Source organism: Equus caballus, chromosome X (assembly GCF_041296265.1).
Source record: "Equus caballus isolate H_3958 breed thoroughbred chromosome X, TB-T2T, whole genome shotgun sequence".
Lineage (NCBI taxonomy): Eukaryota > Metazoa > Chordata > Mammalia > Perissodactyla > Equidae > Equus > Equus caballus.
This window is the reverse complement of record NC_091715.1, coordinates 101,030,827-101,102,668: the sequence shown is the minus strand read 5'-3', so window position 1 is coordinate 101,102,668 and position 71,842 is coordinate 101,030,827. Positions and strand designations below refer to the sequence as shown.

At 43.0% G+C, this 71,842-nt stretch overlaps 2 protein-coding genes across 3 annotated transcripts; one reads left to right on the top strand and one right to left on the bottom strand.

Annotated features, from left to right (window-relative positions):
* Positions 1–9,957: 9,957 nt before the first annotated feature.
* LOC138921825 (melanoma antigen preferentially expressed in tumors-like) lies at positions 9,958–23,371 on the bottom strand. Of its 2 annotated transcripts, none has more exons than XM_070257293.1 (5): positions 23,220–23,371; positions 22,288–22,397; positions 14,460–14,759; positions 13,404–14,006; positions 9,958–12,543 (listed from the first exon to the last, which is right to left on the bottom strand). In XM_070257293.1, exons 3-5 carry the CDS (start codon positions 14,747–14,749, stop codon positions 12,030–12,032), a joined length of 1,407 nt encoding a protein of 468 aa, XP_070113394.1. In that variant the 5' UTR covers positions 14,750–14,759; positions 22,288–22,397; positions 23,220–23,371; the 3' UTR covers positions 9,958–12,029. The 2 variants fall into 2 exon arrangements, with proteins under 2 accessions (XP_070113394.1, XP_070113393.1); XM_070257292.1 differs by having other exon boundaries at positions 22,274–22,397; positions 23,220–23,312.
* Positions 23,372–46,498: 23,127 nt separating this feature from the next.
* On the top strand, positions 46,499–71,592 carry LOC138922018 (nuclear RNA export factor 2-like). The gene is made up of 22 exons (XM_070258706.1): positions 46,499–46,722; positions 48,158–48,253; positions 60,185–60,365; positions 60,591–60,744; positions 61,367–61,450; positions 61,561–61,665; positions 61,782–61,862; positions 61,983–62,052; positions 62,200–62,288; positions 62,407–62,514; positions 62,690–62,799; positions 64,656–64,692; positions 65,076–65,141; positions 65,224–65,279; positions 65,420–65,527; positions 65,648–65,706; positions 65,805–65,920; positions 66,016–66,058; positions 66,640–66,712; positions 67,258–67,440; positions 71,123–71,183; positions 71,319–71,592. Exons 2-22 carry the CDS (start codon positions 48,211–48,213, stop codon positions 71,361–71,363), a joined length of 1,872 nt encoding a protein of 623 aa, XP_070114807.1. The 5' UTR covers positions 46,499–46,722; positions 48,158–48,210; the 3' UTR covers positions 71,364–71,592.
* The last annotated feature ends 250 nt before the right edge of the window (positions 71,593–71,842 follow it).

The window sequence follows — 71,842 nt, the reverse complement described above, 5'->3', positions numbered from 1 at the left end:
CGCCACATACAAAAAGTAACTCAAAATGGAACAAGGACCTACATGTAAGAGCTAAAATTATAAAACTCTTAGAAGAAAACATAGAGGGAATGTTTCATGACATTAGATCTCATGACATTAGATCTAGCAATGTTTTCTTGAATATGTCACCAACAGGACAGACAACAAAAGACATAATATACAAATAGGGCTTTATTATAAAATTAAAAACCTTTGTGCCTCAAAAGGCACTATCGACAAAGTGAAAAGGTAACCCTCAGAAGGGGAGAAAATATTTGCAAATCATAAATCTGACAAAGGTCAATATTCTGACTATTTAAAGTGCTCCTACAACTCAGCTGCAAAAGACCCCAACGAATCCAATTTAAAAAGGAGCAAAGGAGTTGAATAGACATTTCTTCAAAGAAGATATATAGATATCCAATAAGCACATGAAAAGATGCTCAACATCAGCAATCATTAGGGAAAGGCAAATCAAAACCACAATGATGAACCACTTCACAGTCATTGGGACGGCTATTATCCCCCCAAAATAACAATAACAGAAAATAACAAGTGCTGATGAGGATGTGGGAAAACGGATAACCTTGAGCATTGCTGGTGGGAATTTAAAATGGTGGATCCACTACTGAACAAAGCATGGCAATTCAAAAGAATGACACAAGATGATCCAGTAATTCCACTTTTAGGTATATATTCAAAAGTATTAAAATCAGAAACTCTAACAGATATTTGTGCACAAGTGTTCATAGCAGCATTATTCACGATAGCCAAAAAATGAAAATAACCAAATTTCCATCTATGGATGAACAGATGAACAAAACGTGGCATATACACACAGCAGAATAATATTCTGCGTTAAAAAGGAATGAGGCAGCCGCCCCAGTGGTAGAGCGGTTAAGTGCGCACGTTCCGCTCTGGCGGCCGGGGGTTCGCTGGTTGGGATCCCGGGTGCGGACACGGCACCGCTTGGCAAGCCTTGCTGTGGCAGGCGTCCCACATATAAAGCAGAGGAAGATGCGCACCGATGTTAGCTCAGGCCCAGTCATCCTAAGCCAAAAAGAGGAGGATTGGCAGCGGACGTTAGCTCAGGGCTAATCTTCCTCAAAAAAAAAAAAAAAAAAAAAGGAATGGGATTCTGATACATGTTACAACGTGAATTATCCTTGAAAATGTTATGCTACGGAAAATAAGCCAGACACAAAAGGACAAATAATGTATGATTCGACTTGCGTAAGATACGTAGAATAGTAAAATCAATGGCTAGAGAGAGGAGACTAGTGGTTACCAGGGGCTGGAGGGAGGTGTGGTTGGGGGGTTACTGTTTAATGTGTACAGACTTTCAGTTTGAGATAATGAAAAAGTTATGGAAATGGATAGTGGTGATGGTTTCACCTCAATGTGAATGTTTTTAATGCCACTGAACTATACACTAGAAAATGGTTAAAATTGCAAACTTTATGTCATGTACATTCTGCCACGTTAAAACAAAGTTTGAGTCCCTTCCTTTCCCCCAAATTTCTCAGTACAAGCAGAGTTTTCATTAAAGTTGCTGAGATTAGGGTAGATGGAGAGTGGCGAACACGTGACATGGAAGCGTGAGTAAGCATCCCACCAGTAAGAAAGGCTTTGCATTTATTTTCACTTTCAGCTGTCCTGTGGTGGGCCAAGCTCAGCTAAATGAAATTCGTTTTTCGTTCCACCCAAAGTTCTTCTATCTTCTTATTGACACTATCTAACTTATCTTGGGGGCCCCTTGATTCAGCAGTGACAGCCATGTTGCCTTTTGAGTGGGGCTGCAGGGCTTGCTGCCCTCTTATCATGGCAACATCCTTTCCTCCTCTCCCACGGAGGGGAGTGAGCATCAAGCAAAGAACCACTCATTGCAGCTTGTTCCAACCCTACCTCTTACCACTCTGTCTCTAAGCATTCATTAACAGGCAGGACAGTTGGGGACCTTTAAGCACCCTCACGCGCCACCCGGGATGAGAACATTCGATACCAGATCCTGGGGAGCTTTCTTGTATCCTCTAACCCAGGACAAAAGCCCTTGTCATTTCTTCTTTGTCAACATCCTACTGCTGTCATCCAAACTTTCAAGAACTATGAAGGGTGTGTGATTTTGCTCTACTTGCAAGTTAAAAGTTAGCCTGCCATGGTTTCATAGATGCTGGAGAAGACATGAGACTGTTACAGGCTCTTACCACCAGCCCTGATATCAGTTCCCCTACACTGAACCCAGCATATATGGGGTTAGAAACCTACCACCCCCTTTCCTGCTTCTCTAGCTCCACTTATATGTAAATACCTGTTTCCTTAACCTTTGACTCCTTGAGCTCCGCAACTAAATAGGAGTTACAAATTGTTAACAGTCCAGGTGGCCTGGAGTTGGAGGCACACTAAAGTTTAGCTAATCATGTGTCCTTGAAGTCTGCCAGGAAAGCTGCTGTCTCAAGAATATCAAAGGGCGGAGGCTTCCCAGACCTCAACTCCTCGACTCCTGGCGCTGGAACCCTCCTCAAACAGGAAGACAAGAAGGCGGCAAAGGATGCCCAGCCCACCTGCCATCCTCCTATCTCACCAGCCCCACGCCCCCCACCTAGCTACAAGCAGCCTCTCAAGGCCAAACGCAGGCTGGTGGGAAAATGCTGGGCTGCACAGCTACATGCGCCTCCTCCCATACCCAAAATCCCAAATAAAAATCCCTACCCGTTCCTTATCGGGGAGCTAGCAATTTTGAGACATGAGCCCTTGCTTTGCTCCCTGTGCCTGGCACAGTAAAGACTTTCTGCTGGGAGCCGTGGCTACATCATTTGTTCGGCTGTTTGACAGGGTCCAGCCGATTAACGCCTAGGGGTGCAGGGTCGCCCCTTGGTGAACAATAACCGGCCAGCCCCTCACATAGTTCTGAAACCTGTGCTGCTTCTAATTGCCCTTCATTCCTTTTCCTTTCTTAACCTCCAGTTTTCACTCCTTTGGGTGGCTGCTTGGGAGGCACTACCTCCTGGGAAAATTAGATATAGTAAGAGAATGTGACCACCTGCAGGTAACTTTCAAGATATTTTTCAGTTAATTATTGGAGGAGCACACAGTCCCATTTGAGACAATCAGAAAGGAATCCTGCCCAGATAAGATGTCGAATTAGGTTTATGGCCTCTGTCTGGTTAATGTTTCCTTCTCCCTCCAGTTCTTTGTCTAAATATATATGCATCGTCCTTCTAAGTTTGTTGGTTAATTGGATGATCAAGAAGTATCTATATATTATTCTTGACCTTCTGCTTTCTGTTAAAATGTTTTAGAGGTTTTCTCCTAAAAGCAATAAATAATAAATAATTGATGAGTAGAAGGGCCGAGGGGTGCAGGGATGCCCCTCGGTGAAGAATGGCCGGCCGACACCCCTGATATTTTCTGAATTATATGCATGCTTTCTAGCAAGGTTATGTCTATACTTTTTTCTGTTTTTTATTCTTGAAGATATATAGTTTAGCTTAGCTTTTCAGCCCTTTACTTTACTAACAAAGTGATACTTTCTACGGCAGTGTGCTTAAGGGACTGTTAGCTCCACAATCAAAAAGACAAAGGAATGCTTCCACCCCCTAAAGGGCGCGAAAAAGTAAAGATGTTTAACTGCCCGCTGAGAATGCAGATAGCCCTGGGGATAAGACACCCTGGAGTCGCCTTTTGTTCCCATTAACCATCTACACTAATGGCGTAAATGATTGAGGGAGGCAGGGATGGCTCCACCAGGATGTAACCAGACGGACTGCTGTCCTGTCCGGAGGCCTGGACCTTCTCTCTGTGATTTAACTTTACCATGAATTACAACAGATGCCTAGGTACCTATCTCTTTTTGCTTAGAGACAACAAACACTAGTTAATTGCGGAGAAGACTACCATTAACCTTATGCTCTATAGAATAGAATGCTAATAAATATTCTTGTGCTCGTTTTTTTACTTCCTTATCTCTCTGAGAATATTTGTAGAACCATTTCTGTACTAATCCTGAAAAATATATAAATGACACTTGTGCACCGTAAAGTCGGACTTGCTAACACCAACCCAAGTCTCACGTCCCCTTTATTTTCCCCTCATTGCGCCGACGCCGTCCATCCCTCAGGAACCTGGACTCCGCCGGGGCGGGACCCCGGCAACTTTCCTCTTCCACTCAAGACGCTGTTCTCGTTACTTGGATTGGCATCAGGTTCAGGGACCGAACTTTCGGTGACAAGACTTCTGGGTCAGAGGAGAAGGAATTTATTGCTCACAGAACAGCAGCAAGCATGAGCTGTATGTTTGTGCTGTTTCCTCCCCCAAATCCCACACAGCTGACGCTGAGTAGCCCAGGTGAAAACTGTGCACACAGTGGGTTTGCATCACAGATGAGGAATCCTGAGATCAGGAAAACCCAATCTTTTATAATGGGACGGCTAGCAATCATGCCTAACCATTCCCGCAGGGGGAGTCCTGGTCTTCATTAACCTGGACAGCAAAAGAATCTGTCCTCTGCCCTGGAGCGAAACATTATCTAAGTGCCTTCTAAGACGGTTCCCTAAAAGTCAAAGTCCTGGAAAATATAGCCCGGTACAGAAAAACAGGCAGACATGTGAGAAGCTCATGGAGAGTTGCCGCCTAACACCATTATTATTTGCTTATATTATAGTTGAGAGTCAAAAGGTAATCAGGAGTTGAGCTGGGTTTTGCTTTTGTTGATGACGCGATTATCTTTGGTGCACCACAGCCTTCAGATTCCTCTAGTGTTACTTTGTTCTTACGGGCTTGATTGGGTGACACAGGTTGGTTTGTTGTTGTTGCTTTTTCAGTGTTCCCCCTCCATCTTCCACTTTCAGCCGTCCCTGTATGCCTGCACCACAGACAGGGTCTGTTTCCTCACTCTCACACCACCCCCAGGAGGAAACTTGTGTCGCTTTTCATGTGGTGCCTGTAGCCCGATGGTAGTAGGCAGGGTTTTCCTCCATGCTCTTGGTCCAGGCTCAGACTTTTTCCCCAGCTTTGCTGAGGTGAGATGGACAAACAAAAATTGTACATATTTAAGGTGTACAACATGATGTTTTGATATATGTATACACTGTGAAATGATTACTACAACCAAGCTAATTTACGTATCAGTCGGCTCTCAGTTAACCTTTTTTTTTTTTTTTTTGTGGTGAGAACACTAGAGATTTACTCTCTTAGCAAATTACAAGTATACAATACATTATTTACAACTGTAGTCACCATCCTGTACATCAGGTCTCCAGAACTTATTCATCTTATAACTGAAAGTTTGTACCCTTTGACTGATATCGCCCCGCTTCACCCAAACGCCGAGCCTCTCATAACCGCCATTACCAGAGCAGAATGGGTCCAATTTTTTTTAAAGGTTCTGCATATAAGATTTTACCAAGAATGAGTTTAATTTGTTTTTAGATTCTACATATAAGTGAGATCATACAGTATTTGTCTTTCTGCAAAATGTCTTCCAAGTTCAACCATGTTGTCACAAATGACAGCATTTCCTTCTTTTAAAAGGCTTTATAATGTTCGTATGTCTATCACATTTTCTTTATCCATTCATCTGTCAATGGACCCTTAGGTTGTTTCCAGTTAGGGTGCCGTGAATAATGCTGCAGTGAACGTGGGAATGCAGATGTTCAGGTACTGATTCGTCAGTTGCGGAAATACGTCCAGAAGTGGATTTGCTGGATCATACGATAGTTGTATTTTTAAATCTTAAAGAAACTTCCTTACTGTTTCCCACAATGGCTGTACCAATTTACATTCCCACCAACGGTGTATTAGGGTTCCCTTTTCTCCACATCCTCAGCAAAACTTGCTGTCTCTAGTTATTTTCATAAAAGTCATTCTAACAGGCATGAGGTGATATCCCATTGTGGTTTTGACTTGCTGTTCCCTGATGAGGTGAGGACCTTTTCATGCACCTGTGGGCCATTTGTATGTCTTCTTTAAAAGAAAAGTCTGTTCTGGTCCTTTGCCCTTAAAAATGTTAAAAAACTTAGGTTATTTGGGGCTTTTTGCTGTTGACTTGTACGTTCTTTACAAATTTTGGATGTCAACCTCTTATCAGATAAATGGTTTGCAAATATTTTCTCCCATTCTGCAGGCTGCCTTTCCATTTTGTTAATTCTTTCCTTTGCTGTGCAGAAGCTTTTTAGTTTGATGTAGTCCCATTTGTTTATTTTTGCTGTTGTTGCCTGTGCCTGTGCCTTTGCTGTCAAAAAAATCATTGCCAAGACCACCGTCAAGGAGGTTTTCCCGTGTGTTTTCTTCTAGGAATTTTACAGTTTGAGGGCTTATGCTTAAGTCTTTAATCCATTTTGAGTTGATTTTTGTGTATGGTGCCCAAGATAAGGGTCCAATTTCATTCTTTGCATGTGGATATCCACTTTTAACAACACTATTTACTGAAGAGATTATCTTTTCCCCGTTGTGTGTTTTTGGCCCTTCGTTGAAAATTAGTTGACCTTATATGCGTGTGTGTTTCTGGACTCTCAATTCTGTACCGTTGGTCTGTGTTTCTGTTTTTATGCCAGTGCCATACTGTTTTGATCACTATAGTTTTGTAATATAATTTGTAATCAGGAAGTTTGATGACTCCAGTTTTGTTCTTCTTGCTCAAGATTGCTTTAGCTATTTGGAATCTTGTGGTTCCATACAAGTTTGAGCATTGTCTTTGTATTTCTGTGAAAAATGCCGTTGGAATTGTGATAGGGATTGCATTGAACCTGTAGATTGCTTTGGGCAGAACCGACCTTTAAACGATATTTTTCTTTCAATCTGTGAACATGGGATGTTTTTCCATTTATTCGTGTCTTCCTCAATATCTTTCATCAATGTTTTGTAGTTTTCAGTGTACAGATCTTTCACCTCCTCGGTTAATATTTTTTCTAAGTGTTTTGTTCTTTTTGATGCTGTTGTAAATGGGATTGTTCCCTGTTACAGATAGTTTGTGGTTAGCGTATGGAAAGTGTGGCTGAATTTTGAATGTTAGCAAGAGCTAACACTTCAGGGTCCTCAGTGGTGAAAGGTATGGAGGGTCTCTGGGGGCTGTTGAGGTCCTCAGTGGTGAAGGCGGCTGGGGTCCTCTGCAGAGCAGGCCACTGGGGACTGTGTCCTCCCCTGCCACATGGCTGATACCAATAGCCCCTGCCCTTCTTTATTCCTAGATGTCTCCAGACATCTCACTCTGCCGGTCTTCCCAGCGACCTGGGTGGGGTCAAACTGAAGCAGATCCCTCATGCAGTGCCCTGAAAGGCTGGGGAAGCTGGTCGTTCAACCTGCTCTTCTTTTCCCTGCGAAGGGAGCTCTCTGGCTGGGGAGTTCCCTCTCGACACTGAGCAGCACTGCTCTGGGGGATGAGATGATGCAGGCAAAATGAAACTGTTCTTCCTACCCTTTGCGTGTGGTTATTCTCAGGTTTGTTGCCCCAGCATGTTGCTGCAGCTCCTTAAGTGGACTCCTGAGTTCTCCCAGAGCTATGTTGGCTCGTGGATAGCTGTCTAATTGTTGCTTTTATAGGAGAATGGAGTCTGGGATCTCCTACTCTGCCGTCTTGCTGACATCTCGCCCAAGCTCAGTCTCAAGCAGGCCCTATGTGCCTGTGTTCCCGGGGTTGGGCCCTCTCAGCATTCCCATCTCTCCCCCGTTTGGTAGCCTAACTCTGCCTTGTATTTGCGATTGACTGTGCAGAAGAGTGTTTCCCTCCTCCGCCTCCTCGGTGGTAGGAAATTTCTAATGTTATTGGTAAACGATAATGAGCCCTGGCCTTTTTCCTGCATCTCATCTAATGGTAGAGGGTTCTTTTCTTCTGCCTTTCCCATGACAATGATGTGTTTTTACCTGTGACGTGTTGGTGATAAAGTTTGCTTAATGCTTTTGATTCACATGAGAGAAGGGTATGGACAGGGGTTGAAGATTCGTGATTTTTCTGCAGCAATGGCTTATCCTCTCCAGCAAGCTTGCACCACTCAGGAGGGCTCTCTGTGATCTCCTACCCTGTTCACAATCTCTCTTGCGGGTACCAAGTAGAGGTGCATGGGTGAGAGCTTGCAAATGACTGTGAACTCCCTTTCTGTCTGGCGCTCTCAGGGGTTTTATACTGTCAAACGAGCTAACCCTTGATCTTTAGTAATTCATTAAAAATGTTAGCTAAGTTCTTTTAGCCTGCTTGTATGGGTGGCTAGTGTTCCTTCTTCCTGTGTTGTGTCAAAAGCCCATGCACCCAGTCTTTTCCTGGAGAGACCTGACCCTCCTTGGAATTCAGTCTACTTGGTTGCCCTATAATGACTTCAGCTCTCTGATGGGGTCAAGTAAAATGAATGTGCAGCTTCTTTGGCTTTTTCTCCTTGATAGGGTGGGAATGATGCTCTTTCCAGCTTTCTGCAGCTTACACGAAAGTGGAACTCCTCACTCTGAAGCTTCCTTCTCTTTGAGACTCTCTTACTCTACTTTATTGCTTTAATGGGAAGTAATGTAGCAGTTCTAGTTACCCAACGAAATGTGCTTTTATAAATGAGTTCTAAGTAATCAGGCCTCCCACAGGAAACAAAATGAATTCCTGGGCTTCTGTCAGTCTGTGTTTGTGACCCTAACAAATAGTAATAGAGGACTTCTGTGTAAAAATAGCAGTCAGTTCTTTGAATGTCTTACGATATCTTCCAAAGTTTTTTTTTTTTTAACTTTTTATTAAGATTGTGGTAGTTTACAACCTTGTGGAATTTCAGTTGTACGTTATTGTCAGTCATGTTGCAGGTGCACCACTTCACCCTTTGTGCCCTCCCCCCACCCCCTCTTTCCCCTGGTAACCACCAATCAGTTCTCTTTGTATACATGTTTAACTTCCACCTATGAGTGGAGTCATACAGAGTTCGTCTTTCTCTATCTGGCTTATTTCACTTAACATAATACCCTCAAGGTCCATCCATGTTGTTGTGAATGGGACAATTTTATCCTTTTTTATGGCTGAGTAGTATTCCACTGTATATATATATACACCATATCTTCTTTATCCAATCATCAGTTGCTGGTCACTTAGGTTGCTTCCACGTCTTGGCTATTGTAAATAATGCTGCGATGAACATATGGGTGCACGGGACTTTTGGAATTGCCAATTTCAAGGTCTTTGGATAGATACCCAGTAGTGGGATGGCTGGGTCATATGGTATTTCTATTTTTAATTTTTTGAGAAATATCCATGCTGTTTTCCATAGTGGCTGCACCAGTTTGCATTCCCACCATCCAAAATTATTTTTAATGATCCTCTATCTGACAAATCATTTAGATCATTCTTCCAATCTGCTGAAAGCAAAGAATTGGGAACCACCAATCTTGCAAAAGAAATGTCTAATCATGTCATTCATGTTGTCAACAATGCACCAATAATGTTAGTAATCACTCCTCTGCTTAGTGCTATAGAAGTTTTCACCTCTATTGTGGTTTCTAAGGGAAAGAAAAGGCAAGGCAGGTTCGATAGGTTTAGGATTAGCTAGTTTGAGTATTTTCAGCGGGCACTGGGGCATATGGCTTGTCCCTGGTGGTCTGGTACCTGTGCGTGGGGTGATAAGGGCAGGGGAATAGTAGCCCAGAGGGTAAGAGCCCTGGGAGAGCCCATGAAGAAAGTGATTGGGGGGTCAGGGTTCTGTCTGGGTTGGTGTGCATGAGAAAGGCCTGCTCACAGGCAAGTAGTTTACTATCTCTAGGAATTCCCTAGCCTTGGGAGGGGCAGTCTCTCCAGTGTCAGCAAGTCCCCAGATGTCAAAACATCACAAAATACAGAAAATAAAAGGGCGTGATTAATACAGAAACTAAACAGAAACAGCCTCTGCCTGCATGGAGCTAGCGGTCTAGCGCCATGTTGTCCAACAGAAACATAAAATGAGCCACATCAAAAATAAATAAATAAATAAAAACCAAAAGGAAACGTCAAAAGCAACAGGTGAATTTAATTGTAATAGTTATTTTATTTAACACAAAAGTAAAAACAAATTATAATTTCAGCATGGAAACAATATAAGTAAATTAATTTTATACTTTTTAGTAAGTCTTTGAAACACAGTGCATTCTTTCAACGTGTAAGCAATATGAACAGATGATCAATTCTGCATTCTTTTTTTCTTATAGAGCCTTTGTGCTATCGTTTCAACAAAACACAATAATGCCATGTGTTATCATTTCAACAAAGAAACAACATACACAATTCATTTATTACTTATTTTAACGTTTGTCTTTCTAAGTCAGAAATGCAGTGTGTTATCACAAAATGGAAATAAGAACAAATTATTAACTACATTAATGAATAATTACTTTTTACATCCTTTTCTCTAAGTCTTTGAAATGTAGTTTGTTACCACTGCAAGGTGTAAGCAATAAGAAAAAATAATTTTAAATTATTTCTTTCCTGAGTCATTGAAATGAGTGTGTTATCATTTCAACATGGAAACAATATAAACATATCATTAATTACTTTTACGTTCTTCTCGCACACTAAGTCTTTAAAATGCAGTCTGTTTCCATTTAAACAGGAAAATACAATATACAAACTATTAATTATTTTCCCTTCTTTTTTGGGTACTAAGTCATTGAAACTCAGTACGTTATCATTTCAACACGTAAGCAATAGGAACAAACTATCAATTAATTTTACATTCTTTTTTCCCAATAGGTCTTTGAAATGCAATGTTTTATCATTTTGACATGTAAACATACAAACAGATCATTAATTAGTTATTTTAACGTTTTTTCCTTAAAAGTCTTCGAAATGCAGTGCTATCGTTTCAACACGTAAACAACATAAGCAACTTCATTTACATTCTTTCTTCTTTACTGTCTTTGACATGCAGTACGTCATCACTTCAACATGTAAACAATGTAAATAAATTACCAGGGATTCTACTTCGTTTGTTTCTTACTAAGCCTGGGATGTACAGCGTGCACTTAACACTTAAGAGTACATGACATTTCAGAGTAGCCCCACTTCTAGTGCTCAGTAGCCACATATGGCGAGTGTGTCCCACACGGAACAGTGCAACTCTAGTGGAAGAGCAGAGGGAGTAAATCCATAAGGAATGGTGTAGACCATGAAGGAAACGTACATGGTACATTAAGAGAGAGCAACAGCAGAGTAAAGCTACTTAAGTAAGGAAGTAAGAGAAAATCTATCTGAGGAGGTAAACATTTAAGCCATGACCTGAGGGTTGAGCAGCTATCCAACAGCATCAAGAGGCCAGCATGGATTGAGCACAGTATGTAACGGAAAAAGCGAAAAGCAGCTGGAGTTTGGGGGAAGAAATAATTTTCCTAAATGCCCTAAGAAAGAGTGGAGAAACTGAAAAATCACAGGAACATGTGTACTGTGAGTGGTTTGAGATCAGGGACTTTATTTTTCTTAGCACGTGAAACAGTATCTACATCGGAACAGATACTCAGCGAATGTATGTGAGATAAGGAATAACTGAGCCAGGGGTCTGAGACCTGAGAAAGCGGGCAGCCACAGGTTGATGAAGACACCAGTAGGTAGTGGGCAAAGTTTGTTTCCTTTTACTTGCATTTGGTTTCTCATAAGCAACCTAAGGCGATCATAACTACAAGATGTTTGCAGAACCCTAGAGGGCAAAGTTATCGGCTTCAACCGCTACCACATCCAGGAAGAGTTCCAATTGATCTGACTTGTGTCAAGTGCCCCTAAGTGGATAAACGGGCCAATCAGTGTGGACAGGGAGGTGATGTACCATGACCAGGTTACCTTACGTCACATACCCAACGCTGGGGTTAGTCACCAGAAGAGGATGTCGAGGGCCAGGGGCAAGAGATCCACAGGGCCTTTCAAATTCCTCTATTTTTTTTCAGAGTTCCTCTTTTATAGAGGTCCACTACTCAGTCAACCTTCCTATCCCCGGTTTCCTGGAACAGTAGAATTTTATATACGTGTCTCCACAAACTTGGGCTTCAGGAAAAACAGTGAGTGCTTGAATGGCCACACTTGAGTGTTGAAACAGCTCCTTGTACTGTGGAAATCACTCAGCACAAGTGGTCCAGGTCATGTCGTCCCGCTGTACCGCCTGCAGCATTGCCTTCACCTGGGCCTGCACTTCGGCAAGTTTCCGTGGGTCCAAAGTGCCACGAAAATTCCACTGTTCATAGCAATGGACAGGCACAGGATAAACTACATGCTTCAGCTCCATCAAGGATGCCAAGTGCTGCAGAAGGCTCGTGAGCACAGGCATCGTAATGGGGTTGAAGGCAAAGCTAAGGACACGGAGATGGGAACATTGGCTCAGGGCTGGGAGGACAGCAGAGAGAGCAGAGTCAGTTATCAGGCAATTACTCATCTCCAGATGCTGCAGGGTGCCTGAGACCTTCTCCAGCAGAGTCTGGAAGGGCTCATAATCTTCCGAGAATATCTGGTTGTCACTGAGATTCAACAGCCTTAGGTGGGTGGCCTGAGAGCTCTGGGACAGGACAGTGACATCTCTGTCAGACAGGCCACAGAGAGGTAGACACAATGTATCCAACTGAGGCGGCAGAACTCTATACAGAGAAAAAAGAAAGGTTATTTCAGAAGAATGAGGATTGGAGCAGGGCAGCCAGCCCTGAATGAAACGTACCTAAGGCTCTAGAATAAACTAATTTGCACATATTTTGCAACAGTGGTTAATCATGTGGGCTTGGAAATCAGACTTAAGAGACTTGTGATGCTGAGGAAGTTACTTTTCCACTCTGAGATAATACAGGTTTTTAAGCTTTAAAATGTGTATAAAGGTAATTATTATACAGGGTTGTGGAAAAGATTAAGTGAAAAAAATTGGATGCACTTAGGATTTATGACCTAATCCATGGTGAATCCTGTTCACTTATTTAGTGGGGATGGGTCTGGGAAAGCAGCCAACTGTGGGTTCCCTTTGACTAGTTCCCAGATGACAAGTTCTCCATTCAGGGTCTAAGCCTTGGGGAAAATACAGGAGCAAAGCGAGTGGGCAGTGTTAGCTACTGTGGCCAGTCCATGGGGATGTGCATCGGCGCTACAGCATAGAGCGTTTCTCCATCTGAATGCCTCCCCTTCCTCTCTAGAGAGCTGTAAACTCCAACAGCAGAAGGACTGAGTCTTCTTCACCAGTACATTCACAGACTTATCACAGTGTCCGCACATGGTCGACTGAGTGACTGACTGAATGAAAGGATGAGCACGACTTCCTTTTCTAATCTTGTCTTTCCCCTCACCATGAGGTACCCCTCTCTAGCCTGGCCAGTTTCAAACTCCCAGCAGTGCCCCTGCTGAGGTGGAAGGAGAAATAGGTGACAAGGAGCTCAGGAATATCCAAGCATGGTCTCTTCTCCTCTTTTAACCATGGGGTGGTTCAGGGAACCCAGGTTCCTTCCCACTCCCTCACCTGAGCAGTTTGTGCAGTTGATCAGTGAGGTGGAAGAAAGACAAGATGAGCTTCTGGAGGTTGTCCAGCCGCCCAAGCCGGTTGAGAAAAGTTCTGAAGTTTTTCCTCTGACAAGATTTAAAGGCGATGTTATACAGACTAAGGCTGTCCAGGTGGATCGTCCGAGCCAAAAGGGTGGTGACTTCACTCAGATCTGCCTCACCCACATCCAGGTGATCAACGCATCCCAGATCCAGAAACTGCAGGATACTTCTGTGGGCAGACATTTTATCAATCTGCAAACCTCTGCAGCAGAGGTGCAAGGACCCAACGCTCTGCTCAACCTTACTCCGAAGGAAAGAAAGAAATTGCTTTGCTCTCAAGGTATCACTGAGGGAAAGGTCCACTAACAATTCCATGGGTTCCTGGGCTGACTGAAGCTCAGACTCTGAATTAACAATTCCAAGGCACCTGACACCATGCCGGGCTTCTTCTAGTTTAAGGATAGAGTGACGAGAATAAATACAACACTGAAAACAGAAAGGGAATGTGGTCCCGGTCTCCAAGCATGTTGTCTCACAGTCCAGGTCCTGCCTTAAATCTAGGATCCTCAGTTTTGGCCCCCTGTAAGGAGAGGAGGAGACAGAACACATGAGAGGTAGACAACTTGAATATCATCCAGCAAGTTCAATGATGGGAAGCAGGAAGGAACTCTTTATCCCCAGTTGTCATTCCACATACCATTCACCAAGAAGTTCTTTCCACACAAATTTAGCATCTTTTATTCTTTTTCCCACACTTTCTTTACCTCTGGTCCTCCACAGTCTCAATACCCATGTCCTTCTTCTTACTCAGGAGGTAAATCCAACCACAGTATCCTCAATCACCTCTATTCTATAATCAACTCTGTAAGACACTGGAGTCCCTAAGGTGACCCCAAGTGTTGGAACAATAGGCCCACAGAGATCCTCAGCATTCACCATTGGCTACTTTCGGGAGACTGTTAGGTATTCCCTGCCCCAGGCTCCAGCATACCCTCCTGCTGACTCACAATGTCCCTATCAGCTATAGTCTTACCAAGAGGAAGGGCTCCGGACAGGGGGGATCTGCAGACCATCAATCACGGCTTCCACGATTTCGTAGTATGACTCTCGTACACTCAAGGTCCCAACATGGAGACAGCGAAAGGGCCAAACCCTCACCATTGCCGTTAGTATCTTCTTATGCCCACCCAAGAAGGCAGCAATGAACAATGGAACAAAGAGTTCTCTTGGGAGTTCTTCCAGGGCACGGATAGCTGCAGGCTCATTACTCAGCAGACTCCTTGCAGCAAGCTCGAGCAGTGTGGCTGTGGCCTTTTGGTGCATCTTTGTAAACCTGCTTCGGGGTGCAGAATATTTAGAAATCCCGAGAAGACACCTACAATCTCTTGTTTGCCTCCAAGGTTAGCAATGGACAAAATATTTATCGAATAAATATATAGTGAATCAGACGGCCACCTCAGATGACCTCTACTATAAAAATAGACTTGTGTGTGTGCCTAAGCATATATGTGCATACACATACACACATACATAAATTTACGTAAGATAAAATGCCATGAGAAATCAGAGGTAAGCTAGCAGAAGACAACGTTGACCACCTAGCTGCCTTCCTCCCAACATTTCCTCCCCAAAGACTACAAACCAAGAAGAAGGAAAATGTAAACCTACATAAAATCCACACCCTCATCATTGCTTTAAAATGGAGAGAATGCCAAAAGTTAAAAATAAATGTGAGGAAAAAAAGAAAAATCATGAATTCCTGGCATACAATCTGTCACATCCCCATCACTAGGCTCTGTGGCAAAGCAAAGACAAACCAAGAAAAGCCACAAGACCCGCAGAGTGAGGAAGATGGTGAGGGGCTTAAAGCTGATCTAAAACTACAGCAGAATGACTAAGCACGGAATAAGTCTGAAAATATTAAAAAGGTGTCTTGGAAGATGAGAGCAGGGACTACAGGGAAGGGATTCCAAAATAGGAACACTGAAAGGGGTAGGGATGATTTAAGGTGCAGTCTTTGAAAGACATAACTTCTAGGAAAGAATAAAGGCAAAGAGGAAGGGAGAAGTATCTTTCGGCATTTAGGTAATGATGGGGAAAGGAAACAAAAAGGAAAAATTAAGGATCTTGCAAGACTAAGAGAGCCACAAAATCAGAGCACTCACAACTTCTCCCTCCATCACCAAAACCACCCAAAACAATGAATAAAAGAACTGGACTTTGCTATACTGGCAGGAAATGACATCATTAAACTAGGAATCCCCTGAAACAACCCAATTTCATACAAACGAACAAAAGGAAGGGGAATACCACAGAAAAACATGGCAAAAAAAAAAAAAGACAAGGAAGCAAAATTTCACACATATTTAACAACCACAAAGCAGGAGACTGTAAGTCAACACTCCAAACAGAATTAATTATACTCAAGCAAGCATTCGAGGATATGAAACCTACCTGGAATCAGAATATTTGTAAAAATCTAAAAAGAGAAATGGACTAAAAAGAAAGTCTGAAGTAAAGGTTTTATATCCAGCTGGGCTGTGCCTCAAATATCACAGCCTACAGAAAAACAGTTTTTCAACACAGAGGAACTTAGGAAATTCTGTACGCCTCAGCCCTGCCTGAGGAATCTACTAGAGCAGTGGTCTGCAAACTGTGGCCCATTGTGCCAAATCTAGTCCACTCCTTGATTTTGTAAATATAGTTTTATTGGAACAAAACCGTGACCAATCATTTACATACTGTGCATGGATGCTTTTGCACTACAATGGCAAAGTTGAGTAGTTGTGACAGAGGCACTGTGGCCCACAAACCTAAAATATTTTCTGTCTGTTTCTTTACAGAACGTTTGCTAGGTAATCTGAAAGATGAACCGGGATTGTGATCCCCCATGCAATGACAGAAAAACTTCACCAAAATATCTGATGGTGAGCACTTTACACCTAATACTAAAATCAAGGTGGAGGAAAGGGAGGAAGACTAACGTACAAATGCTTTATGTTGTGAAAAAAACATAAATTGCGCCACTAAAAATGAGAGAAAGGAGAGGAGTAGAAGAAAACAGAATAAAATTTTTGTCATAGCTCAGTAGGCGAGTGTTAAATGACACTGGGGACAAAAAACACAACGAATGGACCACATAGTAAAGTGTTAAGAAAACAGGGGGTTAAGGATGATTTTTAAAAAAGCATTAAACAGGACAAAGAACATGTCTTAACGATAAAAGCCAAGATTCACAAGGAAGATATAACACCTAGGAATATCTACGCACCAAATAACACAGCACCCACCTCTCTAAAGCAAAAGGGCAAGGAGATTTAGATAAAAACACGGGAATTGTAGGAGTACACCAATCTCGGTACAAGACAGATTAAGTGATATAAAAGAAGACTAGGGATATAGAAAATCTAAAGAACATAATCAATAAGGCAAACTACACACACACACACACACACACACAGACATTCTGAAACTAGAGAATACATTTTCTTGGCAAAAATCGATCATAATTGTCACACAGAAATGACCTCATTAATTTCCATCAAGTAGAAATATCACAAACAATCCTCTGTAATCACAATGCAAAAAAAGTTAACATTACTAACACAGACCGAAAAAGGAAAGGCCTTTCTACCTGGAAAGTTTTTAAAAGCCTCTGCCAAAAAATGTTGAGTTAAAGAGGAGACACAAACTGCAGCTGTAGAAATTTTTTTAAAAGAATGAAAAGCTACACATCAGAATCTATGGGATACATTTAAATCGGTGATCAGAGGCAAAATCAGAGTACTAAATACTTCTATGAGTAAAAATGAAAGAAGGAAAATAAATGAATTAAAGTATGGCCTCAGAAAACTGAAAAAGAAAAAGAACGAAGTAAAGCAGGGGAAAGAAATAATAAATATATAAGCAGAAATGAAGGAGATATAGGATAGAGAAACAAATGAAAATCTTGTTTTTTAAAATAGACAAGCCACTAGCTAGCTTGATAAAGGAAGAAAGAGATCACAAATACACAAAGTAATAAATGACAAAAGATAACCATTCAAACAGAGAAAAGAAAATAAAAGAGATTAGTTTGCAAACCTCTATGCAAATAAATTTGAAAATCTACACGAAGTAGATAATTTCCTGGAGAAATACACATGGCCACAATTCTACTTCTAGTGTTAGAAAGCTGAAATTAGCCAATTTTCATAGAAAAAATAAAGTAAGTTATTAAGGAATTACCCCCAAGACGCATCTCACTCGGATGGTTTTACAGGTGAATGCTGGTAAATCATCAAAGATCGGATACCACCAATGCTCTATAAATTATTCAAGAGTATTAAAAAGGAGGGAAAATTTCCTAACTCCCTTTATGAAGCAAGTATGACACTGGCCGGTCAAGTGTAGATACAAAAATACTAAATAAAATATTAGCAAACACCCAACAATACATTTAGAAATTAATATACTGTGACCAAGTGAGATTTATCCCATTAATAAAAGGTTGGTTCTACGTTAGGAATTCCATTGATATCATTCACCACGGTAATAGAGTTAAGGTCAAATATCACATGATTACCACCATAGATGCTGAACAAACCTTTGGAAAAATTCAATACCCATTCATGTTAAGGAAAAAAGAAAAACCTCAACAAAATATGAATCAGAGGATGCTTTCTTAACACGAGAAAAGATATATCATTAATTCCTAATGCCAGTATTTTACTTAATGGGAGACCACTAGCGGTTTTCCACTAAGGTTGGGGACAAGGAGAGTGTGCCCAGTATTTCGTTCCTATTCAGTCTTGTACTATAAGTATGAGTCAGTTGACTACAGAAATCCATAAGATTTATAAGACCGCATAACAAAAAGTAAAGCCATCTCTCTGTGCAGATGATATTATAGTATATCTGAAAAGCCCTATAGAAACAATGACAAATCAACTGAATCAAAGAAATCAGTAAGGAAAACAGACATAAAGTTAACATACAAAAATCAGTAGTCTTTGGACACACACAGAAACCACTTGGAGAACACATTGATAGAGAAAATCCCATAGACGATAGCAACAAAGAAGATTAAATGCGTAGGAATAAACTTAATCAGAACACCTATATGAGGAAAATTTTAAAAATACTCCTGAAGGACACAGAAGAACCCTGAATAGACGGAAAGACATTCACTGTCCTTGGAGAGAACAACTCAGCATTAAAAAAAACGTCAATTCTTGGCACCAGCCCCATGGCAGAGTGGTTAAGTTCGCGCACTCCAGTTCGGATCCTGGGCGCGGACCTACGCACCGCTCGTTAGGCCATGCTCTGGCACCATCCCACCCAGAAGAACTAGAATGACTTGCAACTAGGATATACAACTATGTACCGGGGCTTTGGGGAGAAAAACAAAAAAGAGGAAGACTGGCAAGAGATGTTAGCTCAGGGCCAATCTTCCCCCCTTCCCCGCAAAAATGTCAATTCTCCCTAAGTTAATGCATAAATTTAATACAATCTCAAAAACATCAGCAAACATTTTTATGGAGTTAGACCAGTTGATATAAAGTTCATATTAAAAAAAAAAAACAAACATGCAAGAATAGCCGGAACATAAGGGAAAAAGAAAACCTCTGAGAGGGGAGTACTGATACCAGACATTAATGCATACTGTAAAGCCTCTGTAATTTACAACATTGTGGTTCTGGTACATGAACAGACAAGTAGCCCAATGGAATAGAACAGAAAACCCAGAAATACACTCAAGTACATGTGGAAATTCTAGTATATGATAAAAGGGCATGTAAAAGCACTGGAGCAAAGATGGACATTTAATAAACGGTGCTGGAACAATGGAGACATTTGGCAAAAAATTAAAGTAGGTCCATATCACACACCATACACAAAAAACAAACTGCAAATGGGTTAGGGATCTAAACATAAAAAGTGAAGCCGTAACAAGGTCTCGAAGAAAATATGGCAGAACTCTTCTTTAACCTCAGTGTAGGGAAAGCCTTTCTAACTGTGACTCAAATTCCACAGGCAATGAAAGAAAAGAATGATCAACTTGACTACATGAGAATTTCTTGTGTATGACAAACACATCATAATATACATATTAAATAAATCAAAAGACAACTGACAAACTGGGATAAAGTATTTACGGCATACACCAGAGACAAATGGATAATATCCCAAATATATACAGAACTCTTAAATATCAAAGGGCAAAGGGCTAAAAATTCGATAGAAAACTGAGAAAAAAGATATGGACAGATAATTCACAAAAAAATATATAAAACGATCCTGAAACACACGATGAGTCAAAACTTCTCACAATCAGACAAACGCATATTAAAACAATGCCGAGATACCATTTCTCACCTACCACGTCGACCAAAGTTAAAAAAGCAGGGCAACACGTTAGTGAGACTGTGGGGGAACAGTCACTCTTACACATTGCTGGTGGGAATAAAAACCAGTGCAACCGTTCTGGAGAGAAACTTGGAAATACCCAACAAAAAAACATACGTACTTAACTTTTGCCCCAATAATCTCACTACTGGGAATATAACTTGAAGATGTATTTCCACCAATACAAAAATACTTATGCCCAAGGTTACTCATTGCAGCACTGTTTGTAATTGCAAAATGTTGAGAACAACTTAAATGCCCATACTTAGGTGAGTGGTTGAATGTGAGTGACCCAGCCACACAATGGAGTCCAGAGCAGCTGTAAAAAAGAATGATGAAGCAACTCTATGGAATGATAAGGAGTGATTTCCTGGCACACCGCTAAGTGAAAAAGAAAAAGTGCAAGGATATGTATGGAATGCTATCCTTCGCTTAACAAACAAGGGCATAGAAAAAAAATACATGTATCTGCTCATTTGTGTGAAATAAATACAGGAAAGATTAAACTAGAAACTAAAGGGATTGGTTATCCACGGGGGAGTGTGGGAAAGGAGTGGAAAGAAGTGGGGGACAGGAAAGGGACAGAAGGCATGAGGAAAGAGTGACATTTCTTTGAGTAGACGTTTTTGTATAGCCCTGACTTTTTGAATCATAGTAACGTTAGTTAAATAAACAATTAAAATCTACCAGGATGTGGGGAGAACCCAAACTCAAATTCAAACACCAACAAATTAACCTAAGTATATTACAAACGAATATCTTAACCACACTGAAGAGGTGAGGAAGAACAGCTAAGCTAAGAAACCTGGGAAAACTGCATTCTGATTACATCTTTTGAGGCTAAAGACAAAAAGAACTGTACACAAATACAAGTTGGTAAATCTGTTTCTGACAGGGATATTGTTAGCATTTCTGCAACTACTTTATGTATACAGCAGGAAGTAAATCTTGTAGATAATGAGAGCCAGGCAAGAGAAAGAAGTTACAAATAAAGCTGGAAGGGACTGAAATCAGAAGTATCAGTACGAGCTCCTGGCTTTTAATATCTGTACAGATGGGTAGGTACAGAAATAAATGTAGATGTATCTGGAAGCACGGGTGTATACACATACAATATATCTCCTACTTTTGTGGATAGACACGGCCTAGCAGCAATGAAACCCCAGTAGCAATGAATACACATTGAGATATCAGTTTCTAAAATGTCATTCTCCAAGAAACGGAACTGGGGCTCCTTGCAGAAGCGGTTTGAATCCAGGGCTGCGGTGGGGGAAAAAACACCAGATGAACATGAACATCTTATAGTAAGGAAAGAAATATACAAAAGAAAAGGGTAGGGTCACGTCAAAAGAACACAGAAGCAACGGAAAGGAAATCCCAATGACCAAAGATGGAACGATTCAAGGCACAAAATCAGTAATGATATAACTTGATTATAACTCATAGTAAAACATAGTTATTCATGAGTCAATACTGATACAAATAATTTGAAATACATTTTATAAAATAATTTTTATAAATAACTTGAAAATCTATAAATAAATGAATGAGGGAGAAAGGACAGCTTTTCAGGAGAACTCCAATGAATAAATGTAGCAGGAATGAGGAAAACAGAAAGTCACCATTAGGTAATGGATTATAAAAGTAGCGAGCAAAAGTTTGAGGAGAAACACGGTATTTTCATGGTCTTAAAGTATTGCCCACATGATATTTATCACTTACCAATGGGAAAATAGTACCATTACAATGGAGCAACATAATTGCCACCATCTTAATCAAGAGATCAAGCTGAATATCATCAGTAATACAACCTAAGGACATCACATACCCCTGACATGAGGCACAGAGAAGGGAGCAAAATCACTTTTGCAGTATTGTGGCATAAGACCTAAAATTAAGGCCCAATAACATGTATGCCTTAACATCTGGGGAAAATCCAGAGGGCCTCAAATGGCCTAACCACAGGTTCTCCTCCTTATTGTGCTTGCACGAATAAGGCTCCTTAGCCAAAGAATCTTCCTTATCACGGGAACTAGGCACTGTGCCTGCTCATCCCTGAGTAGCAGGTTTCAGTTCCCCACCAGCCCAGAGAATTACGCAGACAAGCCAATTACATTCTCCCAGGGGAACCAAGGGTCACTTCATCCTCTCATTACTGCAAAGACTGCCCGCCCACAGCCCCTGCTTCTTCACTCGCTTCCAGAGCGTGGCACCCATGAGGCTCCACCTGGTGCATAGTGTCCTCCTCCCACAGGCTGTGAGTCAGTGTTACTAATAAACTGCTATGGATCTCACGTGTCCAGTGTCGGGTATGATGTGTTCAGCCACACCCATAACACTAGGTTGGAAATCCCTCCATCACTAGTGGAGTGAAGGGGAGAAGAATAAAACAGGTTATCTTGCCCAAAATGTCTGACTTCAATCTAATCAAAAGAAAACATCAGACGAAGCCAAACTGACATTCTGTGAAGTACCTGACCAGTATCTTCAAAAGCGTCAGGGTTGTGAAAGACCCAGGAAGACTGAGGAGCTGTCAGCCGGGAGGAGACTAAGGAGCAACGATGGCCAAATGCAATGCGATATCCTGGAATAGAAAAAGGACATTAGTGAGACAACTGGTGAAATTCAAAGAGAGTATCTAGGTTAGTCAATAGTACTGCATCAGCGTTAACCTCCTAGTTTTGATGATTTTTCTGTGGTTAGATAAGAGGTCCACATTAGGGAAATCTGGGTGAAGACTTTCTGTACTATCTTTTGCAACCTTTCTGTAAGTCTAAAATTATTTCAAAATAAAGAATTAAAAAAGACAAAATCAGTAGTTACAGGAATGGTTATTCTATAAACGACACTGTTTAATGACAGTTTAACCAACCGAAATATAGTTAGAAGGATGGATAGAAAGATGGAAAAATGCTCCTATCACCATCATCCATTTAAAAATGAATTCCAACTTCTTTAGAGAGCCTGTAGTAAGAAACGACACTGTAGTCCTCTCCAAGATGTAGATGAATATGTTTTGGTCTTCAGGTGAGAACAGCATTTTTAAGTATAAAAGAAATGAAACAGAAACAGAAATATACTTTTATACATATATTTCAGTGTTTACGATTTAAAGTCTGGGATTCAAACCTAACCGCAAACAAAACTAAGATGCAAAGGAGAAACATAATTTCTTTTTAAGAAGAGAAAGGCTGAGGGATTTTAAAGAGGGAGCATGAAATGATTGGCTGTACAACTGAAGCGAATAAGACGTGAGGATAGACGGATGCATAGAGGGTGGAGAGGAGAATGGATCACTGAGCAATCCAGCTGGATTGCCTTGTTTATTAACCCCTAAACCTCGACCCTGGGTAATTTAGGCCACTATTAGGTTTAAGTTCTAGAAAACGACACTGTTGTACCTTACCTAACTGGAAAAAGAGTTGGGAAAAACACGGAAGCCATCCAAGACCTCGGCGGCGGCAGCCCCTGACCTTCCCTCGCGAGCTTCGCAGACACCAGACCCAACCCTGGTCACGCCCGGCGCCTTCCTTAACGGTTCCTTCTCAAAGTTAAACTAGCCGGAAGAGGACTTCGATTGGTGCAGCTTAGGTCAGGTGACCCCCTTTCACTCAATCAGCTCTGTCCTGGGAGGCGGGGCCAGGCTCGCGGGGCCAGGCTCGCGGACCCGCCCTGAGGAACACAGTTCTGTCCAAGTCCGCAGCGGTTGAAAGGATTATGGTTCCGCGTGCGCCCCTCCACGGCTTCGATCTCCTTGCGTGGAAAGCGAGGCACAGTGTCTCTGCTTGCGGCCTGGGCCCTGGCCTGCCAGGGCTTCTACCGGGCCGGGTCTCAAACCCAGAGAAGTAATGTTCAAATTCGTTGGCTATGCTGCAGGAGGTGTTAAACATGAGCGGCCGCTTGACGACAAAAGGCTCTCCGATATTCGTGTCCCTGCTGCTCTGGTACATTAAACAAGGAGTCCAGACCCCACCAAAGATAGGAAAAATATGTTCTGACCTCAGGGCAGTGAGGCCAGCATAGCGTTTACATGGACACCGGACCAAAGCAGCACAAAGGAGAAAATTTCCGCCCATCTAATAAGAGTCCTATCAATTACAAGGGTAGCTTATATTTGTTCGTTTCCAACCCTCACCCCACACTCCTGGTTCCGCTTCTTCCCTATTTGTTTCTTTTTCTTTTCCACATTATTTACCACCCTTTGGAATACAATATGCTTTATTCATATGCTGTTTTCTTTTTAATTGTCCATCTCCCAGAGTGGAAAAATATAAATTCCAACAGGGCAGAAATCCTTGTTTATTGTTTGTTAAGCTATCCTAAGTGCCTATAGTAGTGCCTGGCTCAATGGGTACTTGAATATTTGTTGAATGAGTAAATGAATTTTTCCCCAGCCACAGGAACCTCTTTTTTGCTCCTCTAACACTAACTTACCAAGCATGATCCCATGCCTTTCTGTCTTTTCCTGTAACAGCCTGCCCCCAGATATCCCTGTAACCAGCTTCCTTACTTAATTCACATCTCTGGTCACCTTGTCAGACAAGTCTTACTTGTCTTCATGGCACTCAGCATGTGATCATAGTTTTTGGTTTATGTGCTTTGCTTTAGTTTTTTCGTTTTGTTTTTCTGTTTTCTTTCAGAAAGGTTTCTTTCTTATGTTCTAATTGCAGGTAAAGAAGTAGACCGGCCATGACTGTTTTAATTTTTGCGGTACAATGTCGTCTTTGGGTAGATGGGATAATGGCATCAGATATCTTAAGATTAGATCCCAGGGTTTATGGCTTTACCACTTAGTAGCTACACGACCTTGGCCAGGTACATTAACTCTTCCAAGATTTCATTATCCATCTTTGAAATGAGAATGGCAATTGATGTGACCTCATAAGGGTGTTGATGGGGTTTCATCTGGATAACACATATCTAAGGCTTAGCAGAACACTTGGCGGTGTTGAAAAATGGATGCTTTGGATGCTTAGAATGATTATCACTGACTGTAAGTTATCAGCATTGAGGGTCAGGAGATCTGGGGTTCTTCCCAGTTTCTAGATCTTAAATATACTTTGTGAGAGATTAGCTGTCCATAGATATGTGGGTTTATTTCTGGGCTCTCGAGTCTGTTCCATTGATCTGTGTGTCTGTTTTTCTGCCAGTGCCGCACTGCTCTGATTACTATAGCTTTGCGGTATATTTTGAATCCAGGGAGTGTGCTACCTCCAACTTTATCCTTTTTTCTCAGGATTGCTTTGGCTTTTCGAGGTCTTTTGTTGTCCCACATAAATTTTAGGATTCTTTGTTCTATCTCCATGAAAACTGTCTCTGGGATTCTGATTGGGATCGCATTGAATCTGTAGATTACTTTAGGTAATATGAGCATTTTAACTCTATTTATTCTTTCAATCAGTAAGTACAGAATTGTCTTTCCATTTCTTTATGTCTTCTTTGATTTCTTTCCGTAATGTCTTATAGTTTTCAGTGTATAGGTCTTTCATCTCCTTGGTTACATTAATTCCTAGCTATTTTATTCTTTTTCTTGTGATTGTAAATGGGATTGTATTTTTTTTTAAAGGTATGCTTTTTTGGTGAGGAAGATTGTCCCTGAGCTAACATCTGCTGCCACCCTTCCTCTTTTTTTTTTCTCCCCAAAGCCCCAGTTCATAGTTGTATATCATAGTTGTAAGTCATTCTAGTCCTTCTATGTGGGATATCACTACAGCGTGGCTTGAGGAGAGGTGTGTAGGTCCATGCCCAGGACCCGAACGGGCGAACCCTGGGCCACCAGAGTGGAGTGTGCGAACTTAATCATTCGGCCACCGGACAGAAACCTGGGATTGTATTCTTGATTTCTCATTCTTCAGCAAAGAAGCCAAGAATATACAGTGGAGAAAGGAAAGGCTCTTCAATAAACAGTGTTGGGAAAACTGGGCAGCCAAAAGAATGACAGGAGACCATTATCATACACCATACACAAAAATTGACTCAAAATGGACTAAAGACTTGAATTGAAGACCTGAAACCATAAAACTCCTAGAAGAAAACATAGGCAGTGTGCTCTTTGACATTGGTCTTAGAAGTATCTTTTTGAATACCATGTCTACTCAGGGAGGGTAAATAAAAGAAAAAAATAAACAAATGGGACTACAGCAAACTAAAAGACTTCTGCATGGCAAAAGAGACCATCAACAAAATGAAATGACAACCCACCAACTGGGAGAAAATATTTGCAAACCCTATATCTGACAAGGGGTTAATTTACAAAATATATAAAGAACACATACAACTCAACGACAAAGAAACAAACAACCTGATCAAAAAATGGGCATAGGATATGAAGAGACTGTTTTCCAAAGAAGGTATACAGGCGGACAACAGACACATGAAAAGATGTTCAACATCACTAATTATTAGGGAAATGCAAATCAAAACTGCAATGAGATATCACCTCATACCTGTCCGAATGGCTATTATTAAAAAGACAAGAAATAACAAGTGTTGGAGAGGATTTGGAGAAAAGGGAACCCTCATACCCTGCTGGTGGTAATGCAAACTGGTGCCGCCACTGTGGAAAACAGTATGGGTACTCCTCAAAAAATTAAAAAGTGCAAATACCATATGATCCAGCTATTCCGCTAGTGGGTGTTTATCCAAGGAACTTGAAATCATCAATTCAAAAAGAGAGATATGCACCCCGATGTTCATGGCGACATTGTTCACCCAAGTGCCCATCAATGGATGAGTGGAGAAAGAAGATGTGGTATATAGATACACAATGGACTACTACTCAGCCATAGAAAAGACAAAATTGTATCATTTGGGACAACACGGATGGGCCATGAGAGTATTACGCTAAGTGAATGAAGTCAGACAGAGAAAGAGAAATACCATATGATTTCACTCATACGTGGAAGATAAACAAACGAACACATAGATGAGGGGAACAGATTGACGATTACCACAGGGGAAGGGGAAGGGAGTCGGGGGAGGGAGAAAGGGGGAAAGGGGCACGTATATATGGTGACAGATAAAAACTAGACTATTGGTAGTGAGCATGATGCAGTCTATCCAGAAGCTGAAATATAATAATGTGCACACAATGTTATAAGCCAATGTGACCTCAATAAAATAATTTTTTAAAAGAAGATATTTTGCGATTTCCAAGGCATTACCTTAAACCACACTGTGCGTTAGATTGTTCTTCACTCAAAAGGAATAATAAGCCCTGTCGTTACTATTTACCGTAAGTGACTTGAGGACAATTTAAATCTTTAACTCATCACGAACCCAGTATCCCTTTTCCAGTAGGTGATACACAGTTGCAGTGCTTAGGATGTCTAGAAAAAATACTAAAAAACCTCAAGCAGGGATAATGAGAAAGCCTGTTCTCCTTCCCTCAAAGGACAGAACATTAGCCCAGCCTAATGTCAGGTGCTGCCCAGAGAATTCTGAACAGAAAACAATTGAGAGGCCAGATGGGAGTCCCCTTGCGCTGCGGGGAACCAAGCAGGGTGGGATGGTAAAGCACTTCACAGCTTTCTCTAGGGGGAGCATTGCTTGGTGCAGATCAGAGCAGCAGAGACTTTTCAAAAGCAGAATTTCGAGGTCGTTTTTTTTTTTTTTACTTTTTTCCTCTCACATTCCCTAAAAGAATTTCAAAACCAGCCCTCTCGTATTTTTAATTCGCAAAGGATGTAATTTCTGGTGTATTGTATATTTTATGTGTGCTGTAAATTGGAAGACTCAGCATAGTAAAGACATTAATTCTCCCCAAATTGATCTACAAGTTTAATGCAATTCCTATAAAAATCCCAGCAAAGCTTTGTAGGTTTAAAAAAACTTATTATAAAATGTATATGGGAAGACACAAGCCCTAGAATAGCTAAATCATACTTGATAAAGATTAATAAAGTAGAAAGAATCACTTGATGTGATGTTAACCTTGCTATATAGCTACAGAAACCAAGATAATGTGGCATTGGTAGAGGTGTGGACACACATATCAATGGAACAGAATATAGAACCCAGAAATAGACCCCCACAAATATGTTCAAGTGATTTTTGAGAAAAGTGCAAAAGCAATTTAATGGAGAAAAGATAGACTTTTCAACAAATGATGCTGGAGCAATTGGACATCCACAGGCAAAAAAACAAAAAGAAAAACAAAAAAACCTGAAACTTGACCTAAACTTCACACCTTATATAAAAATTAACTCAACATGAGTCACAGACTTAAATGTAAAATATAGAACTATATACTTTTAGGAAATATCACAAGAGAAAATCTTTGGATCTAGGGCAAGGCAGAGTTCTTTGACTTGACATCAAAAGCACAGTCTGCAAAAGAAAAAGTGAATAAATTGGACTTCATCCAAATCAAAAACTTTTCTCTGTGAAAAACTCTATGAAGGGGATGAAAATACAAGCTACATACTGGAGAAAAGTTTGCAAAGCATTTATCCAACAAAAGACCGGCATCTAGAAAATAAAGATAACTCTCAGAACTAAACAATCAACAACCATAGAATCCAAGTAGAAAGTGGGCAAAAGACATGAGCAAAAATTAACAAAAAAGGACATATAGATGGCAAATAAGCACATCAAAATATCTTCAACATCATTAGACATCAGAAAAATGCAATTTAAGACCTCAATGAGATCTCACTACACACATATTAGAACAGTTATTTTTAAAAAGTGGTAACACCAAATGCTGGCAAGGCTGTGGGGAAACTTTATTGCTCATACACTGCTGGTGGGAATGTAAAATGCTTCAGCTGCTTTGGAAAACAGCATGGCAATTTCTTTGAAAATTAAACATGGACTTAGCATACAAGCCAGAAATCTCACTTGTGAGCCTTTAGACCAGAGAATTATAAAGTCTAATTTCACACAGAAACTTGTACACAGTTGTTCATAGCAGCTTTATTTGTAATAGTCAACAACTGGAAAAACCCAAATGTCCTCGAATGGGTGAATGGTTAAACACATGGTGGTATATCTGTATCATGGAATACTATTCAACAATAAAAAGTAATAAACTCTTGACACATACAAAAACTTTGATGGATTTCTAGGATATTCTGTTGAGTGAAAAAAAGCCAATCTCAAAAGTTATATACTACACGATTCCATTGATATAATATTTTTGAAATGACAAAATTTTAGAAATGGAGATATTCTAGTAGTTTCCAGAGGTTAGGAATGGGGAATATTCTAGAAGGCAGTTAGGTGAGGTTATAAAATTGTAACACTAGAGAGATCATTGTGTTGATTGAATTGTTTAGAATCTTGTCTATTTTGGTGGATACATGGACCTACATGGGTAATAAAACTGCCTAAAACTAACTACACACACACAGAGAACTGGAAAAATCTAAATAAGATCAATGGAGATTATCAGTGTCAATATCCTAGTTCTGATATTCTACTATAATTTTGCGATATGTTATCATTGGGAAAAACTGGATAAAGTGTACAGTGTATCTGTACGTATTACTTCTTACAACTGCATGTGAATCTACAATTATCTAAAAATAAAAAGTTAAAAGTTCTTTTACGAAAAAAAAAGACGTTCGTCACATTCATCCTGAAACTATGCTGCATTCCTGCAGGGGAAGAAAGATCTAGTGTTTCTCTTATTGAACTTGCACAGATCTTGAGAGAGAGTTTTGAGGCCGCAAAGTAGGTTTGTTCTAGCTAGCTTTCTATCATACTACCCACCTATCAATACTAGATTTAGGATTCCAGAGGAAGATATCACAGAGAGACATTTATACATTTACTGAAATTGAAAAATGAAATCAGACTTTTTCTTATGAAAGGCAATTCTGATCAGATTTGATTTTTTTTCAGTGAGGACTAATTTTCCAATTGAGTAACATGCTGAACATTTTCCATAAATTGATTGAACTATATTTGGAGGGCCAAGATTTACGAGAAAAGGGGGAAAGAGGGGGTGGGGGGAGGGCACAAAGGGTGAAGTGGTGCACCTGCAACATGACTGACAATCACGTACAGCTGAAATTCCACAAGGTTGTAAACTACCACAATCTTAATAAAAAGTAAAAAAAAAAAAACTTTGGAAGATATCGTAAGACATTCAAAGAACCGACTGCTATTTCTACACAAAAGTCCTCTATTACTATTTGTTAGGGTCACAAACACAGACTGACAGAAGCCCAGAAATTCATTTTGTTTCCTGTGGGAGGCCTGATTACTTAGAACTCATTTTTAAAAGGACACTTCATTAGGTAACTAGAACTGCTACATTACTTCCCATTAAAGCAATAAAGTAAAGTAAGAGAGTCTCAAAGAGAAGGAAGCTTCAGAGTGAGGAGTTCCACTTTCGTGTAAGCTGCAGAAAGCTGGAAAGAGCATCATTCCCACCCTATCAAGGAGAAAAAGCCAAAGAAGCTGCACATTCATTTTACTTGACCCCATCAGAGAGCTGAAGTCATTATAGGGCAACCAAGTAGACTGAATTCCAAGGAGGGTCAGGTCTCTCCAGGAAAAGACTGGGTGCATGGGCTTTTGACACAACACAGGAAGAAGGAACACTAGCCACCCATACAAGCAGGCTAAAAGAACTTAGCTAACATTTTTAATGAATTACTAAAGATCAAGGGTTAGCTCGTTTGACAGTATAAAACCCCTGAGAGCGCCAGACAGAAAGGGAGTTCACAGTCATTTGCAAGCTCTCACCCATGCACCTCTACTTGGTACCCGCAAGAGAGATTGTGAACAGGGTAGGAGATCACAGAGAGCCCTCCTGAGTGGTGCAAGCTTGCTGGAGAGGATAAGCCATTGCTGCAGAAAAATCACGAATCTTCAACCCCTGTCCATACCCTTCTCTCATGTGAATCAAAAGCATTAAGCAAACTTTATCACCAACACGTCACAGGTAAAAACACATCATTGTCATGGGAAAGGCAGAAGAAAAGAACCCTCTACCATTAGATGAGATGCAGGAAAAAGGCCAGGGCTCATTATCGTTTACCAATAACATTAGAAATTTCCTACCACCGAGGAGGCGGAGGAGGGAAACACTCTTCTGCACAGTCAATCGCAAATACAAGGCAGAGTTAGGCTACCACACGGGGGAGAGATGGGAATGCTGAGAGGGCCCAACCCCGGGAACACAGGCACATAGGGCCTGCTTGAGACTGAGCTTGGGCGAGATGTCAGCAAGACGGCAGAGTAGGAGATCCCAGACTCCATTCTCCTATAAAAGCAACAATTAGACAGCTATCCACGAGCCAACATAGCTCTGGGAGAACTCAGGAGTCCACTTAAGGAGCTGCAGCAACATGCTGGGGCAACAAACCTGAGAATAACCACACGCAAAGGGTAGGAAGAACAGTTTCATTTTGCCTGCATCATCTCATCCCCCAGAGCAGTGCTGCTCAGTGTCGAGAGGGAACTCCCCAGCCAGAGAGCTCCCTTCGCAGGGAAAAGAAGAGCAGGTTGAACGACCAGCTTCCCCAGCCTTTCAGGGCACTGCATGAGGGATCTGCTTCAGTTTGACCCCACCCAGGTCGCTGGGAAGACCGGCAGAGTGAGATGTCTGGAGACATCTAGGAATAAAGAAGGGCAGGGGCTATTGGTATCAGCCATGTGGCAGGGGAGGACACAGTCCCCAGTGGCCTGCTCTGCAGAGGACCCCAGCCGCCTTCACCACTGAGGACCTCAACAGCCCCCAGAGACCCTCCATACCTTTCACCACTGAGGACCCTGAAGTGTTAGCTCTTGCTAACATTCAAAATTCAGCCACACTTTCCATACGCTAACCACAAACTATCTGTAACAGGGAACAATCCCATTTACAACAGCATCAAAAAGAACAAAACACTTAGAAAAAATATTAACCGAGGAGGTGAAAGATCTGTACACTGAAAACTACAAAACATTGATGAAAGATATTGAGGAAGACACGAATAAATGGAAAAACATCCCATGTTCACAGATTGAAAGAAAAATATCGTTTAAAGGTCGGTTCTGCCCAAAGCAATCTACAGGTTCAATGCAATCCCTATCACAATTCCAACGGCATTTTTCACAGAAATACAAAGACAATGCTCAAACTTGTATGGAACCACAAGATTCCAAATAGCTAAAGCAATCTTGAGCAAGAAGAACAAAACTGGAGTCATCAAACTTCCTGATTACAAATTATATTACAAAACTATAGTGATCAAAACAGTATGGCACTGGCATAAAAACAGAAACACAGACCAACGGTACAGAATTGAGAGTCCAGAAACACACACGCATATAAGGTCAACTAATTTTCAACGAAGGGCCAAAAACACACAACGGGGAAAAGATAATCTCTTCAGTAAATAGTGTTGTTAAAAGTGGATATCCACATGCAAAGAATGAAATTGGACCCTTATCTTGGGCACCATACACAAAAATCAACTCAAAATGGATTAAAGACTTAAGCATAAGCCCTCAAACTGTAAAATTCCTAGAAGAAAACACACGGGAAAACCTCCTTGACGGTGGTCTTGGCAATGATTTTTTTGACAGCAAAGGCACAGGCACAGGCAACAACAGCAAAAATAAACAAATGGGACTACATCAAACTAAAAAGCTTCTGCACAGCAAAGGAAAGAATTAACAAAATGGAAAGGCAGCCTGCAGAATGGGAGAAAATATTTGCAAACCATTTATCTGATAAGAGGTTGACATCCAAAATTTGTAAAGAACGTACAAGTCAACAGCAAAAAGCCCCAAATAACCTAAGTTTTTTAACATTTTTAAGGGCAAAGGACCAGAACAGACTTTTCTTTTAAAGAAGACATACAAATGGCCCACAGGTGCATGAAAAGGTCCTCACCTCATCAGGGAACAGCAAGTCAAAACCACAATGGGATATCACCTCATGCCTGTTAGAATGACTTTTATGAAAATAACTAGAGACAGCAAGTTTTGCTGAGGATGTGGAGAAAAGGGAACCCTAATACACCGTTGGTGGGAATGTAAGTTTCTTTAAGATTTAAAAATACAACTATCGTATGATCCAGCAAATCCACTTCTGGACATATTTCCGCAACTGACGAAATCAGTACCTGAACATCTGCATTCCCACGTTCACTGCAGCATTATTCACGGCACCCTAACTGGAAACAACCTAAGGGTCCATTGACAGATGAATGGATAAAGAAAATGTGATAGACATACGAACATTATAAAGCCTTTTAAAAGAAGGAAATGCTGTCATTTGTGACAACATGGATGAACTTGGAAGACATTTTGCAGAAAGACAAATACTGTATGATCTCACTTATATGTAGAATCTAAAAACAAATTAAACTCATTCTTGGTAAAATCTTATATGCAGAACCTTTAAAAAAAATTGAACCCATTCTACTCTGGTAATGGCGGTTATGAGAGGCTCGGCGTTTGGGTGAAGCGGGGCGATATCAGTCAAAGGGTACAAACTTTCAGTTATAAGATGAATAAGTTCTGGAGACCTGATGTACAGGATGGTGACTACAGTTGTAAATAATGTATTGTATACTTGTAATTTGCTAAGAGAGTAAATCTCTAGTGTTCTCACCACAAAAAAAAAAAAAAAAAAGGTTAACTGAGAGCCGACTGATACGTAAATTAGCTTGGTTGTAGTAATCATTTCACAGTGTATACATATATCAAAACATCATGTTGTACACCTTAAATATGTACAATTTTTGTTTGTCCATCTCACCTCAGCAAAGCTGGGGAAAAAGTCTGAGCCTGGACCAAGAGCATGGAGGAAAACCCTGCCTACTACCATCGGGCTACAGGCACCACATGAAAAGCGACACAAGTTTCCTCCTGGGGGAGGTGTGAGAGTGAGGAAACAGACCCTGTCTGTGGTGCAGGCATACAGGGACGGCTGAAAGTGGAAGATGGAGGGGGAACACTGAAAAAGCAACAACAACAAACCAACCTGTGTCACCCAATCAAGCCCGTAAGAACAAAGTAACACTAGAGGAATCTGAAGGCTGTGGTGCACCAAAGATAATCGCGTCATCAACAAAAGCAAAACCCAGCTCAACTCCTGATTACCTTTTGACTCTCAACTATAATATAAGCAAATAATAATGGTGTTAGGCGGCAACTCTCCATGAGCTTCTCACATGTCTGCCTGTTTTTCTGTACCGGGCTATATTTTCCAGGACTTTGACTTTTAGGGAACCGTCTTAGAAGGCACTTAGATAATGTTTCGCTCCAGGGCAGAGGACAGATTCTTTTGCTGTCCAGGTTAATGAAGACCAGGACTCCCCCTGCGGGAATGGTTAGGCATGATTGCTAGCCGTCCCATTATAAAAGATTGGGTTTTCCTGATCTCAGGATTCCTCATCTGTGATGCAAACCCACTGTGTGCACAGTTTTCACCTGGGCTACTCAGCGTCAGCTGTGTGGGATTTGGGGGAGGAAACAGCACAAACATACAGCTCATGCTTGCTGCTGTTCTGTGAGCAATAAATTCCTTCTCCTCTGACCCAGAAGTCTTGTCACCGAAAGTTCGGTCCCTGAACCTGATGCCAATCCAAGTAACGAGAACAGCGTCTTGAGTGGAAGAGGAAAGTTGCCGGGGTCCCGCCCCGGCGGAGTCCAGGTTCCTGAGGGATGGACGGCGTCGGCGCAATGAGGGGAAAATAAAGGGGACGTGAGACTTGGGTTGGTGTTAGCAAGTCCGACTTTACGGTGCACAAGTGTCATTTATATATTTTTCAGGATTAGTACAGAAATGGTTCTACAAATATTCTCAGAGAGATAAGGAAGTAAAAAAACGAGCACAAGAATATTTATTAGCATTCTATTCTATAGAGCATAAGGTTAATGGTAGTCTTCTCCGCAATTAACTAGTGTTTGTTGTCTCTAAGCAAAAAGAGATAGGTACCTAGGCATCTGTTGTAATTCATGGTAAAGTTAAATCACAGAGAGAAGGTCCAGGCCTCCGGACAGGACAGCAGTCCGTCTGGTTACATCCTGGTGGAGCCATCCCTGCCTCCCTCAATCATTTACGCCATTAGTGTAGATGGTTAATGGGAACAAAAGGCGACTCCAGGGTGTCTTATCCCCAGGGCTATCTGCATTCTCAGCGGGCAGTTAAACATCTTTACTTTTTCGCGCCCTTTAGGGGGTGGAAGCATTCCTTTGTCTTTTTGATTGTGGAGCTAACAGTCCCTTAAGCACACTGCCGTAGAAAGTATCACTTTGTTAGTAAAGTAAAGGGCTGAAAAGCTAAGCTAAACTATATATCTTCAAGAATAAAAAACAGAAAAAAGTATAGACATAACCTTGCTAGAAAGCATGCATATAATTCAGAAAATATCAGGGGTGTCGGCCGGCCATTCTTCACCGAGGGGCATCCCTGCACCCCTCGGCCCTTCTACTCATCAATTATTTATTATTTATTGCTTTTAGGAGAAAACCTCTAAAACATTTTAACAGAAAGCAGAAGGTCAAGAATAATATATAGATACTTCTTGATCATCCAATTAACCAACAAACTTAGAAGGACGATGCATATATATTTAGACAAAGAACTGGAGGGAGAAGGAAACATTAACCAGACAGAGGCCATAAACCTAATTCGACATCTTATCTGGGCAGGATTCCTTTCTGATTGTCTCAAATGGGACTGTGTGCTCCTCCAATAATTAACTGAAAAATATCTTGAAAGTTACCTGCAGGTGGTCACATTCTCTTACTATATCTAATTTTCCCAGGAGGTAGTGCCTCCCAAGCAGCCACCCAAAGGAGTGAAAACTGGAGGTTAAGAAAGGAAAAGGAATGAAGGGCAATTAGAAGCAGCACAGGTTTCAGAACTATGTGAGGGGCTGGCCGGTTATTGTTCACCAAGGGGCGACCCTGCACCCCTAGGCGTTAATCGGCTGGACCCTGTCAAACAGCCGAACAAATGATGTAGCCACGGCTCCCAGCAGAAAGTCTTTACTGTGCCAGGCACAGGGAGCAAAGCAAGGGCTCATGTCTCAAAATTGCTAGCTCCCCGATAAGGAACGGGTAGGGATTTTTATTTGGGATTTTGGGTATGGGAGGAGGCGCATGTAGCTGTGCAGCCCAGCATTTTCCCACCAGCCTGCGTTTGGCCTTGAGAGGCTGCTTGTAGCTAGGTGGGGGGCGTGGGGCTGGTGAGATAGGAGGATGGCAGGTGGGCTGGGCATCCTTTGCCGCCTTCTTGTCTTCCTGTTTGAGGAGGGTTCCAGCGCCAGGAGTCGAGGAGTTGAGGTCTGGGAAGCCTCCGCCCTTTGATATTCTTGAGACAGCAGCTTTCCTGGCAGACTTCAAGGACACATGATTAGCTAAACTTTAGTGTGCCTCCAACTCCAGGCCACCTGGACTGTTAACAATTTGTAACTCCTATTTAGTTGCGGAGCTCAAGGAGTCAAAGGTTAAGGAAACAGGTATTTACATATAAGTGGAGCTAGAGAAGCAGGAAAGGGGGTGGTAGGTTTCTAACCCCATATATGCTGGGTTCAGTGTAGGGGAACTGATATCAGGGCTGGTGGTAAGAGCCTGTAACAGTCTCATGTCTTCTCCAGCATCTATGAAACCATGGCAGGCTAACTTTTAACTTGCAAGTAGAGCAAAATCACACACCCTTCATAGTTCTTGAAAGTTTGGATGACAGCAGTAGGATGTTGACAAAGAAGAAATGACAAGGGCTTTTGTCCTGGGTTAGAGGATACAAGAAAGCTCCCCAGGATCTGGTATCGAATGTTCTCATCCCGGGTGGCGCGTGAGGGTGCTTAAAGGTCCCCAACTGTCCTGCCTGTTAATGAATGCTTAGAGACAGAGTGGTAAGAGGTAGGGTTGGAACAAGCTGCAATGAGTGGTTCTTTGCTTGATGCTCACTCCCCTCCGTGGGAGAGGAGGAAAGGATGTTGCCATGATAAGAGGGCAGCAAGCCCTGCAGCCCCACTCAAAAGGCAACATGGCTGTCACTGCTGAATCAAGGGGCCCCCAAGATAAGTTAGATAGTGTCAATAAGAAGATAGAAGAACTTTGGGTGGAACGAAAAACGAATTTCATTTAGCTGAGCTTGGCCCACCACAGGACAGCTGAAAGTGAAAATAAATGCAAAGCCTTTCTTACTGGTGGGATGCTTACTCACGCTTCCATGTCACGTGTTCGCCACTCTCCATCTACCCTAATCTCAGCAACTTTAATGAAAACTCTGCTTGTACTGAGAAATTTGGGGGAAAGGAAGGGACTCAAACTTTGTTTTAACGTGGCAGAATGTACATGACATAAAGTTTGCAATTTTAACCATTTTCTAGTGTATAGTTCAGTGGCATTAAAAACATTCACATTGAGGTGAAACCATCACCACTATCCATTTCCATAACTTTTTCATTATCTCAAACTGAAAGTCTGTACACATTAAACAGTAACCCCCCAACCACACCTCCCTCCAGCCCCTGGTAACCACTAGTCTCCTCTCTCTAGCCATTGATTTTACTATTCTACGTATCTTACGCAAGTCGAATCATACATTATTTGTCCTTTTGTGTCTGGCTTATTTTCCGTAGCATAACATTTTCAAGGATAATTCACGTTGTAACATGTATCAGAATCCCATTCCTTTTTTTTTTTTTTTTTTTTTTTGAGGAAGATTAGCCCTGAGCTAACGTCCGCTGCCAATCCTCCTCTTTTTGGCTTAGGATGACTGGGCCTGAGCTAACATCGGTGCGCATCTTCCTCTGCTTTATATGTGGGACGCCTGCCACAGCAAGGCTTGCCAAGCGGTGCCGTGTCCGCACCCGGGATCCCAACCAGCGAACCCCCGGCCGCCAGAGCGGAACGTGCGCACTTAACCGCTCTACCACTGGGGCGGCTGCCTCATTCCTTTTTAACGCAGAATATTATTCTGCTGTGTGTATATGCCACGTTTTGTTCATCTGTTCATCCATAGATGGAAATTTGGTTATTTTCATTTTTTGGCTATCGTGAATAATGCTGCTATGAACACTTGTGCACAAATATCTGTTAGAGTTTCTGATTTTAATACTTTTGAATATATACCTAAAAGTGGAATTACTGGATCATCTTGTGTCATTCTTTTGAATTGCCATGCTTTGTTCAGTAGTGGATCCACCATTTTAAATTCCCACCAGCAATGCTCAAGGTTATCCGTTTTCCCACATCCTCATCAGCACTTGTTATTTTCTGTTATTGTTATTTTGGGGGGATAATAGCCGTCCCAATGACTGTGAAGTGGTTCATCATTGTGGTTTTGATTTGCCTTTCCCTAATGATTGCTGATGTTGAGCATCTTTTCATGTGCTTATTGGATATCTATATATCTTCTTTGAAGAAATGTCTATTCAACTCCTTTGCTCCTTTTTAAATTGGATTCGTTGGGGTCTTTTGCAGCTGAGTTGTAGGAGCACTTTAAATAGTCAGAATATTGACCTTTGTCAGATTTATGATTTGCAAATATTTTCTCCCCTTCTGAGGGTTACCTTTTCACTTTGTCGATAGTGCCTTTTGAGGCACAAAGGTTTTTAATTTTATAATAAAGCCCTATTTGTATATTATGTCTTTTGTTGTCTGTCCTGTTGGTGACATATTCAAGAAAACATTGCTAGATCTAATGTCATGAGATCTAATGTCATGAAACATTCCCTCTATGTTTTCTTCTAAGAGTTTTATAATTTTAGCTCTTACATGTAGGTCCTTGTTCCATTTTGAGTTACTTTTTGTATGTGGCGTATGGTAAGAGTCCATCTTCATTTTTTGCATGTGGATATCCAGTTTTCTCAGCACCATTTTGTTGAAAAGATTCACCTATCCCTATTAAATGGTATTGGCACCCTTGTCAAAAATCATTTGATCACATATGGAAAGGTTTCTTTGTGAGCTCTCTGTTCTCTTCTGTTGGTCAGTATGTCTGTCCTTATACCAGTACCACACTGTTTTAATTACTGTTGCTTTGTAGAAAGATTTAAAATCAGTATTTGTGAGTCTCTCAATTTTGTTGTTCTTTTTCAAGATTATTTTGGCTGCTTGGGTCCCTTGAGATTCCTGAATTGCAGGGTGGGATTTTTTTTCTGAAAAATAAAGTTGTGGGCATTTTGATAAGGGTTGCATCAAATCTGTGGATTCCTTTGAGTAGTATTGACATCTTATAAATGTCAAGTCTTCCAGTTCATGAATATGGGATACCTTTCCATTTATTTATGTCTTCTTTAATTTCTTTCAGAAATGCTTTGAAACTTTCAGTGCAACAGTCTTTCACTTCTTTGGTTAATTTTGCTTAAGTATTTTACCATACTGATGCTATTGCAAATGGAATTATTTTCTTAATTTTCGTTTTGGATTGTTCCTTGTCAGTGTATAGAAACACAATTGACTTCTGCATGTTGATTTTGCGTCCCGTATCCTTGCTGCTTTTGTTTGCTTGTTCCAATTGTTCTTTCTTAGAATCTTTAGAGTTTTCTACATATAAGATCATGTCATCTGTGAAGACAGATATTTTACTTCTTCCTTTCCAATTTGCATGCCCTCTACTTCTTTTTCTTGCCTAATTGTTCTGCTAAAGTTTCTGATACTATGTCTTTTAAATTTTTTATTTTATTATTTTTATTGAATATATTTTAAGTGTACAACTGGATGATTTCATATACTTATATATTGTGAACTAATCGCTGCAATCAAGTTAATTAATGTATCCATCACGTCACATACTTACCTTTTCTTTTTTCTGGTGAGAAAACTTAGGCTCGATATATCCCCTTACAAAATTTCAACTATACAGTACAGTATTGTTAGTCATAATCACTATGGTATACATTCTATATATATATATATATATATATATATATATACACCACACTTTCTTTATCAGTTCCTCTCTTGAGAGTCAGTTAGGTTGTTTCCATATCTCGGCTATTGAGAACGCTGCAATGAACATAGGAGTGCAGGTATCTCTTTGGCATCTTGATTTCAGAACATTTGGATAAATACTCAGACATGGGATTGCTGGATCATATGGTAGGTCTGTTTTTTAAAGAAAATTTTAGGGAACCTCCATACTGTTTTCCATAATGGTTGTACCAATTTACATTCCCACCAACAGTGCATTAGGGTTCCAGTGTGTATACAGACACACACACACACACACACACACACACATGCAAACATATATGCAGTGGAATATTATTCAGCCTTAAAATGAACGAAATGCTGTCATTTGAGACAACATGGATGAAGCTAGAGGACGTTATGCCAGGTGAAATAAGCCAGATTCAGAAGACAAATACTGCAAGATGTCACTTACCTGTAAGTTGAATCCAAAAAATGTTGAATAAAGGTGAACTCATGGAAGCAGGGAGTAGAATGGTGTTTACCAGGGGCTGGGGGTGTGAGGAAAATCAGAAGATGTTGTTCAAAGGGTACCAAGTTTCAGTTACATGGGATGAATAAGTACTAGAGATCTAATGTACAGCATGTTGGCTATAGTTAATGATACTCTACTGTTCTTTGAAATTTGCTAAGAAAGTAGATCTTAAGTGTCCTACCACAAAAAGAAAGGTAACTGTGAGGCGATGGAGATGTTAATTAGCTTGATTGTAGTAATCGTTGTCCACTTCACAACACATACATATATGAAAACATAATTGTTATATACCCTTGCAGAATTGGCTTGTTTATCATTATATAACGACTCTTGACCCTTGTGACACTTTTTGACTGAAATTCTATTTTGTCTGATATCAGTACGGCCACTCCTGCTGTCTTTTGGTTAGCATTTGCATGCAATATCTTTTTCCATCCCTTCACTTTCAGCCTATGTGTCCTCTAAGCCAAAGCAAGCTGTTTATAGGCAGAATATGTTTTGATCTTGTTTAATCTATCCGTTAGCTACTCTATGTCTTTTGATGGAGGTACAATCCATTTATATTTAAAAGAATTAATGATAAATAAGGACGCCCTGTTGTCATTTTGTCAATTGTTTTCTGACTGTTTTGTAGCTCCTTTCTTCCTCTCTTGCTGTCTTCCTTTGTGATTTGATGATTTTCTTTTGTAGTGCTGTGCTTTGATTCCTTTCTCTTTGTCTTTTGTGTACTTACTATAGATTTTTGCTTTGTTCTTACCATAATGGTTACATAAAATCTCTTATAGTTATAAGTTTATTTTAAGCTGATAACAGCTTAACTTTGATCGTTTACAAAAACTACAATTTTACTCCCCGCTCTCCCATTTTGTGTTACTGATGTCACAGTTCACATCTTTTTATAGTGTGGGTCCATTAAAAAGTTATCCTAGCTATACTTATATTTAATACTTTTGTCTTTCAATTTTTATACTAAAGCTAAAAGTGATTTGTACACAACCATTACAGTGTTAGAGTGTTCTGAATTTGGCTATGTGCTTGCCTTTACCAATGAGTTTTATACCTTCATATGTTTCCAGGTCGTTAATTAGCATCTTTCTGTTATAACTTAAAGAACTCCCTTTAACATTTCTTGTAAGGCAGGTGTAGTGGTTGAATATCTCCCTCAGCTTTTGTTTGTCTGGGAATGTCTTTATCTTTCATTTCTGAAGGACAGCTTTTATGAACAGAGTTGTCAGCTTGGTTGTCAGTCTTTTCCTTTCAGCACTTTGACTGGTTCGTCCCACTCTCTCCTAGCCTGCAAAATTTCTTCTGAGAAATCTCCTGATAGCCTTATGCTGTTCCCTTGTATGTGACGACTGACTTTTCTCTTGCTGCTTTCAAACTTCTCTCTATGTCTTTGACTTTATGCTTTATATCTTGATTATAATGTGTCCTGGTGCAACTTTGTATGGGATGATTTTGCTTAAGGACCTTTGCGCCTCATGAACTTGGATGTCCATATCCCTCCAATTATTTGGGAAGTTTTCAACCATTATTTCTATAAACAGGCTTCTACCCCTTTCTCTCTCTCTCTCTCTTCTCCTTCTGGGACACCCATAATGCATATATTGATTCATTTTATGGTATCCCCAAAATGCCATAGGCTTTCTTCACTCTCTCATTCTTTTTGTCTTTTTTCTCTTCAGATTTGATAATTTCAACTGACCTGTCTTTGAGTGCATGGATTCTTTTTTCTGCCCGATGGAATCTGCTCTTGAAGCTCTCTATGGTGTTTTTCATTTCACTCATTGTATTCTTCAGCTCCAGAATTTCTGTTTCAGTCTTTTATATGATTTTTACTTCTTTGTTGAACTTTCTGCTTTCTTCAGGTATTGTTTTCCTGATTTCCCTGAGTTGTCTATTTCTGTTGACTTGTAGCTGGCTGGGTGTCCTTAAGCAATTATTTTGAATTCTTTGTCAGGCAATTCATGGACTCCATTTCTATGGGGCTGGTTACTGGACAATTAGCTCGTTTCTTCTGTGGTGTCACGTTTCCTAGATTTTTCCTGTTGCTTGAAGTCTTGTGTTGCAGTCTTCATGTGTGAGGAAGCAATCACCTCCTCCAGCATTTACTGACGTTCTTGAGGAGAGAAAGACCTTCACCAGTCAGCCAGGCTAGGAATTCTAGGGGTCTCTGAGGCCTTTTCTATGGATGCACCCGCTCCACTTCTCTTGTTCACTCTTGTGAGGGAGGTGTTAAAATTGTATGTCTCCTCCAAATTACGCAAAGCCTGGCCACTTGATGAAAGCCTCCTATTTATTTTCGTTAGGGCAGTGCCCTGAAGTGTTCAAGCTTGTGTTCCTTTTCCCAATCGAGCAGAGTCCAACCAGTTCACTTTGTGTTCTTGTGCATGATCTGCAGAGACTCAAGTGCACCATCTGCAAGGGTGCACGTGGGGCACTGACTCTAGGGGGGAGCAGCAAATGAAGTGCTGGGGATGCTCGTGAGCTAATTGGGGTTTCTGTAGGTGACATATCCTATGAGGTTTGTGAGTGGGCCTGGTGGTAGAGCCCATGAGGGGCTTTGTGGAAACTGCAGCCCTTTGTCGAGGTTGGTGCCCTGTTCAGTGTGAGCCCTTGACGCTTTTCCCAGCTCTTTGGTCTCCCCAGACTATTCAGCCATGCTTATCCCCTCTGTGTTCTTGGTGGGAGCAGAAAGAAGTGGGCCTCTTGGGCAGTGTCTAGCACAGCTGGGGGAAGTCAAGTGCTCACTACACTCTGACTTTCCCCCATGGGAGAAATTGCAGGCCGAGGGCGTCTCTCTCAGCTTTGAGATGAGCAGCTTTGGAAGAGGATTGACATCGGTAAAGTGAAACTGTTCTTACCCTCCTCAATGTGTCTTTCTTAGATTCTTTTCCTCCCACACGGTTCTGGGACTTCTGCACTGGACACCGGGGCTCCCACAAAGGTACTATCATCCATGATTGATTGCAAGGTAAGTGTTTATTTGGCTATGTGAGGGCTGAAAACTCCTATTCTTCCAACTTCCTGATGTCACACTCTAGAACTATTTTTTGAATGGCAAAATGTTTGAGTGAATAACAAGAGGCAATCCAGGAAAATACTCATTCTCTACTAATAATATACGCATATATGAACCACAATTGTTTATTTTTAATGTGCTGCACATGGAGGGGCTCATCAAAATGTACTGGAGAGTCATATCCTCACAAATGACACAGCTCATGAATAAACAGACTATATAGAAGCCCTACCTTCTCACATCTCTCCATCCTTTGCCCGGAAGAAGTTTACATTGTGGATGTAATTTTCTATTGCCATGCTATGGTAGTCCCCAAAGTATGACCCTATTACCTAGACATGTCAAATTTTACACTGTGATAGGGGGTGGGTGGGCATATCCAGCCATTTGTCATGGAGCACTACCAGCATCTGTCTCTCTTCTTCTCCACTGCTTAACACTGACAAGAAAGTTACTCCTAGATAAGTTAATGAGTTTCACAAAGGAACAAAGAAAAACGTGTTTTGAATGCAATTTTCATAATGACCCAGACCCGTCTGATGATATCTCCTGTTTACACTTGCTAGGTAAGTCAATTTTGCTTTCTGAAAGTAAATTCACATAGGACATCTAGGTCAGTTGTACCTATTTGTGTTAGAACCAAAAGCTTTTGAGTATTTATATTTAAGTTAACAGCTTCACAACTATTCTGTTGCTCCCCTTTCCCATTTCTCTGTGTTGGATAAAGCCACTTCTCCTAAAGCCACTAGCTCTGACCTCCAAAGTGTCCACCACAAAACAAAAAAGATGAAAGAAGGAAAGGCTGTTCCCATTAAATCCTGCCAAGTTACATGCAAGAGAAATGGCTTATCATCCTGCCTTACCAAAATAAACTCAGTGCCTGATAAATGCAGTGCCTAAACTGGACCCCAGACATGCAGATCTTTAATGATAGAGTTTTTTCCCTGCCCCTCCTCAGTGTATAGTGGAGAGTGCTGACAGAGTCCCATTGATGGGACCAAATGTTTTCTAAAAGTTCCTAAGAAACTCGTGATAGTCATCTCAGAGAAAGAATGATTGATTAGAGTATCGAGTCTGACAGGATCAAAATCTGACTTACAGAAGAGTGATAATTAGAACCCCAGGATTTGTCTTTTGGTGAAAAAAGTTGATCCCAATCACCATCAGTTGAGCATAGGTGGACTAGACAAAATTCTTCTGCATCTTACACTGTCAATCTGTTCATTTGTTTGGAATTATAAGAACTAGGTTTGGGACAGAAAGCAGGTCTTGATGTCAGATTCCATCCTGTGACTGTTTATAGATGCTTGCTAAATCCAACTTAAAGGTTCGTAATAGGCTCTGTTGTAGCTAAATGTGTGCCTCCATTTTTGTATCCTGAATTTACGTGTCCCACAAGTAATTCTCCACAATTACATGAGACACACTGACTTGCACAAATACTGTCTTCTCTTACTATTCTTCACTCCAAACATTTCGACTTTCTTCAGTAGGTCTAGAAGCACACACACAGTCTCTTGTCTTTAGCAAGTTGTTTGCCTAAGCCAGCAAACCAGAAAGAGCAGAGCAAATCTCTTCTGGACATACAGACGAAGCTGCAGTTTCCCGCACAAATCAGCAAAAGAGGTCCTCGTGGAATTGCCATTTAAAAAAAAAAAAACAACCTACAATATATATTTTCCTTCTCCTTTATCTGCCCTCTCTGGGGAGGCACGGACAGGATACAAATACAGGAAAATCTAATGAATTCAGATTCCACTCATTTGTAATTGTTGGAGTTCAGGCAAGGGAACAGGTGTGATGTTTAAACTTTATGACGGTTCCCTTTTCAGTGCTTATTTAAAAGGAAATGACTTGAACTAACATCAAGAGTTGTATACAGCACTTTTATATACACATATTTCACATATTAGTGATAGGTTTATTTCTATACATAAACCTCAACTAGGGGTCGTCAAGTAGACTCAACTTTGACTAGGTCTAATTACTGACAGTACTTGAAATTACTTAAGTGACATTTCAGAGATCTCCCATGATGATCTCAACTTGTCAGTCACTGGGGCTGGTTTTCCAGGTTTTCTGAATTAGTAAGGCTGCACTAATACTACTCTCTGTCGACGAACCTCGTGGGTGACCAGAACACAGAGTTGGGGCCAGACTGGCTGTGGGCAACTCTCGGTTTGCCACCTACTGTATCTGTGACCTCTTAGGAAAGTGATTTAATCCCTCTGTACTTCAATTTCCTCATCTGTAAGTTTCTGTAACAGTACTTAGTCTATAGAGTTACCTCTCTTAAGTGAGTTATCCTTTTCAAGTGCATGGCCCACAGTAATCACTGTACACTTTTCTTTTCAAATTAACAACTAAAACTCATTAGATTTTCTTTAGTTTCCTTTACGCTTGCAGGGGACTTTAAGTCCACAACGCTTCCCTGTCCCCACTGCTTAGGCTCTTACAGTAGATTCTACAGTATGCCCTCGATTATGGTTTTCAGGAGGATGTATTTCAATGTTACGTACTAAATTTCATGTGTTATTAGGGGAAAAAGCACGTAAAATGAACACATCAAAGAGGGATGTAAAGAGTAGGTACAGCCCAAGCTTGTGCACTGTGGAGGGTCACCTGGAGGCACCAACATTACAGAGGAGACCAGGAATGTGGGCAATCTCAGATCTCCAGGTCTCCTGAGGATAATGTTTTCCTGCAAAGGTGGATCAGGAGAATCCTACTGTCTTGGACCCTACTGTCAGGAAGGTGACTCAGCCCTCCGAAGCACAGGAGCATTGTGGGTTCCGAAGGCTACGGGTCACGTGGAGGCTGCCATCATGTCGCCAACAGTTATGTGGCAGGCCCAGCCCTACCTGTCATGTCGGCGCCATGGGCTCCTAAACCCAAAGGTCATGCCGTCTCTTTGGCCCTGTTGCCACTATGGTCGTGTGGTAGGTCCAGCTCTTCAAGTCACTACAGCAGCGTGGACCCTTCTCTCATGTAGCCCTTACTGGCTACGAGCATGTGGAAGCCTCAGCCGTTGATGTCATATAGGTGAGCCACTGCTTAGTGTCACCCGGATGCTATGGTTATGTACCACCCCCGTGCCCATGGTACACGTGAAACTCAGCCATCTCTGTCACGTGAAGCTCGTGGGCTACTAAACACTGCAGATCCATGTAGAGGCAACAACGTGGCTCCTACCACACGTGGTAGACAAAGCCCTTTCAGTGACGTGGGCATTGCGCTACCGCTATTGGTCACGTGGATTCTGCGGTCACATGGCAGGATATGGTCACGCGAGACTCAGCCCTCTTAGTCACGCGAAGATTGAGGGCTCCTGAACCCTGAACGAAACGTGGATCCCGAGGTCATGCGACCCCTTGTGGTCGTGTAGCTCGGCTTAGCCGGCTGAGTTGCCGCCATTCCGTGCGGAAGACTTTAGAACTGCAGTGCGCCCCCTGGCTCAGGGGGAACTCTGTTGAGACTCGGGCTCGGATCGCAATCTCTCCACCAACTTGTATATCCTGCTGCGGTCTGCAGTGTCCGGTAAGGGGGCCGGCAGCCAGTATTAGAAGTTTAGTCAGAGAATTGGGCTTTTGGGGGCGGCCACGCGGGCGAAGACCTGAGAGGGGGCTGGGCAGACGTAGGGGGAGAGCTTCTGAATGTGGCCTGACTTTTGTCCACCGGTCAGAGCAGCCCTGTGGGTGTGTGTGACCTGATCCTAGACCCACGGGAGCTGCTGTCGGTGGAGAGTGAAGCGGCAGAGAGTGTTCTGCATCGGAGGGTGGGGGGGCCGTGGAGGGGGCTGCGGGGCTTCCTGGGCTTGTATGTCGTCTCAGCAGCAGGGCTCTGGAACCCGGACGGGACCCCCTTGCCCGCCCCCACACTAAAGCCTCATGCCTGCTTATCACCCCTCTATCTTCGCTGTCCGTGCAGTGTGACGGCCTCCTCTGACCATGCTGTGATTAAGGAGTCCAGAGACCTCCTAGATGCCGATTTGTATAGATGATTCCAAATCCTATCTTAATTTCTGCCACTTACTCGATTCTGTAAAGATTCTTCTTTATTCCCTCGATGTATTTTCCCCCCACAAACATTCCAAACGTGTGCTCAAGAAAGAAGCAAAGCGGAGCCAGCCCCGATGGCCTGGTGGTTGAAGTTTGGTGCTCACCGCTTTGCTGGCCTGGTTTGGTTCGGGTTTGGAACCGTCTGTCAGTTGCCATAATGTGACGGGGACTCACATAGAAGAACTAGAACTGCTTACAAATAGGATAAACCACCACGCACGGGGGCTTTGGGGAGTTAAAAAAAAAGGAAGGTTGGCAACAGGTGTTAGCTCAGGGCGAATCTTTCCCTGCAGAAAGTAAGAAAGAAGCAAAACAGAGCTAGAGGGAGATGGAAAGGGGAGGAAGCGGCAGAGTGGGAGAGGAGGAGGAAGGGAGGGGAGAGAGAGAGTGAGTTTATTTTCAGGAATTTGATATTTCAGTAAAAGTGTCAAAGTAGCCTTGCTGTGAAGATTCAGACTTTATTTTTATACTTAATTTGAAGTTCAGGGGTTTTACAAAATACTTCTGGGAGCTGGGCAGCGATTTTTCCATGCTTAGGATTTCTAAATGGCTTAAAGCAGTTCAGCCAGACACTATTGTTTCTGGTTCCCCCCATGAGTTTCTAACCATTGCTTCTTAGACTTCTTGAAAACTCCCTCCGTTCCTTCACTTGGAAAATAATAGTGAATTGATTTAAGAAAACACTAGGTAAAATTGTGGGTGATACTCACATTTGGCATGTCACGAAAGTGGTATTGAGTAAGTAAAGTAGAGCGAATAGCAAGATTGTGCTTACATTTATGGGGGATTTGAGTACTTCTTGACAAGTATATTCAAGAGTTCAACAATTCTTCAAGGTTCAAGAATACTGTCATTTGTGATAGTGTGTAATACATGTGGCTGAAATAATACACTTTATTTTTCTCTCATTTCAGCATTTCCAAGTTTGTTCTGCAAACACCAGGGCCAAGAAAGAGCAACAACAAAAATGTACTCTACTTTACAGAAGGATAGGACAAACAGGACTGAAGGTAAATTAATTTCCACACTGTAGGAATTTTTTAGAGAATATGCTAATATGCAGTACGAATCTCCAAGGAAGGGATAGTTTGCCTAACTTACATGGGAATGGAACATTTTTCCACGGAGCGTCTCGGGTGCTAGTGTTCTTCAGAAAATATTTTGGGAAATCCTGTCCAAACTAAATCTCTACCACTTTAAAGCCTTGTGTCGTTGTTTACTAAAAGCAATGGGATGTATGTTTATAATAATTATAATGTACTCTTCTTTTCACTAAGAAATTACTTACTGCTCTTTCATTCCTTTTATCTTATGTCATTGGCCAGTCTCTCTCTCGCTTAAATCTTGTCAGTTTTTCGTTCTTCAGAGCTAATCCCAATTTCTAAGCATGTTTCTCGTAGCCTGGCGGCAAGAATAACTGCGTAAGTGCAAATCATTAGGAACGCTTATCTGTAGCAGCAAATATAGTGCCCCCATCTAGAAAGCAAGATACAACTTATCTATCAGGATCAGCAGACACAATGCCACTCATTTTATAGAAATACTCCACACTTTGTCAAAACAGTTTTGTTATTATTATTTAACAATTCTGGCTGCCGTGTTTTGACTCTCTATTATATGTCAAGCCCTGTGATAACCTCGTGGGCTGAGTTAACTCGTTTAATCTTCAGAAAAATCCTACGAGGGTTTATTTTAATTTACAAACAAGACATGAGAGTCTGGAGAGGCTGAGTTATGCCGTAGCAGTAGACAATCCCCAAATCTCAGCGGCTGCTCCTCACTCCTACTGCATGTCCACGGCAGGTGCACGTCCATCACAGGATGGTGGATGTTGGGGGTCTGAGCAATTCTTATTGGAATGATTTGGAGACCCCAAACTGGCAAAGCAGCCACCATCTGGAAAACTGTCAGTCACTGTGCCCGAGGGGAAGAGGGCCCTGGGGGCCTCAAAGCAGCAACCATAGGCTCTGGCCCAGAAATAACACATGTCAATCCCAAGCCATTAGCCAGCACTAGTCACATACACGGCCCTGCCCAAGCAAAGGGCATCAAGCGAGAAAGGCAGTTCTACCAGGTGCCTGGAACAGGGGAGAAATGGAAGCACTTGGCAGACAGCACCACTGACTACTGCATGATGGGACTGAAACTCAGGGAGACTGAGTACTTGCCTAAAATCACATAGGCAGTAAGTGACAGAGCTGGGATTTGAAGCCAGACACGTATGTTTTCAAAGTCGATGTTCTCTCTATCCTCCTTTCAACATTGTATGCTATGCCCTTAAATGACATTCATATATATTTGTAACAGAGATTCCATGACTTAAATGCTCCAGTTCCCTCTTCCTTAATCATCTGCTATTCCAACAGTGCAACTGAACAGACATGATGGCGTTGACCAAAAACAACAGCACTGCTAGGCCACACCTCTCTTCCAAACGAAAGAAGCTACTGGACTTTTGAGCGTCTGTTATATTCAAGAACAAAAATTAGAAACTAGGACCTGATGGTAGATGAAAAGACTGTTTATTGATCATTTGCTTAATAAAAACTAATCTCGTGTCTTTCCACCATTGTCAAGGAAAAATAATAAAAATAAGAGCAGAATGAAACTGCTAACTGATATGAGAGAATTCAACAAAAATGCTAAATGTCAGTACTTTTTTTTTGGTGAGGAAGATTGGCCCCGAGCTAACATCTGTTGCCAATCTTCCTCTTTTCGCTTGAGGATGATGGTCCCTGAGCTAACCTCTGTGCCAGTGTTCCTCTGTTTTATGTGGGATGCTGCCACAGCGTGGCTTGACGAGTGGTGCTAGGTCCGCGCCTGCGATCTGAACCTGTGAACCCCTGGCCGCTGAAGCAGAGCAGGTGACCTTAACCACCATGCCACCAGGCCAGCCCCCTAAATGTCAGTACTTTAGAGACATAGGATAATAAAGAAACCTCTGGCAACAGGGGTCAAGAAAATTAGAGATAAGGCACAGATAAGCCACTTGTGGAATGAAAAAGCTGTCATGCTTGCAGTTACAGCAAAGATTCAAGAGGTAAGATGATAATATGAGAAAGATAGGCTGATACATTTAAAATTTAGATTAAATAGGTAAATCCCAGAAAAAAATATAACTTTCCATACTGGTGTAATAGAAAATCTTAATATTTTTTTTCTTTCTGCTTTTTTCTCTCCAAATCACCCCAGTACATAGTTGTACATTTCAGTTGTGGGTCAGAAAATCTTAATATTATTAAAAGTATTCTTGACGAGGAATACACGAGAAGGCCAAATCATTAGCCAATCTCAACTAGTTACATAAATGCAGAAAAGTGTAAATAAATTAATAGCAAACTAAATCCAGCAATGGCTAAAACAGGTAATACTGCATGACAAAGTTGTGTTTAATCCCAAGCATGCAGCGTAGGTTTAACATTAGGAGGTCCATAATGCAATTTAGCACGTTAGTGGAATAAAGGAAGGAGGAAAAGATGATTATCACAAAATATCCAGTAAAAACAGGTTTACCAAAAAAATCAAATCACCAATCAGGATTAAACAACAATAATAATAATTCTCGGCAATTAATAAATAGAAAGATATTTCTTTAAATTGACAAGAAGTATTAATAAAGAACAAACTACATGAAACCTCACTCTTAATCGTGAAACATTAAAAGCATTCCCTTTAAAATCAGAAAAGAGACAAAGATGACTCATGTGACCACTTCTTTTCAGCATCATCGTGCGTCTCCTAAGCAGTACAGCAAGCCAGAATACATACACGCATCTATACATCCATAAAGAAATAAGTGTAATAATAAGTGAAAATAAAGCTCTCAATACCATATGGTCATCTTCATATAAATTCAGGAGAAGCTACAGAAAATTTAAAAGTGAAAATAAAGATTAATAAGTTTGTAGGACATAAGACTAATATACACAAAATAATTGTGACAAATAGAAAAATACCATTTTCATTCTGAACGTACCATTTACGAAAGCAAAAATTAGGACATTCTGTGAAATAAACTGTGAATCGGCTCCCTTGGTAATTATTCTAACATCCATAAACTCTTACATGCTTTCCTCTTCTATAGAGGCTAGAAAGCTTAAAACATGAAAGAGAACTAGTTGGTGGGTGTGTATCTGTGACACACACATTAACCAGAATCCCTTGCAGCTAGGGTCCCAAGTGGAATCTCGGTTGTGTCAGGCATATGCACCATCCTGAGACTTGGAGGTGTAACTGAATGACGTGGCAGCCCCATATGGCTCAATGACGCGGTCAGCTATGTGTGATGGGAGAGGTCTCTGGGTTTTGTGGAGCGACCATAGCAGGTGCCTAGAATTCAGTCTCTGTCATACATGTCAAGTGGTGGGCAGGCAGCAGTGGTGTTTCAGGTCTAACAGTCCGATAGTGTGAGTGAGCTTCCCCTGGCTGTGCAACATCCAAGGGTACTTTTTCTGGCCGTCACGGGGTTTTTGTAAGCTGTATAACATATTTTACTAAGATATCTTATTTTTATAAAATAGCTAGAATGAATTCTGGCATAGGCAAGTAGAAACCGTGGTTAATAGAGAACTTGACACCGAAACTGTTTGCAAGCAAAGGGCCCTGAAGGAGGCGGGGATCTGGGATAGGTTGTGTGACCTAGTTGGATCTGAAGAGAGTAAGGATCCAGTTGACATTAGAGGATGGGGTATTGGCACTCCAGGGCACGCAGTGGTGAAAGAGTCGCAAAAATTATCACGTGTGTTCACTGGAATTGAAATGTCTTTGAAGTCAGTGTGTCAGTGGAGCAAGCAGCTGCTGTGAGGGACTCAGAGGACACTCCTTTCCCCATGGTATCGGGAAACATGTTGGTGAGGAGAGCGTCTTCACATCTGAAGCGTTCTGAAGTGGCTGACTTGTGTAGGCCACAGGTGAGGTGGGAGGTCCTGCCACTGACATGGTCACCCTCATTTCAGTGGGGATGTTGGGATCCTGGAGCCACAGGCCAAGTAGAAGCACTTAACCCCCCGCGTCAAGGTGAGTGCTCTTGACCTTATTCGACAGCACAGATGGCAGGATGGTCACACTGATTTGACCTACCGTAACATTTGAGGGTGGCTACCTGATCAACAGATCCCTTGGATCTTGAAATATCTGAACAGTCTCTAAAGTTGCAACTGACCAGTGTAAAAGTAAGTAAAATACAAACAAATATTTATTTACAATAAAATATAAGAACATAAAATATAAATAAATAAAACTTTACATCTGGTGACTTGAGCCATCTTGATGGCGAGTGATGGTCCCTTACTCAGTTCCCAACCTGACCCACAGCACCGTGAACGAAGGGACTACTGAAGAAATTCCCTACAATGAAGTCACAAGAAACTACAGTAAATCTTCTTCCTGGGCTTAGGCAGAGGGATCTCCAGCCATTTACCACAGTTACTGTGCACTTCCTTCAAGGACACTTGCTCCAAGCCAGAGCTCAAGAAGCTTTTCCTGGAAAGGGCCGGATCATAGATATCTGAGGCTTTGCAAGCCTGTTGGGCTCCAGTGGAGCTACTCCAGTCCGCTGTGGTGGAAGAAAAGCTGCCATAGACGCAGCAAGGCTGTGTTCCAATAAAACTTTATGTATGGACACGGACGTCTGAGTTGCAAATGATTTTCAGGTGTCAGGAAATAGTATTCTGCTTTTGACTTTTTTCAGCCATTCAAATATGTAAAAACCATTCTTAGCTTGCGGACCATCCAAAAGGAGGCTGCGGGCCAGGTTAGGCCCATGGGCCATAGTTCATCAGTCTCTGCTCGAGCCAAGCTAATGGAATCACTAGGCCCCCAAAACAGCGCTGAGTGGAAACTCAGCAAAATGAGGTGGCAGCCATTCCTAGGGTCTTCTGGCAAGCATCCCAAAAGCTGGTGCTTTTTAACACAGTGGTTGTCAGACTTGGGTGCACGCTGCAACCACATGAAGAGTTTTAAAAATGTGGTTGCCTGGGGCTGCCCCCAATTCCGCTTTGGTGGTTGTGGCTGTAGCCTGGTGCTACTGATTTTTCCCATCTCCCCAAGTGGCTTTAGTGTGTAAACAAGGTTGAGAACTACCTGAACAACTTAAATGATGAGAGTGCAAGTGTTGTACAATATTTAATTTTAAAATCTTATAATTGTGGTTTTGCAATAATAATATTCTAATAATAAATACATACAACATTCCAATAACAATCACTATGTAGCTATGCTGAAAGTATGAAATAAGAATTCCCGTGTAAGAAATGGGGAAGACTCTCTTAGGTAAGAAAAAAAAAAAGGAATTGGGACAACACAGTGGCAAGGCAGAGGCCACCAGTGTTAGGGCCAGGGAGGAAGCTCAACCAGCGGCGAGGCCAGAGCAAGGTGCAGAGCCAAGCCAAGCCCCAGCGAGCCCAGCGCTGACTCAGCAGTGAAGCCTCCTCCGTAGGAGACAGTGAGAACCCAGGCTGAGCACGGAAGGGACGGAAGAAACTCAGCAAATGCAGTGATTTGTACTGAGGGAAGAGAAGAAACAGAGAAAGCTGCAAAAGACCTTAAGATAATATTTCCTCAGAGAGATAAAGGAGTGATGAAGGAAGAAATTATATCCATTATATAAGAACAGAAGACTGACCAGGAAGATGGCTGCTTGAACACAAGGATCTGCTTTCACCTCCTCCTGAAAGTTCGTTAAAACAATATTAGGGGTAAGCAAATCAATACAGTGGGATATTACTCAGCAATAAAAAGGCAAGAACGTGGATGGATCTCAAAAAAAATTATGTTGAGTCAAAGCAGCCAGACACAAAGGAGTACAGGATGTATGATTCCATTTATGTGAAATCATGGAACAGGAAAAACTAATATAGAGAGACTGAAAGCAGATGAAGGTTTGCCCGGGGACAGAAGATGAAGAGGAGTTAAACTGGGCGCCTTCTGGGGTGTGGCACGTCTTCTATATCTTCATTAAGGGGGTGGTTAGCCCTGATCCCTGATTTTTACGAGTAAGGAACCAGGGACCAGGAGAAGGTGGGTGAATCGTCTAAAGCGATGCAGCTTAGTAAGCAGCAAGAAGATGCTCACATCTGCTTATCAGTGATAAGTTCTTCCTGTTATGCCGCGTAAGGAGACAGTAGGAGTAGTGCTTCCCTCGAGCACCTGGCAAAACCCCGACCCAGGCACAAGCATCCTCTTCTGCACGTAAAGCATAGATAGGAGAGCCAAAATACTACGCATTTCAGCCACCCATACATAGACACAGTTGATATTCTCACGTGTCCCTTTACCTTGGCTTCTTTATGTTTATATTTACACGTAGGAACATAAACATTCATTAACATCCTCTTCTGAGGAGCCATACTGTAATATACAGTTTTTACCCTGGCTTTTTTTCTTTCACGTTGTATCATGTGATGTGAGGAATATTCCGTGTTGTTTTTTGTAATCTGCCACTTAAGCTGCGACCGTTTCTTGATTAATAATGCTTCTGTTTTAAAGGTTAAAAGTTTGGAAATGGGAACTTAAGCCCCCCACTTAATCCTGCCATATGCCTGTTTTGGTGTCTGATCTTTCAATTTTGGTTCCCTTAAACAAGATGTCAGATTATTTCCTACCGGGGATGCCGTGGTTTAGCATCGCCACTTTATAACGTAGGTTACTAGCTGACACTGCGGCCTGCCCCCATACACCCATCTGTCTTCCTTCTCATAACAACAGAATGTACAACTAACACACGTTCATCCCTTACTAAACACCAGACGTTGCGCAAGGTACCTGACTTAGTAATAGCTAACTTGTTTGTAGTGCTTATTAGGTCACAGGCATTTCTCCGGGGGTTTTCTGTGTATTTCCAAATATTAACTCAGTTAATTCTCACAATTGCCTCACGAGGTAGAAACTCTTTACTACCTTCAATTTAAGGGGGGGGGTGAAAAAAAACTTGAGTCACTGTGAGGTCAAAGTTACTTGCCCTGGACCATGTAATTTAGCAGCAGGATCAAACCCTGGTTGATCTGACCTCAAATCCTATGCCCATAACCAATAATGTGTGGCTCTGTGTTAAGGCTCAAATGAGCACTGGGATGGGCCTCACTCAACGTCCGGTGGGCACTGATGGGTGTGCCATCTGATACCAAGTTGCACTGAACTGTAGCCTTCTGTCTAAGAGACCCATCGTTGCAGCTGTTCCCCTTACTGTCTCCCCTTTCTCAGACTCTGTGGGAACTGTTTCTCCAGTGTTCGCCGTGAAGGAACAGAGACAGACAAGATCTACTACATGGACACAGAGGAAGGTTTCTAGAGGCGTGCATATTGCCAGGATGAACTCAGTTCCTCAGAGGCTTTTTCCATTTGTGTTTCGTTCTCTTCCCAAGGCTCATCCTCATCTTTCTGACCTTACATCCTTCCCTAGGCCTTTTCATTCTATATGTCAGGTACTCACGTCCCTTCTTTCCCATCTATCCCTGATTCCAAGGACAATCATTTCTACCCCTCCGTGACAATATCAGCCACTCTCCGGTCCCCTCATCCTTCTGTGCCAAAGAGCCTGTACAGCACAGCCATGTGGCTGTAGGCATATATTTAGGCAGGGAATATTTTGTATGGTAAATGTAAAAAGTGAAACGTCTGGGTCACGAAGCGTAAGAATGGCTGGTGAATAGTTTAACCATACAGTAGGAAATTAGGCTCTCAAATACTGTTAGTAGAAATGCATATTGGTGTAAATATCATCAAATATCCTTAAGAAACTATCTCTTACATTTGAAAATATGGATGCACTTCTTCTGGGAAGCTGTAGACCAGGGACTCAGATACTGGACCTGCCCTGCAGCCCAAGCTGTGCTCCACTGGGTCTTTTGGTCTCCACCACTGGGGACGCTGTGTAACCCCGGTCAACCTATGGGTATTGTTCCGTTAATTGTTTTGTACTGAGAACTCTATTTTGTAATTTAAAAAAAATCAATTCAACTATTCAAACACCAATTTTATTTTAAAAATGGATTAAAAAGCATATTAAGGCCAAGAAGCATATATAATGGTCATATGTAATACAGGAGGATCCAGAAAATGTAGAGTCAGATCCAGTTTTGTGTGGCACTGCTTTTACGCCATGCACACACACACACTCTTCCCCTCCTCTGAGACGGTGGCTGTCCTTACTGTCTGTCACAAAGCTGAGCACTTAGAGACACGCCTGCAGGTCCAGACCTTTCTTCCTACACACACCAGACATCCAGGAAGCCATGTCTGCTGGATTCAAGGAAGGCTTCTCCTCGTTTCTGTCACCACTGTTTGCAAAAGCCTCCCTTCCTGAGATCGGAAAACCTGTAGTTTTAGCATTAGTCGACAGGGAAGTACGCAACTCTATTTCCAACTGGACGCTAACAAGAGATATTAAGTTTGCAAAAGGAAAATTCAACACATGCTGGTTTTACAAGCAGGTTATAAAACAGTTCTGCAGCCCAAATTTTTCTGGAATACATAGATGTGGGTAGAAATGGTTGAGTGGTATGCATTCTCAAAAGTGGCTTTGTTGATGATCCCAGGTCTACCTTACATACGTTCACTTAACAAATATTAATTAGACCCTTATTATATGCCAGCCGCTGCCAGCCCAAAGGGACTCGTAATCTGCAAACCCTGTGATCCAAACAGATTTCTGCATCTAGTTCAAGACAGATATTCCACTTGATCCAAGACACCTGGGCCCACCCAAACTACCTTCCAGTGACAAAACATCATCCCGGTCTTACAGAAATCTGTCGGTGGGACCTGAAAGTTCACCATTAGAGGAGAACCCGTGCAGTAGCTGGAGGAACACTTAGGATGTGGAGGCAGATCAATAGGTGAGGACACAATTCCTGTCCTGCCACCTACTTGGCTGAGAAATCCTGGGAAATGTACCTAACCCCTGTGAGCCTAATATCCCTGATCTGAAAAGGGACCATGGCTACAGTGGTCATGGATTTCTGCGTGTGAGGAGGTCAAAAGAAATCTAGTGAGTCTGCCCAACACGGAGCAACTGTTGGTTGCTGGTGGGCAAGTGTTGGCTTCCTTGTCACCACATCCTTTCCCTACCACAGCAGGGTGCCGTTGCCCTGTACTCAACGACATAGCAATGATGTCGGGGAATTCCGAAATGACACAGGAAGTAGCCGTCTGAACACACAGGGTGTCATAAAGGATATTCATGACTATTTCCTTGTGGGAGGATCAGCTACTATATGGTAGAGCCTGAGGGAGAACCCAGGCAGCCTGGGTGACAGGCACTAGGTGCTTTATAATACTCCTGTTATCACCTTTGATTCTGGCAGAACAACTGTGAGACAGGGATTGTGCTGAGATGCAAACGTTCAGTAAGTGGATGTATGTCTGTGTGTGTGTGGGGGGGGGGGACGGTGGTCCCTCTCTGGCTTCTTATCACGTGCCCACTCTCCTGTGAGATTCCCAAAACAAGGCCATGCCTGAGATTGCTCGTGTCTGAATCACCTTGATGAGGGAGGGGTCTCGCCCTGTTTAGGCACCAGACTTGGTCAGTCTGGGGATTGCTGTAGCTGTTAGCTGGCTCACTTGGACACTTTCCCCTCCGCGATGGTATTTCTGAAGTAATGTTAGTTCTCGAAAATGATTCCGACTCTTGTTATACGCCATATGTTGACCGCATGCCCTTACTCCTCCCTTTAATATTTGATGTCTTCCTTTCATTGGTGGATTTTCAGGAAAACGAGTTGGTTGCCTGGCGTTGTCCAAAGGTCCCCGATAGTGTTTCTCTTGGTGGTTGTTATTGTGGTTTAGTATGATTATGAAGTCATGGCTTTTTAACATGTTGATGGGCTTCAAACCATTGTTGTATGGTTTTGAGCAGAGGAGTGAAATGACTTGCCTCATGCTCTGCTGCTGGGTTGAAAACAGACGGTGACAGAGCAAGGATGAAAGCAGAGGGACCCGTTGGTAGGTGCTATAATCGAGGACATAGGTGTTGGTGTCTTGGCTAGGGTGGGAGTAATGGAGGTGGGGAGAAGCAGCTAGGTTCGGGATATACTTTGAGAGGGGGGCCAAGAGAATTTCCTGATCAGTTGGATGTGGAGTATGAGAGAAAGAGAACACTCCAGGTTGCCTCCAAGTTTTGGGGACTGAGCAAGTGGCATTTCTGGCTCAAATGCTCGATTCATGTCTAATTTCACTTCCAGTGCCACACAGGAAATGTCCCAAAGGTTGTGAGCAGCAGGAGGGTCCTGACAGCGGGCCACACAATGAAAGCAATGACTTCTCGGAGGAGTTCATCTGAGGCTGGTCCTAATCACTACATCGTGGAGTGATCAGCAGTGAACGAACTTTTACTCATAAGTGTGCCCTCAGCCAACATGGGGAGTAATTAATGTACAAAATGTACAGCACACAAACCTAGAAAACCTTAAGTATTAGAACCCAAAAGGAAGCTGGTTTCTAACAGCCTAATTACCTGAGTAATCCTCCCTCCCCTCAAACCACTAGGATTATTATCTGCTGGTACACTGTTTGACTTGAATGTGATAAAAATAAAATACCTTTAGTTAATCTACCTACAGGAGATAGAACTGAGACTATCTTATTTCTGTAGATGCCCAGAAAAACTTCCAAATCTCTCCATATGGTGAATTACAAATGTTGGTGGGGAGTGTTTGGGTGGGAGGGGTGAACAGCAACACAAATCCTAGGAGTGAATACAGGCTGAAATATAACCAAGACACTTTACAAGCGTACCTGTGGCTACAATACCCACTAAAGTAGACATCAGAGCAAAGAAATTAATAAGAGACAAACAGAGGCACTACATAATGATAAAAGGATCAATCCACCAGGGAGACATAACAACCCTAAAAGTGTATGTACCAAACAACAGAGCCTCAAAGTACACGAAGCAAACTCTGATGGAGCCGAAAGGAGAAACAGCCATGTCCATAATTATAACTGGGGCCTTCAACACCCCCCCTTATGAGCAGGTGATAGAATTACTAGAGAGCAAACCAGCAAGGATATAGGAGATCTGAATAATACCATGAACTAACAGGATCTACATCGTGTAAATAGGGCACCCAACAACAGCAGACTACAATGTTTTTCCAAGTGTCTATGTAACATTTACCAAGATGGGCCATCTCCTGGACCATCAAACAAATCTCAGCAAACTTAAAAAGAATTGAAACCATACAGAGTATGTTCTCAGACCATAATGGAATCAAATTAGAAACCAAGAGTAGAAAGAGAAAGGGAGAATGCCTGAACCCTCGGATATGGTAGTTGATACATCATTCCAGTTGGTCATTCAGACGCCTGTTGTAGAAGAGCCGAAGTTAGAAAGAGCTGTCTCCTGAGCAGAAAGGCATGTCAGGCTACGCAAAGAGAAAGCTCACTCTGGATATTTCAAACAGGGTGTTGTTGAGAGCTAGGCTGGAGGCTGTTACGTCAGTCCCACCTGACATTAAAGCTTGCACTACACCAGCAGAGGAAGTACAGCTTGCTGATTGTTAGTGGAATCAGTTTGGTGGCCGATTGGCTTTGGGAAGTGAGAGAGGTTCCCTCCCAGGTACTGGTGTGGTCGCTAGAGAGGCCTGAGAGAAGGCAAGATTCAGATACCTTTCTAGTGTATGGCTGGTGTCCCATCTAACCCATGACGCACACGCCTCTGTTCTTTATAAACCCTGCTGCATTTTTTAAGAGATTCAACACAGTTTCCCCCTCCCGCTCCTCCTGCTCCTCCTTCTCTAACATGTCTTCCCTGATAGTGCCCTCTGTCAGATAAGGCTCTCCTGTCTGCACAGGCAGAGGAGTTTCCTTTCTGGAGTTTGTGGGATTGGTCCCTTAGGGCAGGTTGGCACCTTGCTTGCCCTACCATGGTGTTAGCTCAAGACGTAGTAGATGGTAAATGGACCACTGATGTGTCTTCAAACTTGTATTGTTGTTCCCCTTTCCAGAATACAATGATAGTGGCAGCTCACCTCGAGGAAGAAATAGAAATTGGAGGTCTTTCCGAGGTAATTTTGGCAAAAGGAACCCTCGTGATCACGGTGGATATGAACCTTGGCCTTCACACCACCAGGAGCATGATGGAAACACGGTGATGAGGGATGTCCAGGAGGACCCCCAAGTAAGACGGTAAGTGACCAGGCAGCCTGGTTTGCATGTAGCAGCTCCTGGGACTATGCAGCTGTTTCACTCTCCATGGTGATTTCCTTCTCTCACTGGAAAACTGGAGAATACTGGGAGTGGAATAATGGTTGAGCAATCCTAATTGTAGTCCTGCTGTCAGAGAGGCAAAGGTGTATAGAAGACTTTCTTAGCATTGATGGCCACTCCCCTTCTCTGCACTTCCCCCCGCAGCACGCCCTACACTACTCGACACAAAAACAGAAGAGTGAAATGGCATAATGAAGACCATATCCAGAGGGCTGCGTGGAGAAACAGAAAACCTTTGGAGAGAGAAGTGGGGGATAACACAAAAGATGGAACCCCAGGGAGCTGGTTCAAGATCACAGTGAGTGTCCTACAAAACTGTAGGCAATGTACAGGAGAGAAAGGAGAAAGGTCGGGGTTTCGGGGGTTGTGTTGGGCTCATGTAGAGACACTAAGTACTTTGCTGGGGACAGCTTGTAATCTGTCCTTTTTATTACAAGGAGTTAACCTTGTTCATCTAAGGGAAAATTCAAAGAAGCCATATAAAAGGAACAGGCTGACTGTAGGGAGAACAGAGGAGCCTGTCTAAAGGCAAAGATGGAAACTACTGTCACAAAGGTGCAGCAGCTCCACACTGGATGTCTCAGTTTGGCTGAAGCTGAGTGTGGAGGATGGGGGTCGAGTCTCTGGAGACATTGTCTGAGGTGCGAGCAGGGTCTGCCCTAGGGAGGATCTCCTGGAACTTTACCAAAAGAAGACCATGCCTACCACTTTAAGTTGATTGTTTGGAGGAGAGCTTTGGATAGAGAGAAAAGGAATGTAGGAAATCTATATTTGGCACAAACGTAAGAAATCATGCCAGTCGTCCCTTCTTTTGAAATCCTTTGAAGCGCAATAGAAGGTTGGAAAAGAACACTGCTGGGTCTGTTCTCCAGGCTTGATTCCATGTTGTCTCTCTTCTCTCCAACCCTTTTCACCCCCAGATTCCATATGGGAGAAAGTATGACAAGACATGGCTAATGAATTCAATCCAGAGCCATTGCAGTGTCCCCTTCACTCCAGTGGATGTAAGAGACGATGGTGAAGTCAGATGAGTGGGCACAGGAAAGGGGGAGAGCCCTGGCTCGGCAGGGGCCATGGCCTCTGATGCTGTTGCTGTTGCCTTCAATCCCTGTAGTTCCACTACGTGAAAGACTGGGCTCGGTTCTTTGTGCAGGATGCTGGCACTGCCTCTGCCTTGAGGGATGTGAGCTACAAGATTTGTGGCAAGGAGAACCAAAAGGTGTCTGTTGAGGGCCGTACCTGTACCCAGTCCCGGGGGAGGAGGACAGGCCAGGGGCCCGTGGTCGTCTTTGGAATTAAAGTTCACGGTGCTTACTCCACCTCGCCTTCCTGCAGATATCTATCATTGTTGATCCTTCTGCTGAACCCTACTCTGTGCAGAATAAGTTGGAACCAGAAGAAATGGAGCAGCTAAAGGTAATGCAGATTCAAGGTACATTGTATGCCCACACCCAGACCCACCTCTTCTTCCCCCAGCCCCTGATTTCCCTATCACCACCACAGCCTCAGAGCCTCTCTCTCCATCTCTCCCTGCAGCTGGCCATGAGCAAACGATATGATGTCTCCCAGCAAGCTCTTGACCTCCAAACGCTCCGCTTTGACCCAGGTATGCCTGACAGCAGTAATTCTGAGGCAGGTGAGGACAGAAAGATCTGCCTGGGAGGGAGACTTAGGGATGGTGACGTGGGGAGGGGTTGGTGCTGGCCCTGGACCCATCTCCACCTTCTCATTCTCTCTTCTTGGCTTTCTGAAGACTTGGTGGACCATGATATTGATATAATCCTGAATCGAAGAAGCTGCATGGCTGCCACCCTGCAGATCATCGAAACGAATTTCCCCAAGGTGAGGCCTTAGGCCTAGCGCTGATATTATGATAGGGGGTGGAACAGATGGGATGGAGGACAGACTTGTCTCCCAGGCCCCAGATGTCACCATCACTCTAACTCTTCTTCCTCAAAAGCTGTTGTCCTTGAACTTGTGCAACAACAAACTGTACCAGCTGGATGGCCTGTCTGACATTATACAGAAGGCCCCGACAATCAAGATCCTGAACCTCTCCAAAAATGAGGTGGGAAGAGGGAGCCAACCAAAGTTGGTTGAGAGTAGGTGGTGGTGCTCATCAGAGTGATGACAGGAGGCAGGTGAAGGTGCCTGTGGGAGAGGGTGGGGGCTGGGAGTGCAGGGGCCCAGATGTCTGTCTTTCCTTGGGACTCCTTTGCCAGTTTCCTCCCCATGTTCCTCAGCTGAATTCCGCGTGGGAGGTGGGCAAGATGAAAGGGCTGAAACTTGAAGAGCTGTGGCTGGAAGGCAACCCCTTGTGTGACACCTTTCGAGACCAGTCCACCTACATAAGGTCGGTGTGAACCCCTGTCACTCTTCTTGGGGACTTTCACTCACGGGAGCCTGAACGACCCCTGACAATGCCCCTCTGCAGAGGTGGTGGGCCTGGTCTTCTGGGAGGACCACAGGCCCTGCCATCTCTTTTCTGTGTCCCTCATCTGTGCTTAGAGGGCTCCTTTCCTTCCTCTGACCAGCTCACCTCTTCAGGTGCTCTGGGGTCTGTTTCCAGAGTCTGCACCTGGCTTGCTCTAGCATGCTCTTGGGCCCAAGAGTGTGTTCCAGGCGGCAGGGCTCCTCCTACTTGCCAGGACAAGGAGTCACCAGCCTTGAGCCAGATGCTGGTGACCTGGACTGAGAAGGGCCCTCTGGACCAAGGTCTCATGCTGAGACAGGGCTTCTTGCTTATGAGCCAATAGGGAGATTCCCTCTCCTGCCCTGAGAAGGATCCTTTTTCCCTTAGTTCAAATGGGTCTCCCCTCCGATCCCAGGTTGCCATAGGATCTTTCCTACCCCATGCTGAGGTCCAAGGCCCCGGGTTGCTGTCTTCATGACATCTGTTCTTCTGGCACAATGCCAAGAGCTGGGCACTCCTTGGGAGAAAGCTGGGTTCCCTGAGTCAAGTGGCCAGAAGTGGGTCACCGCCACTGAGAGGGCTTCCTGAGGCACGAGTGAAAGGCAGAGGGCAGAGGTGGCTGAGGAGACAGAAGGAAAGGCCTCTCGGGGGCACTGCCCCTCCCTCCATCCACATGTCACATCATCCTGCCTGGTCCTTCCTTGAAGAACTGGGGGTCACCCAAGAAGGCTGTGATTCCTCAGACAAGGAATCGACTAAGACAGGCACAGGTGCACAGCGGCCATCAGGAGAGAAGGTGGTGATCATAAGAGGGGGCCATAGGCCTGCACCCCATGGTGAGCTGGGACCTGACCCTTTACTCCTTCTGGGGAAGGCCTCCTGCCCCCGTGGCTCCTCCATTTCCCATTCCCAGCTCAGACTGAGCTCACACAAGTGGCAAAGTGTCAACCAGCATCCAGTGGGCCCCCAGCCCAACAAGTGCATGTTTTCCACTCCTACCTCGGGTCCAGGGCCAGCCAGGGCAGATGAAGGAAAGGGCTGCAGCAGGGGAGTCATCACCCCTTTCTTCTCTCTTCTTCCCTGATCCCCACCACCAGGGCAGAGCTTCTTTCTCTTCCCTTTGCTTTGCTTTCTCTCTCTCCTTTGTCTCTACTCCCGGGTGTCTCTCTCATCTCTCTCTCCTACCTTCACTCCCTCTCTGTTCTCATCCCCTCCCCTTCCCTCCCTGCCTCCTGAGCCCGGCCTCACTCACTTCCTTGCCTCAGCATCATGGGCCATCCCTGGAGGTGTCCTGGTCCCGGAAGAATGCTGGACCCCCAGTGAGGTAGCAGAGCCCTGGGCTCCCACCCCATTCCCTCTCCTCTCTGCAGCCTTTGGTGGTGTCTTGGAGGAAGGAAGGGGGGCAGGGAGGGGAAGGAAGCCCTGGACCTGGGCTCCAAATGCTATATTGTGCATGGGGATGAGTGAGAGCAGTGTAGGTGAGAGCCACCCAGGGGGAAGGAGAAGGAGGGAGGGAAGCCAGGAGGAAGGGAAGGCAGGAGGGGGGGAATACGAATGTGAAGGTGTGGAGTGAGATCTAGAGACTGCGCCTTTCAGACAGTCCATATGACAGATGCTCAGTGCTCAGCGGGGAAGTGGCCCCAATAGCCATGAAATCAGAGGCTGAGTTGGGCAAAGGGGCCTTCTGGACGGGCAGAAGACACTGGGCTGTGTTTATGGTATCAGTATTTTAAATCAAAGGAAGTGCTGCAGCCCCGAACTATCAACCACTTCTTTCTATTTTCGGTTTTGGACAGTGCCATCAAGGAATATTTCCCCAAGCTGTTACGCCTGGTAAGTGCCTACGTTTGTGATTGTCTCTCGCTCACATTGATGGCCTCCACATCTGCCCCCAAGCCCTTTGGGGCTCGCCTAGGTTATATGTTTGCATGAGACCTTTATCCATTTTAAGGGACAGGGACTCCTGAGAAAGACATGAATATATTTGGTGGGAAAATGCCCATGCTAACGCCCACACACACAAAAAGTTGCGTTTAATAGTAGAGACTTCCAAGACCTCATGATGAAGACGCCCACTGTAGTCTTGCCCATGGATTTTCCAGGGCCCTTTCACACCTGACCTCTGACCCTCACCCTCTCCTGGGCCCATCCTTTTCCCTGATCATCTAGGGCCACCTCCCTGGTCTGCACTGCTGACTTCCTCTTCCCTTCTCCAGGATGGCCGGGAGTTACCCACGCCGATTGTCGTTGACGTTGACACCTGCTACTTAAAGCCTGGCAAGGTGAGCAAGAAGGATCAACAACATTGTGGTATCACAAGGGAGGCTTTATCAGCCACATGATCTCAATGTCTTTTGATTCCAGGAAAGCTGTAAAGGACCTGAGACACTGAAAAATCTAGTCATGCAATTCTTGCAGCAGTAAGTACTCCCGGGAGCACAGGAATGGGGAAGGCTGGGACAGGCCAGGCCACCCAAGCACAGATCTGCTTGTGGGAGTTTTTGAGTCTTATTTGACGTCTACACCACGGGGACAGATTGTCTTCATTGCTCCCCCACAGGTATTACTTCATCTATGACTATGGAGACCGACAGGGTCTTCTTGGTGCTTACCACGACGAGGCCTACTTCTCTCTGAGCATTCCCTTCAACCCCGAGGACCCAGCTCCGTGAGTATCACAGCTCAGACTCTGTTCCTGGGCCCTGTGGCTCCCCAGCAGACACAGGCCAGCTCCTGGAAACCCCCACACTGGACAGATCACCACCTCCTGCTCCTCCTTCTCTCCTAGAAGCAGCTTGTGCGAGTACGTCAAGGATAACAGGAACATAAAGAAGCTCAAGGACCCCTGTGCGTGTGGGAAGATTGGGCAGGGAAAGGGGGCGTGGAGGGGTCAGTCAAGGCCCAGAGTGTGGCAGTCCCTGACCTTCACTCTCATCCCCCCACAGACCTGCGGGTTCAGCTGCTGAAACATACAAAACATGACATCGTGGGCTCCCTCTGTGTGTTGCCCAGAACTCAGCATGAATTCAGCTCCTTCTTGATAGAAACCTGGCTCCATACGGTGAGCACCTGCTTCCTCCCTCAGGCGTGCCCAGAAAGCCGCAGGTGGGTAGGAGGTTTAGGTGGTGACTGAGCCCCTGGGCTCTTCCCTTTCAGGAAAGGGTGCTGTGCATCTCTCTCAACGGGGTGTTCAGTGAAGGTGAGTGTATGTGGAGTCCCCACCCCAGATGCCCCACTGTTCCTTCCCCCCGGCTGGGCTCCCTCTCAGAACTCTCCCAGCTTCCCTGGTCCCTTCCCCTCTCTTCCTACTCCAGTAATCTGTGTTCTTCAGTCCCCACTCTGCTTCCAAACCGTCCTGGTCTGACCTGTGTCCATGCCTGTCTGCCCCGCACAGCTCAGGCACAGGGACACAGGCTGTGGAGTTTTGATGTCTCTCATCCCAGATCCTGGCTCTGTGAACTTTGGCCGGTTCCTTAACCTCCGGGTTTCCTCATTTGGAAAATGGGGCTAATAATACCCACCTCTTGGGTCGCTGTGATAAATGAATCGACTGAGCCTGTAAAGTGGTTGTCACAGAGCCCGACACATAATAGGGTCCCTGGACTGGGAGCAGATTGCTCCTATTGTTGCCCGCTCCATTCCCAACACCCTGACTCCCAGTGAACAACTGTCCCCTTCAGCATGACTATCAAGTCAGATCCTGACTAGGTAATGCCGTGTGAGCATGTAAAGCATGTGCGACTCTTCGGGGGTATTTTTGTTTGTTATTTGTCTTTAAAGTGGTAGGAAAGTCTCAGGGTTCTGTTCGTGCCTTCACACGGACCTTCATCATTGTCCCTGCCAGCAATTCCAGGTGAGTGCTGTGTTGTGAGTGGGAACACCCAGCCCAGCCTGGGCTCAGTGGGTGGGAATGTGGTGGTGTTGACCTCGGGGTTTTCTCAGTATTGTGGAAAGCCACCAGTTAGATCCGAGGAGCAGCCTAGCCTAGTGGGTAAGAGCATGGGGTCTGGAGTCGGAACACTGGGTTCTCTTCATGGCCCCAACACTCACTAGCTGTGTGACCTTGGTTAAGTCACATGACTTCCTTGTGACTCAGTGTCTCCCTCTGAACATGGAGATTAGACTGTCCGCCCCTTGGGCTGTTGTACAGGGTAAATGCAAGTGCAAAATTGTCCCTGGGTTGCAGGTAAAGTACAAATGTAGTGAAGCTGGTAGACAGTCTCTCCAAAGGTGAGCTCTGTGAGAAGGGTGGAGGTACGAGCCAAGGAATCTAGGGGGCAGGCACAGTATAGGGCTCTGGAAGGAATCTGGTTGCTGAGTGGCCGTGGGAGCAGGCTCATTTCCGGGGTTGTGGGGTTGTCCATTCATCAGTTGTCCGGGGGCCCATTTTTCCTCCAGTCTGTGCATCGTGAATGACCAGCTGTTTGTGAGGGACGCCACCCCCAACGAGACTCAGAGAGCGTTCTTCATGCCAGATCCCACACCCACCTCCAGCTCCGTGCCCACCGTCTCCCAGGAGCAGCAGGAAATGGTGCAGGCTTTCTCCACCCAGTCTGGGATGAACCTCGAGTGGTCTCAGAAGTGAGTGCTGGGTGTGCATGGGAATAGGGGCGAGTTGGGACAGCCGGGGGTGAATCAGGAAAACTTGCCGGCGATTTGGAAAAATAACTTTTTGGATATTTTCCTTCCCAAAACAAATTGGGTCCATGAAAATGGTATAATCCCACTATATATGTAAAGGATTTTAAAATTAGTGTAATGCTTAACGACATTATATTGTACATAGAAAATCTGAAAGAATCCACCAAAAGACTACTGATAAACAAGTTCAGCAAGGTTGCAGGATACAAGAGCAATATACAGAACTCATTTGTATTTCTATGTACTTGCAAAGAACAATGCAAAAATGAAATTAAAAAAGAAGCCCATGTACAATAGCATCAAAATAGCAAAATACTTAGAAACAAATGTAGCAAAAGAAGCACATATCTTATACTCTGAAATCTGTAAAACATTGTTGGAATATATTAAATAAGCCATAAATACACAGAAAGACACCCCGTTTTCATGGGTTGGAAGACTTGATATTGTTAAGACGGCAGTAATACCCAGAGCAATCTACAGATTCAATGCAATACCTATCAAAATCCTTCCATGCAAAAATCGACAAGCCTATCCTAAATGTCACATGAAAGTGCACCAGAACAGTCTTGAGAGAGAAGCACAAAGTTAGGGGACTCACACTTCCTGATTTCAAAACTTGCTACAAAGCTACAGTAGTCAAGACTGAGTGGTACTGGCATGTGGACAGCACAGGAATCAGTGGAATGGAATTGAGAGTCTACAAATAAACCCTCACGTTTATGGTCAATTGATTATCAACCAGAGTGCCGAAAACTTCCGATGGAGAAAAAGTAGCCTCTTCCACAAATGGTGGTGGGACAACTGGAAATCCACACGCAAAACAACAAATTTTGACCCTTGACTCACACCCTATGCAAACACATACAGAAAATGGATCAAAGGTCTAAAAGTAAGAACTAAAACTGTAAAAACTTGGAAGAATGGAAGAAAACATAGGTGTAAGTCTTCATGAGTTAGGCAACCATTTCTTATATATGACACCAAAAGTACAAGCAACCAAAGAAAAAATAGATAAATTGGACTTCATCAAAATTAAAAGCCTTTGCGCATCAATGGACACTATCAAAAAAGAAAATCCCACCAACAGAATGGGAGGAAATATTTGCAAATCACGTATCTGACAAGAATATATGAAGAACCCTTACAGCTCAACAATAAAAAGACAAACCACCAAATTTTAAAAGTGGAGAATATCTGGATAGACATTTCTCCAAAAAGATATATGAATGGTCAGTGAGCACATGAAAAACTTCTTAACGTCATTAGTCATTAAGGAAATGCAAATTAATACCACAATGAAGAATCCTAAAATTTATATGAAACAACAAAGACCCCGAAGAGCCAAAGCAATCCTGAGAAAAAAGAACAAAGGTGGAAGTATCACACTCCCTGATTTCAAAATATACTACAAAGCCATGGTAACTAAAACAGTATGGTAAGACCTGAAACCATGAAAATTCTACAAGAGAACATAGGCGGTACGCTCTTTGACATCAGTGTTAGCAGCACATTTTCAAGTACCGTGTCTGACTGGGCAAGGGAAACAAAAGAAAACATAAACAAATGGGACTACATCAAACTAAGGTGCTTCTACACAGCAAAGGAAACCATCAACAAGATGAAAACACACCGTAACAATTGGGAGAAGACATTGGCAACCATATACCTGATAAGGGGTTAATATCCAGAATATACAGAGAACTCATACTTCTCAACACGAGAAGATCCAACAACTCAATTAAACGGTGAGCAAAAGATCTGAACAGACATTTCTCCAAACAAGATATAAAGATGGCCAACAGGAACATGAAAAGATGTTCAACATCACTAACTATCAGGGAAATGCAAATCAAAACTACAATGAGATACCACCTCACTCCCGTCAGAATGGCTATAATTAATAAGATAGGAAACAATAAGTGTTGGGGAGGATGTGGAGAGAAGGGAACTCTCGTACACTGCCGGTGGAGTGCAAACTGGTGCAGCCACTATGGAAAACACTATGGAGTATCCTCAAAAACTTAAGAATAGATCTACCATAAGATCCAGCTATTCCACTGCTGGGTATTTACCCAAAGAACATGAAAACATGAATGCGTAAAGACACGTGCACCCTGTGTTCTTCGCAGCATGATTCACAATAGCCAAGACTTGGAAGCAACCTAGGTGCCCATCAAGGGACGAATGGATAAAGAAGGTGTGGTCTAGATATGCAATGGAGTACTACTCAGCTATAAGTAATGATGAAATCCGGCCATTTGCGACAACATGGATGGACCTTGAGGGTATTATGCTACGTGAAATAAATCAGAGGGAGAAAGGCAAATACCTTATGATCTCACTCATAAGTAGAAGATAAAAACGACAAACACACACGTACAAACAGAGATTGGATTGGTGGTTACCTGGGGTGGAGGAGGGAGGGCGAAAGGGTGACTAGGCACATGTGTGTGGTGGTGAATCGTAGTCTTTGGGTGGTGAACATGATGGAACCTACACAGAAGTCAAAATACATAACAATGTACACCTGAAACATATATGGTGCTATAAACCAGTGTTACCGCAATTAAAAAAGTAAATAAATAAAATAAATTCGAAAAAAACCCAAACCAGAATGAATTACCACTTCACACTCACTAGGATGGCTTTCATCAATAAAACGAATGATAACAAGTGTTGGTGAGGATGTGGAGAAAGTGGAATTCTCGTGTATTACTGGTGGGAATGTAAAATGGTGCAGTAGTTGGGGAAAACATTTTGGCAGTTCCTCAAAAGGTTAAACATGGAGTTCCCATGTGACCCAGTAGTCCCACTCCTAAGTATCTACCAGGAGAAATGAGGTCATACGTTCACTCTAAAACTTGTACAGGAATGTTCACAGTAGCATTATTCATAACAGCCACAAAGTGGAAACAGCCCGAAAGTCCTTCAGCTGGTGAATGGATAAATAAATCTGGTACATCCATATAGTAGAGTATTATTCAGTCATAAAAAGAACACAGTTCTGATATATGCCATGACATCGATGAGCCTTGAAACCATGCTAAGTGAAAGGAGCCAGTCACAAAACGTTGCGTATTGTACGATTCCATTTATATGAAATGTCCAAGACAGGCAAATCCACAGAGCCCAAAAGCAGACGAGTGGTTACCGGGGTCTGTGGTAAGGGGAGGAATAGTGAGTGATCTCTAATGGTTAAGGAGTTTCTTTTTGAGATGATAAGATTATTTGGGAACTAGATAGTAGTGATGGTTGCACAATCTTGTGAATATACTAAAAGGCACGGAATTGTACACTTTAAAATGGTATGTGCATTATATCTCAATAAAAAATGATTGGAAACTTGTATTTCTAAAATTTTCATTTGTTATTTTCTTGAACATCTTTATCAATATATATTAAGCTCCCTCGTTCTTTTGCACAGCTCTGTTTTTCAGTTTTGAATGCTAGTGATAGACATTTGGGTTTTCCCTGGGTCTTTCTTCATCATTACTCATAGTGCTCGTTCTGGTACATGCGTCCCAGCAAAAACGTGGCATAGATTTAGCGGTGGCACTGCGTGGTCAGCGTGTCTGTACTGCTATACTAATGGAGATCACCTGTTCTTCTCCCATTCCAGGTGCCTTCAGGACAATGAGTGGAACTACACCAGAGCTGGTCAGGCCTTCACTACGCTCAAGGTGAGGTCTGGGAATCAAGTGGGTTAAAGCTGGATGTTTCTGGGCCTTCAGGAAGGCCAGGATGGTGGAGCCCAGTGGCCTGGGAATGAAACTCAGGGAGCTGGCCCTTCTGACATCCTGACTCCTTCCCTCCAGACAGGGGGCAAGATCCCAGAGGAGGCCTTCAAACAAATCCCCTGAAAGGAGCCCTTGGATCGCGTCTTTGCCTTCATCCACGTCATCTTTGTTTCTCTTTTCTGCAGCCTACGGCCATGCCCATGCCTGGGGTGGGAGGCCTGGCTGACTGAGAAGGCAAAGTTAACTTGTAGGCCGGGTAGCATAACAACCTGAAGGGTCAGTTGTTCTGTGTATTTTCCCCACTCACGATTGCTGTTTATTTTCATAATAAAGAGTGACGTTGCATGTTGTATGCTGTGTGTCCTGGATCGCTCTTGCCCTGCCCCAACCGTGAGCCAATGGGTCCAGGACTGAAAGGCCCTGCCCTCTCCTCCTGCCCCCCATTCACCCTGGCAGTGCCTAGCAGACACATCAGGCTTGAGTCCATAGGTAGTTTGTCAGTAAATCCTGTGAGAAGGGACACATGCTGCTTCCAGAGATTGGCCTTTGCAGGCAGTGTGAATCAGTCAGTTGCTCTGCCTGAAGGCCCGCAGAAACAAGCA

What these genes read in the sequence shown, in the direction of transcription:
- LOC138921825 (XM_070257292.1), bottom strand. An exon ending in GTCCGGAGCCCTTCCTCTTG is followed by an intron (nt 14,007 to 14,459) that starts GTAAGACTATAG and finishes CTCTCCTTACAG; the next exon opens with GGGGCCAAAACTGAGGATCC. An exon ending in CAACTGCACAAACTGCTCAG is followed by an intron (nt 12,544 to 13,403) that starts GTGAGGGAGTGG and finishes TTCTCTGTATAG; the next exon opens with AGTTCTGCCGCCTCAGTTGG.
- LOC138922018 (XM_070258706.1), top strand. Translation starts at nt 48,211, where the DNA reads ATGTACTCTACTTTACAGAAGGATAGGACAAACAGGACTGAAG. An exon ending in GTGGCAAGGAGAACCAAAAG is followed by an intron (nt 61,666 to 61,781) that starts GTGTCTGTTGAG and finishes GCCTTCCTGCAG; the next exon opens with ATATCTATCATTGTTGATCC. An exon ending in AACCTCGAGTGGTCTCAGAA is followed by an intron (nt 67,441 to 71,122) that starts GTGAGTGCTGGG and finishes CTCCCATTCCAG; the next exon opens with GTGCCTTCAGGACAATGAGT.